Genomic DNA, 72,089 nt, shown 5'->3' with positions numbered 1-72,089 from the left:
ATTGTCTTTCCTTTATTGAGCATTCTCACTTCCAGATATATTGAGCAACACTGCCAATCCTATATAATAAAAGGCTAATATGCAAATGGCAGAATGATCAGTTGCTATGATGTGCACTGACCACCAGGGGGCAGATGCTCAATGCAGGAGCTGCCCCTTGGTGGTCAGTACGCTCCCACAGGGGGAGCGCCACTCAGCCAGAAGCCCTGAGCTGGGCTCATGGCTGGCAAGTGCAGTGGCGGTGGCAGGAGCCTCTCCCGCCTCCTTGGCAGCGCTAAGGGTGTCCAACTGCAGTGCTAAGGATGTCCTAAGCCATCAGTTGGACATCCCCTGAGGGCCCCTGGACTGTGAGAGGACGCAGGCCGGCTGAGGCCCCCCCTCCCCCCCAAATTTTATGCACCGGGCCTCTAGTCCTATATAATAAAAGCCTAATATGCAAATCAACCAAACGGTGGAATGACCAGTTGCTATGATGTGCACTGACCTCCAGGGGGCAGATGCTCAATGCAGGAGCTGCCCCCTGGTGGTCAGTGTGTTCCCACAAGAGGAGCGCTGCTTAGCCAGAAGCCAGGCTCATGGCTGGTGAGCACAGCGGCAGTAGCGGGAGCCTCTTCTGCCTCCGAGGCAGCGCTAAGGAGCAGTGAGCAAGTGGGCAGTACGGAACGAGGGCTTCTGGACATCCTGAGGGGTCCTGGACTGCAAGAGGGTGCAGACCAGGCTGAGGGACCCCCCCAGGTGCATAAATTTTCATGCACCAGGACTCTAGTTTTACTATAGTGAGTAATTCCATCCATTACTAAGGTTATGTTTTACTACTTTCTTCATATAAGTCTTATATATTAATGTCCCACATATTTTGTGTGTTTTTCCCTTTTGTAATTGTGAACAATATTCAAGATATTTTCTAATTGGTTATCATTGGTGTATAGGAAAACTATGCATTTTTTTTTCAAGCTTGTTACTGTGTTAAGCTCTTTTTAAACAGTTCTATTAAGTTTTTGTTATTTCTTTTGGATTTTCAAAGTACAAGATCATATTATTTATAGATCATATTTTTTTCTTATTTTCTAACTTTTATAGCTGTTATTTAATATTATTATTAGAACTATTTTTTATTATTTCTTACTGTACTAGGGGCCAATTGCAAGAATTCGTGCACTTTGAAAGGAACTGTGGGCTGCGAGGCTGTAGTAGGCTAGGGGTGGGTCTCGGCCCATCCTCCACGCCCCTGTCTGGCCCTTCCCGCCACGGCCCCCAGGCCCCTGTTGCCAGCAGCCCCGCTCCTGCCACCGCCACTCCCACGTGCTGACAGTGCCGGCCCCACTTGCACCCACTGAAGGTGCGGAGCCATTGGGGCCGGTGCCAGCAGTGGGTGTGAGTGGGGCCAGTGCAGTCAGTGGGTGTGAGTGGCGGCTGCTGCCCTGATCACCTCAGGAGCAGGGGGAGGTGGAAAAGCCCTCAGGGGCGATCGGGGCTGGCAGCCGCCGCTTGTACCCGCTGATGGTGCCGAGCAATCAGGGCCGGCGCTGGTGCCAGTAGTGGGTGTGAGCAGCAGCTCCGGTGCCAGCGGTGGGTGCGAGCAGGGCCGGCACCGGCAGCAGGTGCAAGCGCCAGGTGGGACTGCAGCACACAGGAGAGAAGAATTTTCAGTAACCACCAGAGGCTCGCCCCGATGACAGCAGCCGGCGCCTCGCCTCGGTCTGGTGCCCCCACTCACCTGCGCCACCATCCGGCTACGGCCGATGCCCGCCATGTTCTACGCATGCCCCCTGGTGGTTAGTGCACATCATAGCAACCAGTTGTTCTGGTTGTTCTGCCGTTTGGTCTATTTGTATATTAGCCTTTTGTTATATAGGATTGCTTAGGACAGTACAATCTTGAATACCAAGACTTATAGTTGACTTTAATGGGAACACTTCTAGTGTTTCATTATTGATTTGGAGATGTGAGATGTAGACATAAATATTCATTTTGTTTTGTTTTGTTATTCCTTACCCAAGGATATTTTTCCATTTATTTTTAGAGAGAGTGGAAGAGAGAGGGAAAGACAGAGAGAAACATCAATGTGAGGGAAATATATCAATTGGTTGCCTCCTGCACATGCCCTGACCAGGGGAGGAGCTTACAATCAAGGTACCGGCCCTGGATCAGAATTGAACCTGGGATCTTTTGGTCCACTGAGCCAAACCAGCTAGGCAATATTCATTATTAAAGTGTGGAGGTTTACCTCTTTCCCTAGCTTGCTAAAGTTTTTAACAAAAAATGTTGAATTTTATTTTTCAAAACTTTAGAATGTATTGAGATGACCATATTGTCTTCCTTTAGTACGACTAGAATGAATTACATAGATTTCTATATGTTTAATGATCTTTTCTTGAAATACTATTCCTTTAATATTTTGCTGCATACTTACTTCTGAATATACTACACATTTTTTAATATATTGTGTCTTTAATATATTCACTTGTAAATATTTTATTTCTTCTTAATCTAGAAGATTACTTAAAAGATTTTAAAAACTCTAGCTAAGTGATTAGATTGTTTCTGGCTCACAGTTATTGATTTCTGATTTTGTTGAAGTCAGCATATGTCTGTGTATTTTTCCCAAGACATAATAGGTGGTAAATTTTTAAAAATGCACTTGTATTTGAAATAAATGAGTATCATCTATTTGTGATATATGTATGTGTACACATATATTTTGTTATATGTATTTATTAAAATCCTATACATCATTATCATTATTATTTTTTAATTTAAAGTTTTTATTACTTAAAGTATTACATGAGTCTCCCCTTTTTACCCCATTGACCTCTCCCTGGCTGCTCCCACTCCCCAGCACATGCCCTCACCCCCTACTGTCTGTGTCCATTGGTTATGCTCATATGCATGCATACAAGTCCTTTGGTTGATCTATTACCCCTCACCCCACACCTTCCCTCATAGGTTGTTTGATGCTTCTATGTCTCTGGTTCTATTATCATCATTATTATTATTTGGCTACTTTAATAATCAAATTCTGAGAGGTACACTAAATTCTCTTACTAATATTATAGATTTAACAATATCTACTTGCATTTCTAATATTTTTTGTTTTATATATGTCAAAGCTGGATGGTTAGGTACATAAAATTTATGATTTTTGTATCTTGATAGAGTGTTCTGCTTATAATGTAAAATCTTCCTCTTTGTCCAAATTAAAAAATTTGTACTCCAAATCTGATTTATGTTCGTTAATATTGCCTTAACTGGTCTTTCTCCTTGTTAATTAGCATCTTTCTGAAATATCTCTATCCATCCCTTTATTTTAATTATGCTGTGTCATTTGTTTTGGAAGTGTCTCTGGCAAATAGTAAGTAGTTAGCTTAAAATAAAATCTGACAATCACTGCCTTTTAATAAAATAATTAATATTTGCTTTCATTATGATTATTAATATGTTTGCATATACTTCCACTATTAAATATTTAATACTTACCTTTTAAAAAAGAAGCAATTTCTTTTTTATGTCTCTATCTTTTTGGGGAGTTGATTGAGTTTTCTCTACTTTTTTCCTTAACCAGGGACCTAAAAATTATATTTTCTGTTTCTCTTACTGTATTGGTTAATAAGAAATTTTTAACTCATGTATTTAAATGTATATACTTTTCCCAAATAAAAGATAATAAACTGTAGCTATCATTTTCCCCTTAATTGACATTGTCTTCACCTTCAAATTTTATGTTGAACTTATTTGGAGTTTAACTCCAGATGATTAGTATTTTTAAAAATTTACAGGATTTTAAGGGTCTGTCCTTAGTCCTATATCTTACTGGTCTCTTTTCTTCACTTATTTTTGGTATTCAATGTCTTTCTTTCTCCTAAAATCTTTGTGTTTCCTTTGAGTACTTCCTTGAATATTTCTTTCTGAATGTATTTTTATCATGCTTTCATCTCATCCTCACATTTGATGCTCATTTGGCTGAGTTTAGAATTATGCACTATTCAACTGAGAAGGTGACATTTGAGTAGAGACTTGAAGATAGTAAGGGAGTGAGCTATGTGGTTATCTGGGGAAGTGCTGTCAAAGCAAAGGCAACAAACAGCAAGTACAAATACCCCAAAGCAGGAGCAAGCCTGGTGTGTTCGTGGAATGCATATATATGTGATGGCTTTTCATGTCTTATTTTATTATATAATGTTTTACTTTCAATTGTAGACCCAACATCTATCATAATTAAGCATATAGCATTTGCTCAATGTTGGTTGAGTGAGAATAACCCAGTGTTTAAACCTAAATCCCTAGATCATGCCATTCAAAGTCCACGATTGTATTTTAGTGTTGATAGTAATAACAAGAGCACATAGCCATTTGTATACCCTTTATCATTATTCAAATACCAGGCATTTAATTATATTTGTCAATGAATATTAATATAAAATGCATTTTTTCAAGACAAAATTAAAATGGGGTTTTAAGGAATTTGATTGCAATTTCCTTTTATAATTGAACTAGAGGCCCGATACACAAAATTTGTGCAAGGGGCTAGGCTATGGCAGCCGTGGCAGCTTGCCTCGTTTTCCAGATTTTTAGGTTATCATTTAATATGTTTATGTGCGTATTTCCTTATATGTATTCAATTTAATTTTATTACTTCCAAAGTGCCTTTACTTTTATATAAATGTTGAAAAGAATAACTTAAGTCCCTGCCACTCTGCTACCAACACACACACACCAGAAATTATTTCTTGAAAATTCAACTCTTTTTGATAATCTACATTTTTCACTTTCCCAACTCACTTAAAAAAAATGATTTTATTAATTGTAGAGAAAGAGGAAGGGAGAGGGAGAGAGAGAAACGTCAATGGGAGAGAAAAATATCAATTGGCTGCTTCCTGCACGCCCCCTACTGGGATCAAGCTGCAACCCTGGCAGATGCCCTGACCTGGAACCAACCAGCGACCTCTCTGTGCACAGGAAGACAACCCAGCCAATTGAGTCACACAGGCCAGGGCTCCCAACTCACTGCTGAGGTTGTTACTAGAAATTATATATATCTATATTTTGCTTCCCTTTTACTCAGTAATGAAATTCTGTACAAATAAAAATGACCTAAAATCATGCACAAGGAGAATGAGAACTAATGTTGCAGTAAGAATTACTTTGTGGGATCATTTTAGAGATACAATACTCTGTATAGAAATAGTACTCCTTGGGTTTGGTTTTGTATATCAGAAGGTCTGAATGGAAAGTTTATGTGATGAATGAAAAGCTTAGCAGGGATTTCAGATTGGCCTTGTCTGATAGACACTCGACTGGCAAACAAAAACAAATAAATAAATTTTAAAGGAAAAATGAAGAGTTGAAAAATCATCAATATTTTTTTCCAAAACCCATATCTAAGCACTGATAATCTATCTCCTAAGTTTTTAGTTTAGATCATATGAGTGTGCTTGTACTTCACGTAGTTTACAATCCCAATAACTCTAAAATTCTCCTCAGGGAGTCATAACACTTAAGGCATGGCTTAACTAACTACGTAGTTACTGCTCACTGATTTCATATCCAACCACTAAAATCACCAGGCAGCTATCTTCATTTCTACCAGGTACCATTTTCTCATATAGGTTTATGGCATTTTCTCTTTAAATAAAAGTAAAGAAAAATATCCCCAGATTCTGTAACTTCTAAATTTCAAAGAAAGAAGCAAGGCCCAATGATAAAAACAAACAAAACATCTCTCAAAGGCAAGACCAATTTATGAGTAAATTTATGAACCAAAAGTACATTTTTAAGTGTCATAATATTATCAAACAGTTTACCACCTCCCTCTTCCAGCTCCTCAGCCCTAATCCCCCACCCTCACATTCTCCCATCCTTGACAGTGTTTGAAAGGCAGGGATGGCCTCTATGTTGGATACCTTTAGGAAGGCTTCATTTGTGAAATTGCAGCAGTTCTGATGTGGGGTAGAAGTTTAGTGATCCTGGCCAGGCCAGGAAAGAGCTTGAGCCCCTGGAATTTCAACCCAAGGCAGGCAGAGGTGGTGCTTTGTGTAAGAAAGGAAACAAGTTCAAAGGACAGCAGGGGCTGCAGAGGTTCTATCCGTGTGGGCAGCAGGTCTGTGTCAGAAACACTTGTTCCTCTGGCCTATTTTCATTTCCTTGCTTTGACAGAGACAAACATGCCAGAAATATCTCTTTCCTCTTCACTCTGATTTCAGAAAAATAACAACAACAAAAATGCAACCAAGCATCAATTTGCATTCAGCCTTGGGGAGAATGGGGGGTGGCAGGACCCTGTGATTGGAGAACCCCTGCCGGGCCAGGACCAGCAGACCGTTCTCAGGAGGGGTTGTGGGCAGTGATGCCTGATTTTTCAATTTTTAAAAAGAAACTGGAAATACAGATTTAAAAAATGTAAACTCTCCTGTCAACATTTTTAAAAAAATGTTAACTCTGCAGGTCAATAGTGAGTGTGTCCAATGCACAAATTTTGGACTAGATCCTGCACTTGGGTCAGAGTTTTGCAGCCTCTGTAGGGCCAGCAATTCTGTCTCCATCTGGGGTAAAGTGGGGGTCAACTTTCCTCAACAAGAAAATTGTAACTGTAACATTATCTCCTTTTCCGCTAACTAGTATCTCTTACGCAGTATTTTAAACAGAAGACAGGATCGCTCACTTAATACAACAGGCATGAATTTAGGAAGGCAAAAAATAATCTTAGACTTATTGCATGGAAATATATCAAGGTCTAATACAAATACTCTCTAATGATTGCTTTATAAATATACTAGAGGCCCAGTGCACAGATTCATGCACCAGTGGGGTCCCTCAGCCTGGCCTGCAGGGATTGGGCCAAAACCGGCTTTCCAACATCCCCTGAGGGGTCCCAGATTGCGAGAGGGCAGTTCTCAGGTGATGCACCCCGGAATTGGGCTCCCTTCTCTCTGGTTCCGGGTGTGTCACCCAAGAAATGCAGCTGCCAAGTCACCACAGCTCAGAGTGTATGCCCCCTGGTGGTCAGTCCGCATCATAGCTACTGGTCAGAGCGTCTGTCCCCTGGTGGTCATTGCACATCATAGCTACTGGTCAGACAGTCAAACGGTTGGACGGTCGCTTAGGCTTCTATATATATAGACCAGAGGCCTGGTGCATGAAATTTGTGCATGGCAGGGGGGGTGGGGAAGGGGGTCCCTCAGCCCGGCCTGCACCCTCTCCAATCCGGGATCCCTCACACAATCCAGGAGCACTGGCTCCTCACCGCTCACCTGCCTGCTGCCTGATAGCCCCTAACCCCTCTGCTTGCCAACCTGATCACCCCTAACCACCCTCCCCTGCTGGCCTGATCACCCCTAACTGCCCTCCCCTGCTGGCCTGATCACCCCTAACTGCCCTCCCCTGCTGGCCTGATTGCCCCTAACTGCCTCTGCCTTGGCCCCTGCCACCATGATTTTGTCTGGAAGGAGGACCAGATGACCAGAAGATGTCCGGTCGACCCGGTCTAATTAGCATATTACTCTTTTATTAATATAGATCTTTCATTGTTTACATGTCAAATATGGCCCACATTACATTTACTGTGCTGAAATTTGTCAGAGAGAGATGCTCAATTTAGTGAGACAATTTCCTGCCTTTGCTCTTTTTGGTCAAATGTTAAGGTCATAATGAAATGCCTATTTTTATGTGTTAAATTCCTGTTGCAGGAAAATAAAGATAAAACAAAACCATAAAACAGTTTCATTTGACACAAGTGTAAAATCACAAAACTGATTGATTTGACACTTAGTGACTCCCTGCTACAAGAAAAGATTTTAAAACAGAAAACCCCAAATTCTATAATAACATTATCAAACGTCAAGCAAATCTTCTGTCACAGAGCATTCACTGGTGTCCTGTTAGTAATTCACTCACGGGATGAGCTGTAAACCCAGAATCTCTTAGTCTATTTCTTTCTGAAAAATGGGATCACTCAACAGATAGGAACATGTTTGTCCAGCACTATGTTAAATTCTCTTTTCATCTTCTTTCCTTAGCCCCCTTCTCCTCTCACCCATTTTCCAGGGCTCCTGCTGATATGCCTTGTGATTCACTGTCAATTTTATTGGCTTGGATTTCCCCCCCTCTTACCTCTTTTAAAGGAGCCTGGTGACAAGGGGGTGAGGGGTAAACAAGGAGACAGGCATGCTTCTCGATTTAGCCCACCCAGCTTCACAGAGCTCACAGTTTTTCAGCGTGTGGCTTCCTATGCACCAGCTCCACCTGACTGCTTCTTACCTGGTGCGTGACCTTCAGTTGAAAATTCCAGCAGCGTGCAACTTGTCTTTGGCAAATGAATTGTAAGTATGCCAGCTGCCAGATGTCTTCATTTTTAAAACACCTTCAAAACTGCTTCTGGCACAGTTCCATAAGCAAAACAGGCTAAGCTGTAACTCTTGTTGCCATGCTGTGAGCAAAAGGAGAGGGGGCGAGGGAAGCAGATGGAAGCGAGATAAAAATGTATTGCCTTCGCATCTTGAAAAAGAGTGTAAATGAAAGTGAAAACAAATCTCGGCTACTCTTCTCAGTGAATACGTGGATGAAGAGTCATCTGTGACCTATGGTATGTTTAGCATGCACACAATCACTTTAAATAATACAGTAATTTAAAATACTACGGTTTTATGAGTCCAACAAAATAATAATACTTTTTTTTTAAGTGAGGACTCTGGCTCCTAAGAAACATTTTCTGGGCCTTTCAGAGCTCTCAGTCCATAACAGAACAAATACACGCAGAGCTAGGTATACAAACATATAACGAAAAGTAATAGTAATAGGAAAGGAAGGAATAATAAAATAATAAACTACAAAGAAAATGAACTAAAGAGTAAATGCATATCAAATACATATGTTTCAGCAATGCCAAGTTTTCTTGCTATTAATGCGGGATTTTGAAGTTGGGAGTGAAAAAGGAGCTCCCACATGCCAAAGGGTGGCCCTCAATTCCTATCCTGTCCAAAGTTTCCTTCAAAACCTCCCACTGGGTTAAATAATTCAGTAAGACACTAAAAGGGAACAAATTTAAAGAAGAAGGCACTTCGCATACATTTAGAATGCCTAGCATTGCTAAAAATCTATGACGTCCACATGACCTTGGGAGTAACTGAAGCCCAGAGAATGGACACGCTTAGATCAGGTGACACAGGTCAGTTGGAATTATTGAGTAAGTAATAATACTGAATTTGAACCTGACAGACAATGTTTATAGGACACAAGAAGGTATTCACGAGAAACCAAGATGGCGGCATAGGTGAAACACCTAGCCTGCAGCCGAGCACAACAATTTCAAAGGCACAACTGGAGGTCAGAGCGGACATCGTCCAGAACCACAGGAGAGCTGGCGGACTGAAATGCCCACAGCTGGGGGGAAGGAGAAGGCCACGGGGACAATCGGGGGAGCCGTAAAAGCCTGAGGTATGGAGAAACTGGCGGAGACGCGGGCACGCGCGCCTGCGGGGAGGATGGAGCCGGAGAGGAAGGGGCGGCTGACGGCCTGGCCGGCGTTCACTGGCAGGAAGGAGATAAGGGCTCTGGAGTGCGCTGGGCGCCAGCTCCGACTGCACTGAGCGCCAGTTCCGGGCGAAACCCTGGGAAGCCAGGCGCAGGCTGGGGGAATGAATCTGGGCTGTGGGGCGCAGGCACAGAGGAGCGGGGGAAGGCAGAGCGCCAGAGGCGCGCACGGGAAGGGGCGCAAAGGACGGACTGTTGCCTGCGCCACTGAACTGCCCTAGCGGGAAGGAGACATAAGCTCAGGACCGTGCTGAACCCCAGTTCCGACTGCACTGAACCCCAGTTCCGGGCGAAACCCTGGGAAGCCAGGCGCACGCTGGGGGAATGAATTTGGGCTGTGGTGGCGGAGGCACAGAGAAGCGGCGGCTCCAGACGCGCGCACTGGAAGGTGCGCAGAGGACGGACTTTTGCCTGCGCCACTGGGTGGTCCTGCTGGGAAGGAGACAGGGACGCCAGACTGCGCTGAGACCCAGTTCCAACTGCACTGAAACCCAGTTCCAGGCGAGAATCTGGGAGTCCAGATTCATTAGGGGAGGGACTGGACTGTTTGGCAGTGGGCGAAACTCCAGGGCGCGTTTCTCTCAGAGGTGTTTGCAAGGAATACAGAGGGACACAGACACAGGAGCCTCATAGGGCGGGGCTGACAGGAAGCCAAGGTTGTAGGCTCCACCCTGTAGCTCCGCCCCAGCCAAGCTGAGCAGAAGCTTTTTCCTGCTGAGTGCCTCAGGTAGTGGCTGACCCACACTGCATTGGAGACCCAGAAACGAGGGCATCTAGTGGTTGGTGGGAGATGACACCAGATTTCAATCACTTGCATAAGGGAGGCATTCTAGAGGCAGACTCAGTGAGCGCCAAGGCATTGCTGCATCAAGACCCGGCCCACAAACATGTCTCCTGCACAGCAACTCTTCCTATATGGACAAAGAGGGTCCTCACGGCCAATTGGCCTGGAGGACAATTCCTCCCAGTGACACCAACAACAATCAAGACTTAACTGTACAAAGGAGGACCAAGATGGAGACATAGGGCGGCAGCCTGATCGTTGCCTACCACAACAATATTGAGACTACGACGGGAGAGCAGAGCAGTCACCAGCCAGAAAGACCGGGGGCTGGCTGAGCAGATGCTCTACAACTAGAATAAAAGAGAGGGGTACGCAGGATGATGCTGATGCCGGTGACCCAAAGTCCACACTTTAAGAACTATGGCTCAGGCGACACAATGGTGGCCAGGAACGTGCTCGGCGCAGTTCCCCCGGCGGTCTCCGGCTGAGGGGACGGCTCCACTCGCTGGCGAACACGGACAGATGAGCCCCTGGGAGACATGGGGTGGGAGACTCCGTGCTTGCTGACCTCCGAGTCCTTCAAGAATCTCAATGCCCCGAAGTGGCCAGGTGCGCACGCTCAGCGACTGGCCACCGTTGCAGACCCAAGGGCCGACGCAGCGACACCGGACCAGCCCACCGCCGGGCACCAGGCACACCAGAGCCTTGCCGAGCCCACCGCCCAACGAGTTCTGCGGCAGCCGCCCTGGAGCTCTGAGAAAATGACCGAAGGAATTGCTGAGAGGGAATTGACCAACAGGAATTGGGATCAAGAAGACGAAACCCCGCTGAGACCCGTGTCCAGGCGAGCCTGCGAGCCTCTGGGCTCAGATGTGGGCACACGCCTCTGGGTCTAGGTGAGGCCTCACGCCCCTGGGTTTGGGTGAGGCCACGCGCCCCTGGGTCCAGGTGAAGCTGGATTCCGGGTTCGGGTGAGGCCATGTGCCCCTGGGTCCGGGCGAATCTGAACCCTGGGTCCGGGTGAGGCCGTGGGCCCCTGGATCCGGGTAAGGCTGGGTCCCGAGTACAGGTGAGGCCGTGAGCCCCTGGATCCGGGTGAGACCACGCGACCAGGGGTCTGAGAGAGGTAACGCGCCCCTGGGTCCGGGTGGCTTCGTGCACCTAGGTCCAGGTGAGGCCACGTGCCCCTGGGTCTGAGAGAAGCCACGCACCCCTAGGTCCGGGCGAGACCATGTGTCCCTGGATCCGGGTGGGGCCTCGTGCACCTAGGCCCGGGTGGGGCCGCGTGCCCCTGGGTCTGGGGGAGGCCAGGCGTCCCTGGGTCCAGGTGAGACCGTGTGTCCCTGGATCCGGGTGAGGCCGCGTGCACCTAGACCCGGGTGAGCCCAAATGGCCCTGGGTCTGGGAGAGGCCAAGCGTCCCTGGGTCCGGGTGCGACCATGTGTCCCTGGAGCCGGATGAGGCCTCGTGCACCTAGACCCGGGTGAGGCCACGTGCCCCTGGGTCTGGGAGAGGCCAAGCATCCCTGGGTCCGGGTGAGACCATGTGTCCCTGGATCCGGGTGAGGCCTCGTGCACCTAGGCCCGGGTGAGCCCAAGTGGCCCTGGGTCTGGAAGAGGCCAAGCGTCCCTGGGTCCGGGTGAGACCATGTGTCCCTGGATCCGGGTGAGGCCTCGTGCACCTAGGCCCGGGTGAGCCCAAGTGGCCCTGGGTCTGGGAGAGGCCAAGCGTCCCTCGGTCCGGGTGAGACCATGTGTCCCTGGATCCGGGTGAGGCCTCGTGCACCTAGGCCCGGGTGAGCCCAAGAGGCCCTGGGTCTGGGAGAGGCCAAGCGTCCCTGGGTCCGGGTGAGACCATGTGTCCCTGGATCCGGGTGAGGCCTCGTGCACCTAGGCCCGGGTGAGCCCAAGTGGCCCTGGGTCTGGGAGAAGCCAAGCGTCCCTGGGTCCGGGTGAGACCATGTGTCCCTGGATCCGGGTGAGGCCTCGTGCACCTAGGCCCAGGTGAGCCCAAGTGGCCCTGGGTCTGGGAGAGGCCAAGCGTCCCTGGGTCCGGGTGCGACCATGTGTCCCTGGATCCGGGTGAGGCCGCGTGCACCTAGGCCCGGGTGAGCCCAAGTGGCCCTGGATCTGGGAGAGGCCAAGCATCCCTGGGTCCGGGTGAGACCATGTGTCCCTGGATCCGGGTAAGGCCGCGTGCACCTAGGCCCGGGTGAGCCCAAGTGGCCCTGGGTCTGGGAGAGGCCAAGCGTCCCTGGGTCCGGGTGCGACCATGTGTCCCTGGATCCGGATGAGGCCTCGTGCACCTAGGCCCGGGTGAGCCCAAGTGGCCCTGGGTCTGGGAGAGGCCAAGCGTCCCTCGGTCCGGGTGAGACCATGTGTCCCTGGATCCGGGTGAGGCCTCGTGCACCTAGGCCCGGGTGAGCCCAAGTGGCCCTGGGTCTGGGAGAGGCCAAGCGTCCCTGGGTCCGGGTGTGACCATGTGTCCCTGGATCCGGGTGAGGCCTCGTGCACCTAGGCCCGGGAGAGCCCAAGTGGCCCTGGGTCTGGGAGAGGCCAAGCATCCCTGGGTCCGGGTGAGACCATGTGTCCCTGGATCCGGGTGAGGCCGCGTGCACCTAGGCCCGGGTGAGCCCAAGTGGCCCTGGGTCTGGGAGAGGCCAAGCATCCCTGGGTCCGGGTGAGACCATGTGTCCCTGGATCCGGATGAGGCCTCGTGCACCTAGGCCCGGGTGAGCCCAAGTGGCCCTGGGTCTGGGAGAGGCCAAGCGTCCCTGGGTCCGGGTGCGACCATGTGTCCCTGGATCCGGGTGAGGCCTCGTGCACCTAGGCCCGGGTGAGCCCAAGTGGCCCTGGGTCTGGGAGAGGCCAAGCGTCCCTGGGTCCGGGTGCGACCATGTGTCCCTGGATCCGGGTGAGGCCGCGTGCACCTAGGCCCGGGTGAGCCCAAGTGGCCCTGGGTCTGGGAGAGGTCAAGCATCCCTGGGTCCGGGTGAGACCATGTGTCCCTGGATCCGGGTGAGGCCGCGTGCACCTAGGCCCGGGTGAGCCCAAGTGGCCCTGGGTCTGGGAGAGGCCAAGCGTCCCTGGGTCCGGGTGCGACCATGTGTCCCTGGAGCCGGATGAGGCCTCGTGCACCTAGGCCCGGGTGAGCCCAAGTGGCCCTGGGTCTGGGAGAGGCCAAGCGTCCCTCGGTCCGGGTGAGACCATGTGTCCCTGGATCCGGGTGAGGCCTCGTGCACCTAGGCCCGGGTGAGCCCAAGTGGCCCTGGGTCTGGGAGAGGCCAAGCATCCCTGGGTCCGGGTGAGACCATGTGTCCCTGGATCCGGGTGAGGCCGCGTGCACCTAGGCCCGGGTGAGGCCACGTGCCCCTGGGTCTGGGAGAGGCCAAGCGTCCCTGGGTACGGGTGAAGCCAGATCCTGGGTCCGGGTGAGGCCGTGCGCCCCTGGATCCATCCGGGTGAGGCTGGGTCCCAGGCCCGGGTGAGACCACGCGCCCCTTGGGTAGGGGTGAGGCCATGTGCCCCTTAGTCTGGGTGACGCCGTGCCCCTGGGTTCGGCCAAGACCAAACCAGAGGGAGTCGGACCTCCATTACCACCATTTGTCCACCATCCAGAGCTGAGGGGTCAGTGCTGACATGTACACATAAGGAACTACTGGACATTGAAATTGGGTCTCAAAAGAACTGTTGGTCCAGGGGGAAACTCGCTACAGATTGATTCATTTGCCTGTCAGCATAACTATTATTGCTCGTCTCACATTCAGTTCTTATTAGTATATATCTAGTGACATATGATCTCGCTCATCTAGGGGAAATGATGAACAACATAGACTGAGGAACAAGAACAGAACCAGAAGCAAGGAGGCATCGATCGGACTATCGGGCCTCAGAGGGAGGATAGGGGAGGGTAGGGGTAGGGTGGGGGAGGGGGAGAGTTCAACCAAAGGACCTGTATGCATGCATATAAGCCTATCCAACGGTTAAGTTCAACAGGGGATTGGGGCATGCGTGGGGAGAGGGGTGGGATGGGAATGGGGGGATGAGGACAAATATGTGACACCTTAATCAATAAAGAAATTTAAAAAAAAAATTATTAAAAAAAAAAAAAGAGGACAGGCATTTTTTTCCCACCCCCAAAATATATTTACTTCTAAAAAAAAAAAAAAAAAAAAAAAAAAAAAAAAGAAGGTATTCACACTTGAGCCTGGAGAGAAGTCAGAATATGGCAATTTAATTCAAAGAGAATTCTTTCAATTAGTATATTTTAATAGCTCTCATAATGGAAGTGGAGACATTCTATATAAACTACAAGAATAAAATTAAAAGTAAATGGAACCAAAAAAGGCATGTCAATGACTTATATTCTCCTATCACTAAGTCTGAACTAAATAAATCATGCTATCAATCTCATATTCACAATATAAGCTTATCTTTAAGTGACTTAGTTAGATGGCTACACTCTGAAAAGTGATGAGGGACTATATATAGGAAACACATTGCTATGAAGCTCAAGTGGGGGGGGGACCACTTCTTCCTTATATCTATCTTTGAATATAAAATTATTGATTTTGATATTCAATAAAAAGGCCCATGGAAAGGAAGTGTGCTTACAAAAAAGCGAGAGGCATTGGTCTTAGAGGATATATGACACTGATGAAATTATTAAAGGGGGTTTGCTTTTCTAGCTTCCAGTTCAACAATCTTTCATGAACATTTTTTAACCAATCACATCATTCCCTGTACATGCCTCACTTTCCCACCTCTGTGGATGATAATAGCATAAGCTATTTTTTTCTAACTATTCTTACTATTCATTCATGTTTATGGAGTTGCTGACTGTCCTTTAGGTTTTGACACAAATGCAGTGATCTCCGTGAATTTACCCCAAACTCCTCTACCTCCATTGCCAAAACTGGTTTGGCTCACTGGATAGAACGTTGGCCTGTGGACTGAAGGGTCCCAGGTTCGATTCCGTTCAAGGGCATGTACCTTGGTTGCAGGCACATCCCCAGTAGGGGGTGTGCAAGAGGCAGCTGATTGATGTTTCTCTCTCATCAATGTTTCTAACTCTCTATCCCTCTCTCTTCCTCTCTGTAAAAAAATCAATAAACTATATTTTAAAAAAAAGAGAAAGAAATCTCTTTCCTATGTTATTATCATGGCATTACTCTCTGTTTTTTTTATGTTCTGATCTATTTCCCTGTCTAGACTGTGAGTATGTCGAGGACTGAAATCATGTCTTGTATGTTCTTATAACCCAGGCCACCTAGTATAGCACGCACACTCTTACTCCTGGTCAATGTCTGACTAGAACTGGATGCCTTCTAGCCGTTGGGTCAGTCAACAGTGCCCTCGCGCTGCCCTGTCATCTCCCCACAGTGAATTTCTCAGTAGGTCCTTTTTATTCCATAAGCCGAACTCCTCAGATATCCCATTGGTTCTAGCTGGTCCACTACTAACTGTGTCAATTGGGTAAACTGGCATTATAATGGGTATAATATAAATTGATTTTAAAAGAAGTGAAGGCCTTAATTTCAATAGCATTACAGTATGTTAGAGGAATAATCTGTCTGGTCTTTCAGGGCTCTCAATTCATAACAGAACAAATACACACAGAGCTATATGTAAACATATAAAGAAAAGTAATAGTAATAGGAAAGGAAGGGATAATAAAAAATAAACTAAAGAAAATTAATTAAAGATTAAATAGATACCAAAACAATTTAAAAATTAAGAAGTATTAAAAATCCAAATCTAAAAAGTTTCCCCCAAGCTGAGGAATAAACACTGGCTTCTTGAAACTGGTGGCCCCCCTCTTTTTTTTTTTTTTTTTTAAAGTCAACCTATATTTTAGTTTGGCTCCAAGTTTCCCAGGAGGCCTTGAGCCCATCACCCTGAAACCTCATTAACAATTGCCAAAGGGAGCCTGGCCTGAGCTTCATGAATGCTGTTCTAACTGATGGGACCGAAGGAGAACCTTGGCAGCAGCTGGGAGAAAACAGACACCCAGAAATTAAAATTGAAGTTAATTATAGTGCTTACAGATTTTCCCCCAGACCTGATTCTTGATGTTCAACAAAGAAGAAAAGCTCTCAATACAACTTCAACATGACAATGCCATCACCACACCTAAGCCTGTTCTTGGGGGGTTGGGGAGGGGGGAGACTTGAAGTTGCTCTGTCATTACAGCTGTTTGGAGAACTGAGGTTGGTGAGAATATTTCTTTATCTATGGCTAGTCACAGAAATTAATCAAAAATGATCTTTGTTGTGTCCAAATAAATACTTTTGTTTTTTCCAAATACCCAGAAATCTCACTTAAGTTTTTTTCTCCTAGACTATAAGGGTGATCTGTGCTTGGAATATTGGCGTATGTGATTCGTAGATAAGCAATTCTTGTCTTAGGAACCCTCACCAGATGTTTTTCCTTTTAATTCTGTGAAGCTCAGAGTCTGATGATCAATTACAAATTAGAGAGGCCGCATTTACTACTTGGGGCAACATACATGTTCTCTCTGAACCTGCTTTTCTTTATCTACAAAATGAAGATAATTATACCTGCTTCATACTGTTGCTATGTGTGGCTCTATAACATTGTGTCAGTTTCTTAAAGAGTATAAAATGGGCACAATGACAAAATATATTTATGATAGGCAACTTTAATTATCTGGACATATATTTCACTAATCACATCAGAGCATTTGATAAATTATTCATTTGGTTTATTTCCTACTATATCCACTTGTAAAAGCTTAGGAAGTAACATAATTCTGGGATTTCATCTGTCCCAAAAGGAAGAAGTGATTGATTGGTAAAGTGTCATGGAGCAAAGTGACCTGAGAAATGTAGGACTAGATAGAATACTGTAGACTTCTGTAACACAAAGTATGGAGTGAGAACTAGCAATATTGCATAATCTGGAAGCTTGTTAGAAATGCAGAAACTCAGGCCCCACGCAGACCTACAGAAACATAATCTACATTTTAACAAGATCACTTCACTGATTTGTGTGAACATTAACATTTGAGAAGCACATAATATGCAGAGAATTTGAATAGACATTTCTCCAAAGAGGACATACAGATGGCCAATAGGCATATGAAAAGATGTTCAACATCACCGATCATCAGGGAAATGCAAATTAAAACCACGATGAGATATCACCTCACACCTGTCAGAATGGCTATAATCAATATATCAACAAATAACAAATGTTGGGAAGGATGTAGAAAGAAGAAAACCCTCATACACTGTTAGTGGGATGGTAAATTGGTGTAGCAATTATGTAAACAGCATAGAAGTTACTAAAATAATTAAAAATAGAACTATCATATTACATAGCAATTACACTTCAGGTATTTATCCAAATAAATCAAAAGCTCTAATTTAAAAAGATATATGCACTCTTTGCTCATTGCACCATTATTTACAATAGCCCCAATATAGAAGCAACTTAGGTGAATGGGTAAAGAAGATGTGGTACATATACACAATGGAATAATATTCAGCCTTAAAAAAGAATGAAATCTCACCATTTGCAACATCATGGATGAACCTAGAGGGTATCATGTTAAATGAAATAAGTCAGATAGAGAATGACAAATACCATATGATTTCATTTTTATGTGGAATCTAAATTTTTTTTTAACAAATCAGAGATAAGCTTATACATTCAGAAAACAAAACTGAGGGTTTCTAGATGGGAGGAGTATGGAGGGCCTAGGCAAAAAAGGTAAAAGGGAGTAAGATGTACAAATTGGCAATGTCAGATGGGTACTAGAGTTATTGGGGTATCACTGCATAAGGTATATAAATGTGTAATCACTATGCTGTATACCTGAAACTAATATAATATTGAATGTAAACTGAAATTGAAAAATAAATTTTAAAAAATTGAGCTTTACCTTTCTTATTGATCATAATTTTGTAAATAAAAAGAACATAGACCTTGTAAGAGTAAGACCCCATTAACTTGTTGTTTTGGGGCACTATAAAAGTCTTCCCAAAATCCAAATGTTTGATTTAGAAAAGTCTGCATTACTCAGACTCATGAATTAGGGAGCAATCTATAATAATAAAAGTATAATATGCTAATTAGACCAGATGTCCTTCCGGACATCCTTCTGGACGACCTTCTGGACTAAGCCGGGGCTGCAAGGGAAGCCCGAGTCCCGGGTACCTGCCAGCAGCTGGAGGGAAGCCAGTGCCACAGCTGGGGAAAGGAAGGCCTACTCTTGCACGAATTTCATGCATTGGGCATCTAGTTATTTATATTTTAATAGAATTTCTTAGGTGTAAAGTAAAATTCACACCAGATTTCCTTTAAAGAGTGATTTCTTTCCTAATATATTTAAAAAGTGTTTGATTTGCAAAATGCATTTATGCAGAACTCAGTTGTGAAAATTCCATGGCACATGTGTGACTATTGCATAGAACACGTATGAATATTGCATAGAACATGTGCGACTACTGCATAGAACACGTCCTCCTGAATCAATGTGCTGAGACATATCAGATAGCCAAGTGGTTACCGCAGGTTTGGACAAGCAGTTCACTCACTTGAATTCTTCTTAGGTCATGGTGTTGTTTTCCAGAGACCTCACGGCAAATGTGCTTTTAAAATGATGAAAGGTCTCTAGGAACCTGGAAGCCTATTTCCAGGGAACTTCAGAAACCTGATGCTACATGTTTACTAGACAAAGTGAAGTTTAGAACAATACACAATCTCCTCTTTGCAAAAAAAAAAAAAAAAATATATATATATATATATATATATATATATATATATATATATTAGTATTTCCCGCATACATTCTGTGTGAATGTGTGCATGTATGCATGTGTGTGTGTGTGTGTGTGTGTGTGTGTGTGTGTGCATGCTCCCAAACACAATAAAAAGAAAAATATGAAAAGAAATGAGACTGACATGGCAGGAAGAGGGAATCATTTTTTACATTTTACTGTATACTTTATATGCTTCTGTTGTACTTGTGAGTTTTTAAAGTACACATTGTGAGAATAAACAAGTAATCTTTTCTGTCAAAGAAGGGTAGTTAGGCACATGCCATTTTGGCTTGTGTGACTTGGCAGCTGCCATTTTGGTTCACAGCTCCGCTGGGGCCACCATTTTGAAATGGCAAAGGTCAACCCCTCCCTTTTTCCTTTAAATTAGCCAATCGCACAAGACTGTAAGCCTAAGCTCTGACCAATCAAGAGTGAAAGACAGATGACGTTCATCAGACAAAACCCTGAGTGGACCGCCACTCAGTGTGCGCATCCTTCTGCAGAAGTAAAGATATTTGCTTTGCTGTCTGGCTCCCGAGTGTCCTTTGTGTTCTGCCAGGATCCCTGGGACTCACCTTATTTCTAACAACATGTAGCTTTAATAATTTAAAAGCATATAAAGACAAACTGAAAAATAACAGTGAAACAGAGACCGGGCTGATCTTACTAAGTCATTTACTAAACTTATGACAACAGAGTTGAATTGGTTGAGTTTGTGCTTTTCTAAAGATAGAGACATTTAAGTTAGGATCTTTTTTTTAAAAAAAATCTTTATTATTAAATGTCTTACATATGTCCCCTTTTTCCACCATTAACCCCTTCCAGCCCTCCCCCACCCCCTGCTCCAGGCCTTCACCACCCCTTTGTCTATGTCCATGCGTTATGCATATATGCATACAAGTTCTTTGGTTGATTTCTTCCTACTCACCCACCTCAACCTTCCCTCTGAGATTCAATAGTATGTTCCATGCTTCTATGTTTCTGGAGCCACTCTGTTCATCAGTTTATTTTGTTCATTACACATATGAGTGAGATCATGTGATACTTGTCTTTCTCTAACTGGCTTATTTCATTTAGCACAATACTCTCCAGGTCTCTCCATGCTGTCTCAAAGGGTAAGAGATCCTTCTTTTTTTACTGCTGCATAGTATTCCATGGTACAAATGTACCACAGCTTTTTTTTATCCACTTATCTACTGATGGGCACTTGGGCTGGTTCCAGATCTTAGCTATTGTAAATTGTGCTGCTATGAACATAGGGGTGCATACATTCTTTCTGAGTGGTGTTTTGGGTTTCTTAGGATATATTCCTAGAAGTGGGATCACTGGCAGTTCCATTTCTAACTTTTTGAGAAAACTCCATACTGTTTTCCATAATGGTTGCACCAATCTGCATTCCCACCAGCAGTGTACTAGGGTTCCCTTTTGTCCACATCCTTGCTAGCACTTGCCATTTGTTGATTTGTTGATGGTTTTAATTATGTAAAAAAAATGTCATTGTCATATCCACTTTTTCTGAAAATATCTATTACCCTTTAGGATAATAGATATTTTTTGAAGAAAGGGTATGGGTAAATATGTGGGTAAATAATTTTGGAAAATGCTGGATTTAATAATATCAAACAAGTTTCTTTATGGCAAGGCTTCTCTAATATGCAAGAGCAGGGAGGATAAAGTATGCAGAGTCTCCCAAACTATTTGACAATAGTCTTGTATGCCAGGCCAGCCTAGCGGCTATGCATTGTAGAACTTTCAGTTAATGTCTGGTGAATGAAGAAAAGGGCAGGAGGAAGTTAACTCGAGAAAATGGGGATAGAGGAAAATAGAATATGGAGTATATCATTATCATTGTCCTATTTCCCTGAAGCTTTGTGCTGTCTGTCTCAAATCTAAATCATTATAATGAGCATTGATTTCAGAATCTACATTTTGAGCAAATGAAATTAGTTTCCAACACAAAATCACTGGATGGGTCTGTGAAAAGAAAGACAGCCTCCTCAGGCTCTGACCTCAGAGAGTTTGATTCAGATGACCTAAAGTGGGATCCAGGAAGTATATTTTTTAACAAGCAGGTAATTCTAGGCCTTGTGATTTAAGGATCAGGTTGAGAAACACTGAGTTGTGAAAATACAATTTAGGTATTTTATACACAGGCAAAACATGAAATGGAACAAATTAATTTACTTCTGAGTGATCAGGATTTTCAAAGTGGAACACACAAATAGGAATCAATATCATTGTGAGGATGGTTTACACAAGCACATGATATAATTTCAAATGAAAAATCCAGTCTTGAAGACCTCTCCTTTGTAGTAAAATTTCTCACTCTAATCTCATTATGTCCTGAGGAACCAGCCTGGCCACAAAGCGTTGGTCTGTGCTGTCTCTTTTCTTTTGGTCTTGGATTTTGGTTCTTACCACTGTGAATCCAGGGCACTTGAAAGTTAGTTAAAGACTTTAACAAGCTTGAACTGAAGTGGTCCAGGCTCATTAAGAATCACATTTAGATGTGCCACCTGGCTCTGCCACTTATTACTTGTATGATTGTGATAGAGTTAGCAAACCCCTCTGCTTCTCAGTTTTCTCATCTGTAAAATGGTAATTACTTGTATTTATATCAAATAGTCATTGTAAGGATTAAATTAAATGAGGTAATTTAGTTAAAGTGCATTAAGTAGCTATTTTTTACTACATATGCACTGATAGAATGCTTACTCCGTGGGGAATATTGTTGTGTTTTTGTGTTTGTAAAAAATGCTAATGAACACATTCCTTTGACCAACACAGGTAAGCAATTTGGTGTGTTACACAATATTCTTATTTATTTGTTATATTGTTAATTATATTAACAAATCATTCCTATTATTAAAATTATTAATAAAAATTTAACAAATGACTTTGAACTAAGTCTACTCTCAGAATAAACCCGGAGAACCATTTGATTTCAAATGTTTTCTTTATTGTCCCCATGACCATTGAAAATGCCCTGTGCAATCCAGTAATTTAGAATATATATAACATTTCCCACACTTCTCCTAGTTGAAAGTAGGGCCCAAGTTGTTTGTTAGACTTTTTGTCCTTATCTGAAAAATGAGCCACTATATTCCTTGTTGTCTTTGTAGCATCAAAACAGAAACACCAACTGACCATTTCATGGTTATGTCATCACTTAACTGTTCCTAAGCCCTTTTCCTCAGTGGAGCCCATCGTACAATTGATATCCAATCTTGGGAAATAAAAACAACCAGTAGAAAATCATTAATAATCCAAATATTCATTCCATGGAATAAAATATAATCTCAACTCTCTTTGTTTCTTCTTTGTTTTAGGAGTAATAATCTGGAGATATATATGTGTATATATGTCTGAAAAAGAATCATGATTATGCCATGGCTAAGGTCTCGCTTCAGTGACTGAATAAATATTAATTCAATTTCCAAATATCAACCAAAATAAGCCTTCCTAAATCACCAGATCCTTGTAGCCATTCAGAGAAGTCAACTTTAAGTGAAGACATAGAAAGCAATCATAGGCAGGGATTATTTTGGATTCAAATAAATCCATGTAATGTACCACTAAGCCAGTTTCAATTCCAGAATATTGAATTATATTCAGTATCAGTGATTTATAGCTCAAACAGCATGTGAGATGTACTGAATTTTCACTATTGTGGGAAAAATTCAAAAAAGAGGTGTTTTTTTTTAAATTTATGTACTCAGCATATACAAGATTCATCTATAGATTTATATAATTAAATCATTAGTGCTTGAACTTGATAATTTTAGAATAGGTTGTCTTATTCCTGTCCTCTTGACGATAGCATCTAAAGCTAATCTAAACTAACAAATATTGAGCCATTAAAATATGCCTTCTCCTAGATATTCTCATCTGCCTCTCAACAAACTCTGAAGTCAGATTGGTGAAACTGAGGCACCTTCATATATCCAGACCATGCCCCAGAGGGCCTTCAAAAATAAAACAAAACATCTAAATAAGGGGTTCTCAACCTTGCTTGCACACTGGAATCATTTGGAGAGCTTTAAAAGTACCTGAGACCTATGAGCCATCCCCAGATATTTGATGTACTTGGTCCTGGGGTGCATCCTAGGCTTTCGAGAATTTTAAAAAGCTCCCAAGCTAAGGCAAAGAACCACTGATCTCAGCACTATTCTCTCCCAGAGCAAATGAAAGATAGTTCCCTATTCTTCCCTGAGGGTTGGGGATGTGGTAAACTGAATAATGGCCCTTAAAGATGCCACACCCTAATCTCTGGAATCTGTGCCTGTTACCTTGGATGACAAAGGGACTTTGAAGAGGTGATCAGGTTGAGGACTTTGAGATGGAGAGTTTATCTTGGGTTATCCAGTGAGCCTGATGCAATGGCAGGGTTCTTTATGAGAGGGATGCAGGAGGAGCCAGAGTCGGACAGAGGTGTGTGGCAAGAAGCCAAGGGATAAAGAGAAAGATGTGACTAGGCTATGCTACTTACTGGCCTTGAAGATGAAGGACAGGTGTCACAAGCCAAAGGATGTACGTGGTCTCAGGAAGCTAGGAAGGTCCAGGAAAGCTCCTCCCCGGGAGCCTCCAAAATGAATGCAGCCCGGTGGACTCATTTTCGATGTCTGGAAGTTAATAAATCTGTGTTGTTTTAAGCCACTAAGGTTGTGATAGTTTATTCCCACAGCAATAGGAAAATAGTGTAGAGGAGGATGAATTCTGCCCCAAAGCAATTTGAAACAGTCTGGTGGGAAGTTCTGTGCCTCTTAAATATGCAAAGACCAGGAAAATCAGCAAGAAAAGCCAAGCCCAAATTGGTATGATCTACATTTTTATGAAATTTTAAATACACTTCTCAAACATTTTCTAATCCTTATTTTCTTCATATGCAACAATACTTTTGTTGTGCAGAATCTTCCTAAATATAAACTAACCAAGTTTTATGTTATTATTGCCCAGCAAAACCTCAGAGTAAAGCAAATATATAAAAATCTGGCCAGACAGTTCTGAAAAACTGCCCACTATGGGGAGATTGACTAGCTTCTCAGGTTTGTAGTTCCTGGCTTGGTCATGGTAACTGTAAAGTTCTCATTTGGTAGATTGGAAGCGTATGAACATTTGCCGATACGAAGATACCCTCGGGGGGGGGCTGAATATTTCCTATGTGTAGACTGTATTGTCTTATCATCCACCACCAGCCACTTCTGATGAACAAAGGAGAGCTACCAAATCACAAGCACCCCAGTCAGAGTTTCATCTTTCAGGCATTGACTGGACTGTCCTCTGACCATCTCTGGTGTTAAATCCAGACTCCAACACAGTTTGAACAATGAGAGCTTTTTTAAAAAAAGCAGCATTTGACTTAGAGTTCTATCGTGATTCTCTTTCAATTAGCTTAGACTATTAACCCTACAATTAATTTTGATCACTTATATAAAGTACGTAGGGAGGTGACCCATTTATAATTATTATTTAATAAGTCTTAGTTCTCTTTACTGAAGGATATAAATAAAAACATTAAGAGATGAGAAGGCCTGGATTAGAAGACAAATAAACCTTTATAATATGTGCATATATGGCCAACTTTAACCGCTTTGAGTTTTTGGGTTTTTTTTCAATTCACAAATAAGTACAAGACAATATAAAAACATACACCCATAGGATTTTTGGAGCATGCATATTTTCTAATATTATAAGTATTAGTGGCATTATTATCAGAGGTCAATCTTAGGCTGTGGGCCCATTCCAACAGAGGCACAATCTTCATTAATGACTAAACGTTATGAGCAACTCCTACCAGAATAATCACCTGCCAACCACAGAAAAAGGTTTTCTACCATATTCTTCTAGGAAAACATACATACTGCTTAACTAAATAACCTTCTCGTTGATAGTATTTTATTTTGTAATATTCAATCTCTGTGGACTCATAATGAAAGAAATATCACTAGAATCTCCTCTAATGTTTCTAAACTAAACCTTCCAATGAGGTTTTGGGTCTATCAACAAAGATAAGCAAGGACTTGCTACATAGTGACAGTCAGGGAAAGTAGGAGGTGGTCAGGCTGAGCTGATGAGCCAGATCTGCTGCGAGAACTTCTGGCTCACCAGTGACCCCAAGAGTGTTACAAAATTAAACAAAAACAAGCAAGCAAGGCACAGTTATTTATTCTCTCTAAACATATTTTTACAGGAGTTCCAGGATGCTGTAAAAGGGTGGGATGAAAATCTAACAAGCAACAGAATGCTGAAGCTCCATTCATTGATCTGGGCAATTAACTGGGACAAAAAAAAAAAAAAAAAAGCATACATACGGATTTCTAAAGTAGATGCACCCTCACCCTCCCACCTGAAAAAATTTAGCTTCAGAAAAACCTAAAAACCACATGATTTCACTCATATGTGGGACATAAAACTGTAACTCGTGAACATAGACAGCAGTGTGGCAGTTGCCAGAGGGAGGGGGTGTGTGTGGGGGGGGGAAGGTCCTAATATATGGTGGGAGAAGATTTGACTTTGGGTGGGCACATGGTGCAATATACAGATCATGTATTGTAGAAACTCATACCTAAAATCTATATGTTTGTGTCGACCAATATCAGCCCAATAAATTTAATTTAAAAAAAAGTTCAGCTTCTCAAGATTAGTCCAATCTGTTTGGTAACACTAACATATGTATATTGTATGACAACTTGTGTTGTGAAGCACTATGGGAACTTGGACTGTTCAGCCACTCTTCCCACGCTTCTACAACTAGAACCCTTTTATTTTACCGGGGGAAGTTTTAACCCAATGACATTTTTTTTTAATTGTTACATGGTATATCTTCTTCCCAGGTAAGTTTTACCCCTCAAACACTAAGGTCCAGTTACATCAGATTTTTTAGGTGCTCTCAGATGTCATTTGTATATGAAGCAAAAGTCCAAGAGATTATGTTCACGATTATTCTTTGCAACTAAGCAAGACAAATATAAACCAGCAGCCTTAAAACCAGAGGTGGGCATTTTACCGGTAATACTTTTCCATAGCTACTTGATGAAGACGATCAACTAAAGCAAAACTTCTGCATGATCTATTAATAGAGAATGAGGATTAATGAAGGATTATGTCATAATGAGTCTGCCTGCAGAGTAGCTTCAGTTCTGGTCCTTTGCTGCCAAAATACAGTTCTCATTTCCAACAAACAAAGTCTATCTGAGAGAAAGCACAGAGCCCCTTTAGAACTGGAAAGTCCTGTGCATAATAATGACTGTCTAACTCTTCTTTTGCCAAAGAGCTTCAGCATTTTCAATGTCAGAGGTCAGCGCAGTGATTCAGAGGGGGCCTGATCCTTATCTAAGCTTTTGCAACAAAATTAGAATATGCTGTAGTCTTATTAAAGAAATGTTTGTTCCTCCATCAATGAGCTGAAAAGAAAGCAGCTCAATGTACTTTTGCAAATTACAGCAATAAGCTGCTTGAATTAATTGCTTTATTACAAATATTTAATTATTTTGAGGGTTAAATATCCAACATTTTGGAAAGGCAAAATTAGCCATCCACTTGATAATCTATTTCATTTATAATTGCTGTGACAGTGTATTTTTGTTTTTATTTTTAAACAATTCCATTTTTGAGTTGTCTTCATTGTAAATTCAGCCCATTTTCATTTGGAGTGCAAAATAATAATACATACAGCCCTTAATTTTGAAGTAAGTTGTCGTAATTTGTGAAAAAAATTACAAAATGCAGAACTTCATTTCCTGGGAACATGAATAGTTATAAAAATGAAATAGGACTCAAAACACCAAGATAAAGTCAGTCACATTTTAAGTAAGACCTATTTCAAGATTTAAATAAAATAACATTATTACTAAACATGGTTGTTGTTTAAATGTTATTTAAAGTACACTCTCCTTTAAAATAAAAAGGATCCTGAATTTAAACTTTACCTTAAAAGAAAACTTGACAACATACATATTGAACAACAAGCAAACATTCTCCAAGCAAAGTTTTTACTCTTAACAAAATAAAATTCAATTCATCAATCCAAATCTGTTTTTCATTTATTAGTTCAGTGGTACGAAAGCAGATGAAAATTATTTTTAAAAAACTGATCATTTTATTTGGGTTATATTCTTTAAAAAATAGGAGTAGAGAGCATTTTGCTATAGGGCAAAAAAAAAAAAAAAACCAAAACACACACACAAAAAAAAACACCCAACTATTACAATAACAGAAAATGGATCAACCAGGATGTGCTTTACAGAGGAACATATCAAAGCATTATTATAGTCTCTCTCCACTTACTGTTTGGTTTCACTAATCTACATCACTAAATTGACCATTCAGTGCCAGAAAATCTGCCATGTAGGTCTCGACTTTTCATAGCAGCTCTTAAATGTGCATTCGGAAACTACAAAGTGCTGAATATATTTTCAGCCTTTTTATACTACGATTTACAACTAATGACCTTAAGCAATGTCATGCATGTAAAACAAAATTATGAGACCACCCTGGTTTAGAGCCGAATAAAGGTATAGAACCAAACGTCATTATCATTCAAATTTAATAGGGGAGAAGAACAGCAGTCAAAGAAAAATCCACCGTAGTATAAATAAATCTACTTTGCAGTTTTACTTTATGAAAATATCCTCTGCTTGTTTTTTGCTATTACCGGCTCAGGGTAAGTAGACAATTATCTAAGCTTAATGCCAAAAGTAAAAATGCACTGCACACATTCAAAACCCTTGTGTCACATCAGCCAGTGCCTGCAGGGATAAAACATTTATCAGTCGATCCTTAGAGCAATAGCGGGTTTGAAAATTTGGCTGCCCAGGCTGACATTTAGTGAAATCATAGTTTTGGCTTGATTCAGAACCCCACACAGGAAACCCTGATACGGGGATGACTCCCCTGGCAGCCTGCCCCCTGATACCCACTGAGCTGCGGGCTACTTTCTGTCCCACTACTTCCCATGAAAGAAGTCCTTTTACTTCCCTGCTATAGTTGGCACACTGCCCTTTTCACAGACCCAACGAACCGTCATCTTGGATGTAACAAATTAGTACATTCTCAGAATAATAATAAGTGCAGGCATAAAAACACTATTGTTTTTATTTGGAAATGAAGTAACTCATTTTAGCTGAGTGAATTTTTCGTTGTAACACCACAGGCTAAAAAAAAAAAATTCTTTTCTGAAAAGAATGGTCAATTTCAGCAGAGATATGACATATCATTTACTGTAAAAATCAGGGAAAGGCAAGGAATAGAAAAAAAATGGCATTTGTTGCAAGGAGTTAGAGAGAAAATAGAAGGTTGGAGAGAAACACAAATGTGAACCAAGGAATGTGTCCATTTCCAAGTATAATGAGAGAAATAAGATTGGGAATGAGTCCAATATAAATTGATTTTTGATATCAGCTTAAGATCTCTTAACTGATTTTTCTGCTTATAATTGCAAAAAAAATAAATAAATAACTACAATGTGTGTGTGTGTTTTAAATGACCTTCAGGTATGTTAAGAAAAAATAAATATCGAGAATCTTAAAACACTAGAGAATAACATAAATATTTTTCATATGTTAATGAACATGTCAAAATTTACTTTCAGTGTTCAAAAAGATCCCTTTTATCACTGTGTGTGTGTGTGTGTGTGTGTGTATGCATGTGCATATTTTCATTCTCAGGAATTGTCTACTATGTTTGTAAAGAAAAGGAAAAAGTTAATGTTTGCAAGTGTGCACATAAGTCGAGTTTCCTTCCATCGGAGCCATAAAATATATAGGAAACACTTTTCCTCATTATTCTGGAAGGGCCATCGCCACCTTTCAATGTCAGAAGCCCTGAAACATACGACTACAAAAAACGATTGCTGTGATAGTCTTTCTTCAGCTTCAGCGGAGACTTAACTGAGATGTGAATAGCAAGTATACCTTTAAGCACACAATAAGATGAAATTAGAACTGCCAAGAAGTATGAAATAATAAAGTAAATAAAGATACATTTTAAGTTTTCTAGATTTTGTCCAACTTAAAAGGTCAGCTCAAAATGATAATCTAGAAATCAAAACAATCATTAATCTGCTCTCCCTTCGCTCTAGCCCTGATCACTTTGAACAAATCATGATATTTCATGTAAAAATGCACCACAAATTTACTAAACTTTCTGGTTCAAATGAGTTCAAGAATATCTCATTATAAATGGAGACAGTCCTGAAAAGGCAGCCAAGCATGACTAAGAAGATCACTCTTTTACACACACACACACACACACACACACACACACACAAAATAGCTTTCTTATTTTACCCTTTGTTGAAAAGACATTTGGCCAGCCACAGGGGAAATACATAATCTACTTTTATATTCAAATAACTTATTTGAAAACACTATAGCTACAATGACCCTAAAACAATTCTGGATCGAATATACATCTTACATGGGTTCATGGGATCTTCGTCACTGACTTGGTTTCGCGTATTAGCAATGATTTTGGCAATTCTTTTTTAAAAGAGAAAAACACACTCAATAAAGTAACATTATTTCTGAAATAAAATAGATGGTATTAACATGCTATATAGCTTTGTAACTAGTTTTATACATAACATCAAGTGTGACTATTGCAGCTCGCTTCAGGGGCAGTCATCCACTTGATCAATATACATTCCAACACACAATCTAGCTGGTAACAACATGGCAGAAGTTATGCCATCATAATTTGCCTTTCTATGAAGACAAGCAGCAATACTTGAACATTTCAAGATTAAAGAAACAAAACAAAACAAAACTTTCCTCCACCTAGATTGGCTCTTTTCAATTCTGTGAATTTTTGTTTCCATGTTTTGATAATAAGGTTGCTATTATGAACTTTTAAGTTATAGTAAATTTCACTATGAATTATCCTCCTCCACCCCTTACCCCCTTGCCCCCGCACCCCCCCCCCCCCAGGAGCCAAGGAAGATGCCAGCAGCAAATGATGTTTGCCCATTTACTTTAAGTGAGACACTGTTTCTTTCATTCAGTTGCTCAATACCCAAGATTATATAACAGCAGAGAATAGCATACACTGAGGAGGAAAAGCTTAAAGCAATTAGTTTCCTTCTAAGTACTTTAGCCCTCCTGATTTAGGTTTTTAAAAACAGGCAACCATATAATGAACTTCAAGCAGCCACACAAAGCATTTAAAAAACTGTTTCTCCAGTCTTCCTTTCCTACATCCTTGCACACAGAAAAGAGAGGAAGTGGCTATCACATTTCATGCTCTAAAATGGAATGGAGAGTCTGGAAAGTTTGCCGTGCCTTCCACCTATGCTTTGTCTCTCGCTTTTCTAGGTGCAAACAGCGGTGTTTCCAGCTCTGAGACAGGAGACCCCAAATGGGAAATGTCGACTTGTCTTGCACATTCCGGGCGCTTCCCTAGACTCTGCCACTCTCCCAGCGCAGCAGAATGAATATCTGTGCTAACCACGCATTTCAGGACAAAGGGACTAATTCATGGGGGAGGGGAGACCACACACCATTTATAAGGTTTGTGCAGTTTACAAGAAAACTATTGTCAATGCTTTGTTGATTCATTATGAATGACCCCGCGTGACAAATAACAAGCGGCCGCCTCCTTGCCGAGCCTCACCAGGCTGCTTCCTGCATTCGAGAGCAGCCCAGGATCTGCTGGGCTAATGGTTATTTAAGGAAGCCGGAGCCGCAGGTACAGGAGATAGCTCGGATCACAGACACAGCCACCGGGTTGAAGATTTGATGCAACTGTGGCTCTGGTGCCCGAAAGATCACGCACAATAGCACAGTGCTTGCTGTTGCTACTACAGAACTCGGATGTGAAGAGCCAGATTCCACTAGAGGGAGTGAAAAGAGCCTGGGACGGATCATAGAGATGCTGACTCTATGCAGGGTCCCACCACTGGGCCATTTCAGTCACCAGGAAATCTCCTTGTCTCCCCACCTACAAAATGAGACTAAAATATATATATTTTTTAAAGGAAAATCACCTTAAAATCTTTTGTTGGAAAATGCTATAGAGTGCACAAGTATTATCTTCATCATCCATTGAACCTTTGTACTTTTTTCCCTCTGTCCCGAGGGAAATAATAAATTGACATATTTTCTATCATCAGAGATCCTTTTAAGACCACAATGTGATTGCACTCCAGTACAGCTCACACTTATCGCCATTAAATACACACAAAGGGGTGGAAGCAGGGAGAGGAATCGGGAGGCATAAAGGGCAGCTCCGATAGACTGTCGTACAACATGGGCGCCCATCCTAACCTGCCCCGGCCGCTGCGATGGGGAGTGATGGGGAGTGCAACCACCGCACAAAGAGGCCGGCAAACGGGCCCCCGCCTAGATTTCCAGCTGAAACCGGCTGCTCTGTGGGTAAGAGCACACAGATTGCTCTCCCGAGTGCCATTTGATTGCAGATCAGCTATGTGTTCCCCTACCGCTCCAACAACCCTGACCGGTGCCCCGTATCTTTTTAAGTGGTTGGTTTAGTTGGAAACACGGGGAAGAAAGCTGTTCCTCTTTGTGGCACCTACATGGTAGCATGGTAGGGTTTTCTTTCTCTTTCTTTCTTTAAGGAATAAAAGGGCCTTAAAAATAAACCCAAGCCCCCCATGAAGAAGAGTCCCTTGAGGGGGCAGAGAGGAAAGGAATCCTTTTTGCCTTTACTTCTCCTCTAGTTCCATGAGCTGTGGGATTTCCCTAGGCCACCAAGTGGTTTTCAGAGGAGAATAAAGAGAGGGTTTCAAGGTGCTGGGGGAATGGGCACTCCTATAGGTTGCTGATGGAATGCTACTTGGTAAACGTCTGTGAAGGGCAATTTGAAAATTTCTGCCAAGCCCTGCTCCCAGGAATCTGTCCTGTGACTCTGCTCCTACAGGTGGGAAATGATATACTAGTATGCATGAGGTTGTTTATTGTGGTGCTGTTTGCAACAGCAAAAGATTGAAAACACCTTAAATGTCCATTGATAGAGGCTGATTATACGATGGTACAACAATACGAGGAAATAGTAGACAATGTAAAAAAGAATGAACAACTAGTATAAAATGATCTCCAAGACATAGTGTGAAGAGGGAAAAAAAAAATCAAGGTACAAGAGAATATGAACTCTTGAATGTGGGACTCCTTGTGCTTAAGAAGGGGAAAGACTGATAGATGTGTCTTGTAAACTCCATGACAACAGGGGTCATGCTTGTTTTGATTATCCCTGTGTCCTTAGAGACAGATAATATTTTATTTCAGACGTGGAAAGGTCTGAAATAAAGTTGTGGTGAATGAGGGAGAGCAAGAGAATCAAGGATATTAAAAAAAACACAAAACACACACACACACACAAACACACACACACACACTAAAATAAAACCCAAATTCAGATTCAAAGTTGTATACAGAACTTGATAGAAAATGTCATGAAAAAGTATTAGAAAATATTAAAAGTACCATCAAGAGAGATTCCCTCCCCCTTCTTCTTATCCTTTTATCTGCCGGTCATTTTTTTTTTATGAGCATCTATATATATAAAAAGCCATTGTCTGTGATGACTGTAATGACCAAACGACCAGTCACCATGAGGTGCATTGAGCACCTCTCGGTCCCTCCCGCCCCCCACCCCAGCCCACGAGCGGGGTTGGGCAGGACTGGGGACTGGCGAGTGGGCTGAATGGCTGACCTCTTGGTCCCTGGCCCTGGCCCGCAGGCTCCAATGGATCAGCAATGGTGAACTGGTGAACAGGGGAATTGGGGTGGGTGGCAGGATGACCAGGCTGGCTGTCGGGCTGTTGGGATCAGTAGCTCATCTCCAGCTGCTTGGGGGCTCAGGCCTGCAGGAAAGCAGGTGCCGATGACTTCACCTCCATGCATGTGCGCCGGGCCGGCTTCTGATGGAAGCGCTGCCCACTCGGGGATGCTCATGCTGGAGCGGGTAGGTCGTGGGTGCGCCCCCAGCTTCTGTCAGTGCCTCAAGCCCCAGTAGCAGCAGCAGTGGCAGCAGTGGCAGTGGCGGCGGTGGCGCCCGCATGAGCAGCCCCGAGTGGGCAACACTATCCATCAGCGGCCAGCCCACACGCATGGAGGTGAAGTCGCCGGCACCTGCTTTCTCGCAGGCCTGAGCCCCTGAGCAGCTGGGGATGAGCTGGTGATCCCAACGGCCTGACAGCCCTGCTGTGGAGGCGGTGTTCAACCTGGCGAACGGGCAGAAGATGGCCCTGATTGCAGGAGGCTAGGCCCTAGGGACCCTACCCGCATGATTTCATGCGCTGGGCCTCTAGTGTACTTAATAATTTAACAACAAAACAAAGTACTACATTGGGCTTAAATCAGTTATACTTGGTGACTCTTTGCATATATGGTTTGGGAGAGGGAGGCATCAAATATATTTTGGAGATTTCCAACTTGTAAAACTAAGTAGATGTTGTTAAGAGGAGTCAAGTTGTGGCGGTAGACTTCACTATTAAACGTTTCTCAGGGTTCATGTAGTGAGTTGGCCTTAAGGTGCCTAAGAAATCTTTCTGGGCATCACTAACCACTGTCTACCAATTTCCCTGCAAAGAACGTGCAGGCGCACTTCTACTGTGGGATCACCTGGGAGCCAACCAAGTTTTCTAAGGAAACTTACAAAGCAGTAAGTTGACTCTCACTAGTGTTGCTTCTCTTGACTTGTAAATACGGGCACTTGTGTAGGACAGAAATCCCTGCACACACTGCCTCTGGTTACACAGAAACAGCTGAGGGTAAACAGGTGGTGCCTGGCAAAATTAGGACTCTCTGTTTGGCATCCTCAGAATCTTCCCTCCCTGATTCCCCAGGGTTACAAGGACATTTCCCGCCGCCACTGGCTTCCTCTGTAACCTGGAGCCCATTCTGCATGCATCTCTCCAGCAGACCTCCATTCCCAGGCGGGGCTTTCTTCTTCCTCCCCCTCTTGCCCTTTCCCAGTCTACCTTTGACCTCTGTGTTGAGATTCAAATCTATTCTAGTTAGTGTAAAATATTATTGGATTCATATTCCACTTCTCCTAAAGCCCTAAGTTTTTCTACCATATGGGATGTTATATAAATTGTTAGAATATACCATTTTCACCTTTATTACAAAGTCTCTGACATGAAAGTATATAGTTTGCTAACAGAAGAATTTCCTATGTTTATGAATAATTTAAGGTATACTCAGGATTTAGTCTAGTAGAAGGTTTCCCAAAGAGTCCCCGGATTAATGGGTCCCAGAAAAAAAATAAATGTTCAAATGAATTAGGAGAATTTGTCTTCCTTATTACCACCTTACAGCTTCAGCAACAATATTGGCTATTAAGGGATTAGAAGAGTTCTATAATAAAAACCTGGCTTAATTTTGTTTAAAGCAGTTTCCTATATTTACTTTGCTTTTTTACCCTCCTCTTCTTTTTTATAGAGTCCCATTATTATTTCAAGGAACCAGTGATACATGGAGCACAATTTGATACTGACTTAGTAATGAATTTTATTAAAAGCCAACATCATATTATTATTATTGTTAATATTATTATTTACTGAGTAGACTATAAAGTGCTTTATAAGAATTATCTCATTGAATCCTAAGCCTGACTATATGATGTAAATACCAGCATAATCCTCTTTTATCAGATGAGGAAAATGAAGCCTTGAGAAATTAAAGAACTTCCCCAAAGTCAAACCACCATTAAGGGGAGGAATCAGGTTTCAGCTGTTTCTATTGGACTCTGGAGACTTGTCTTCCTCTTTTCTGGGACTTCTGTGAGTCTTCCTTGACAGCGTTTGCATCTGTGCTTGGATCTGACCTTTAAGGAATGGAACAATAATATCTTGGGGCCTATAAAGTAGAAGCACCAGAGGGAAAGAAAAACTCAGAAAAAAACGGGGACCACTTGCATGGCTACTCCTCCCCACCTGGCCATTCCCCCTTTAGGTATTTATGTTCTCTTAAAATGGACCTCAGTTTCCTCATCTGAAAAAAATGGACATATTGACACCTCTCGGAATTGTTGTAAGGCTTGAAGTTAAAAATGTGTGAAGTGCTTTCTAGCACAGTGCTTCAACTTGATGATCTTGAGGCACTAGGCCCTGGCACATAGAAGACCCTAAGAAATGGTGACTATGAAGACCTTGGACAAGTTTCTAAACCTCTTTGTGTCTCAGTTTCTTCACATGTAAAATGGGTTAACAATGTTACCTACATCATAGGGGTGACTGTGAACAGTATATAACAGGTGAACATGCAGAGCACATATGGGTTTGCTGTTAGAATTATTTCCCTCCACGGGGCTAACACCATGGAGCAACTCGAGAGAGCACACCCAGAATGCTGTCACCACAGCGAAAAGCATCAGGCTCTCCAACTCCAAAGATTGATTCTATTGAAAGTAAACCATTATGCCTTCATCCAACCAACTGTCATATGCTTCAAAAAATTTAACTAGACTTCAGGAGTCAGTCACACTTGAGCAAAGCGCCTTAGACTTTAAGGGAAGATATATTTTTTTAAATAATATATCTTTACGATTTCATAGAGGAAGGGAGGGGGAAAGAGAGATAGAAACATCAATGATGAGAATCATTGATTGGCTGCCTCCTGCAAGTCCCCCACTGGGGTCAAGCCCACAACCCAGGCATACGCTCTTGACTGGAATCGAACCTGGGACCCTTCCATCTGCAGGCTGACACTCTATCTACTGAGCCAAACCAGCTAGGACAAGGGAAGATACTTTTGTAAACAATTCTTAACCTCTTCTCAGTGAGTGTTGATTCAACTTGGCAATAGGTGGCCTGTGAAGTCATATGAATGGCCTGCAACCACTGCCACCATCACTTCCTACATTGTTTGACCAGAGAGAAGGAAGAAACAGTCTAATTTTCCCACTGTCTCTACCCTCATCACAGACAATTCCTACACCCACAGTATACACACTGTCATATTATGGCTTCATACCTCATGGTTAATTTGCATAGTAGTGAGTAATTTCATAGATATGGAGGCTGAAGCCCAGATAAGTTAAGTCATAAGAAAACACTATTAAGCTACATATATTCCTAAATTTCCATGAGGGTGAGTGCCCAGAAAAACATACTCAAAACTTTGGAATGATATGAAGCATTTGCACTTGTAAAATAAAAACTTAAACTTAACTAACTGTAATGTACAGAAATGGGGTTTGCTGGTTAAATACTTTGGTTATTAGAAAGTATATTTTTTCTTCAGTTCACATTGAAAATCTATCTACAGAGAGAAGCCAGGGGAGGGTGCATGGAAAGAGATCAGCCATGAACTTGTATGCATAACCCGTGGACACAAACAATGAGGTGGTGAGGGTGGGGGATGGGAGCGGGCTGGAAGAGGTTAAGGAGGGAAAAAGAAGGGCTTATAAAATACTTTCAACAATAAAGATTAAAAAGAAAGAAAATCTATCTAAACAATATATTTTATGACACTTACTTTACAAAATAAAAAGTAACATGGTTCATAGAGAAAGAATGGTAAATCATGGACAAGTATAAATAAAATGAAAATCAAGCATTATCACAACTTGGTGTGAGAATCCTGTGTTTCAGTCTTTTTAATACACATATATAATCATGTGCCTTTACTTGTTTCACAAAATTGGAATTATAGTGTTCAATAACTTTGCTTTTAAAATGCAACATTGTATCATGAACATTTCCCTGTCATTAAATATTTTTCTAAAACACTATAATGGTGAAATGATGTTCCATTAAACGAAGATTTATTGCAAGAAAATCCTATTGTTCAACATTTTAGCATTATCAATAACTGTGAAAAATAATGGCCTTGTACTTAACTTCTAATGTGCATTTCTCTTTATGAATTTATAATATGAGAAGAGATATTATTGGTTTATAATATGTAGCTTATAAATATAGCTGACCTTTCTTCTGCCATAGTTTGTATAATGAAAAGAAAAAAGTAAAAACTAGAAAAGTAAAAGGGCCCAAATTCCCTAACATCTAATTTCCTCTATAAACTAGACTCTGAGCTAGCTACCTTTTCATCTTTGTCTAAATTCTCTCCCTGCTCACTTTCCTGCCCGCCTCCCTCCATATGCTCCCCAAAGGCACGTGGGCCCCAGGCACAGGAGCACTTGATATTATTGAATAATTCATGAGCTTTTACAAATCTGGGCCTTTGCTCCTTCTGCTCTCTCCACCTGGAATGTTTCAGCCACAGTGATGGGCAACCTTTTGAGCTTGGTGTGTCAAACTTCGCCAAAAAACTGAGCATAACTCGGGTAGTGTGTCACTTTGAGGAAAAAACATTATTTCGCAAATGTTTCATCCTCAGGAGCAGCAAATGTTTCATCCTCGGCATGCGGCCGCCTCAGCGGCCGCGTGTCATCAGAAATGGCTACGCGTGTCAGTGCTGACACGCGTGTCATAGGTTTGCCATCACTAGCCTAGCAAGTTCCTGCCTTCCCCAAGTTCTGTCCAATCTTGAGTAAATGACAACATAAATGGGCTTCAGCCTCGGTACCTGCGAAGTGGACATAATAATGTTACTTTCCTCCTAATATTGTTTGAGGATCAAGGAACTAGTACACATAAAGGCCTTAAATAAGGCTAGCCTAAATTCAGGAAAGGCTCAACAAATGTTAGCAATTTAATATTATTGCTATCTGACCTCCTCTGACCTCCTCTGTATTGTGCAACCACTTTATACATAATTCCATTTGATCTTTAGGAGACCCTCGAGCTCCAGGATGTATTTCATGAATTGACTCCAAGTTTAGAATTTAGAAGGAACCTCAGCGATCATCTAAACCAGGGGTGGGGAACGTCTGGCCCGCAGGCCAATCATTTGGTCTGGCCCTGCCAAGGCTTTAGGGATGAGTTAATTAAATGTTTGACCAAATGTAACAGGCTAATTTTTAAGTTGATAGTTTTGTATGGCCCAGAATAAATGTTATAAATATCCAAATGGCCCTTGGCAGAAAAAAAAGGTTCCCCACCCTTGATAAACACTGTGCTCATCAGAATACAATGAATCACCTGGGGAGCTTGTGAAGCGTGCAAATGCTTGAGTGCCAACCCCACTTTGAACCAGAATCTCTGGTGGTGGAGCCTAGGAAGATGCATTTTTCATCAAGTTCCCAGGTCACTATTCAGCAGGATAAAGTTTGGGAACTACTCCTTAAAACCCTAAGTCAGCCAATGAGAGAACAAGGCCATAAAAGGTTAAGTAATTCTCCTTAGATGACAGTGGGGAGAGAGCCTATCTAGTTTGTGGAATGAAAGAATTGCCATATTTCACATCACCAGTGAAACACAAATGATTTCAAGGATGCTTCAGTGATGCTGTGGTCCCAAGCTTTTGTGCTGGAATAAAGGAAGAACGTGAGCTCAGATCAGGCTTAAAATTTGATTCCAGATCTGTAGGCAGGGAGATTGATCAAAGTTCGACCTAATTGTGGTCTCTCGTTTATGCTGAAAATGTGAATCCCAATGCAGAATCGATCTCAGTCACTGAACAGGGAGTGACACCACTGTAAGCACACATCTACACCCCGCAGAACAAAGCAGCTTGCTCCCAGGAAAGATGTTTCTATTTTGTCTCGTCTATTTAATTTGACATTTGTCTTTTGGCAGAAGATGCATTATTGAGACAGGGAACAGAGATGATGTCTCCTTCCTTTTGGAACCACATGAAGAAGTTTCATTTTATTTTAAGGGTGAGCGGATATGTGATTTGAGGGAAGATTTCCTGTATAATTACTTCTGAGATACATATTTCCATTTGAGGAAAATCCATACAAGAAAATGAAGCCCATTCTTAATAAATCAGACTATTCATTTCATTCAAGGACAACTTCTATTTATAAAAATGAACATAGTTGATTCTAAAGTCAAATACAACACTTGTATTAGACCACCACACCCAATGATTAAATCATGTGATCGGGAGCTCCAATTTTAAATACACAAAATTAAGACCCTTTTAAAAATGGTAATGGTACTATATTTCCTGGTGAAGCACATGATATGTTTTCTAAATTAAAAAAAGACAGTTGCTGCTTAGAGAAATAAGGAATTGTAGTATCTACAGGAAACCTCCGAGGCTATTTAATATTGTTGCCATAGTACTATCATTTAAGAGAAAAATAGATTACTAGAGTGTACACAGTGCTAATGGGCCCACTGTCTCAGGAAGGTTATCTTGTGCCTGATCATCCTGTCCCTGCATGCACAGAGGGTATGGCATACACACATGCACACCACAGGCTTGGCAAAGTGTCTGTATTGTAGAGAGAGTTTCCCAGAAAAGGGAAATTGACCACTTTCCTTTGTACTCACAGGTTCAAAACAGAATCATGTTGTACCCTCTCCTCAAAACTAGAAGTATATAAGAGTGTCACGGACCACAAAATGGTGGCTACAATTGGAATATTCATAGGTGACCAAAGGACTGCATCTTGGGGTACACAACCTTTGGGGGATCACCAAGAATACTCGTGTTTTGCATCTCCCTCACTCCCATCTCCACCATTCCTGCCCTGTCATCACTCCCTCCTTACCCTGCATGCCTCATTCCTTCTTCCTGACAGACTCTGTAGCAACTGGTTTCTGTTTGGATTTGGCTTTGGAAATGTTAAGGGGCCAAAAGACTGAAATGAGCAAACAACTGTGGCTCTGTTTCCTCATTCAACAGAATTTTACAATTCCATTTTAATCTCAAAAAGCTCCAAGATACAGTGGAGGTTGTACAGTTTTCACTAGCTGCTAAATTCATCACACCTACTTCCGTAGACAAGGTTTTAGATTCCATTTCCTTACAGAAAAGGAAATCTCAAGTCACACGGTTCCTTTCACTGTGTGGTGTACTTCTCAGGCAATGAATCCACCTACTGCTTTCACATGTGAGGATATAATTTCATCAAAGTATGGATCATCTGCATTTCTTATATTCCCTGCACAATAATCACTAGGAGTATTCTGTGGCATAGTCTCACCTGATCCAAGACTTTGCCATCAGCAGGATAAAACTGTTCATACTGGAGCCAGGACAAGTAACTCGCAGATACTGGGGGGTTTATTGGTTTTTAGCTCATGTAATGCATATACTATGACTTAAAAAACAAAATTAGAAACTGATTTTGCTATCTACCACTGATTTTGGTACCAACCAATTCTTGGAGTGGTGATTTCTATGTATTACACTATTAGGTTTGCTTAGAAAAAGGGTCTAACGTGAAGCTCTATTAGCTGATTTTCCATGATGACTGGGTATTGTTCCTGCCATACTTGAAATAGACCACTCCTGTCTATCCTCTATCTATGAATAGAATTGCCTTGAATCTGCTAAACCTTATCTTGCTAATGCAACCTGTTGTCTTGATATATCAAAACAAGTTTCAGTTCTAGTATTTGCCAACAAATTGTCGGTATTATTAAGCTTAACAAACATGTTATTCTGGCATTAATGTCCTATATACGATGACAAATCTTTAGGACAAATTTTGGAGATACTATATTTAATGTGCTAAGATTGGCAACACACTAATGTTAATTTGTTGTTTCAGTCAACATCCTAATCGGCTGTGCTTTCCTAAGATTTTACTACTTTTTACATGACCAAATTATCAAAATATATTGTGTCCTTTGCTTTTGACTTTAGCATTAGATTAGATTACTATGGAGGTCAATGAGATAAACCTGATAAGGGTCAGATAATATTTGTTGTTGATACCCCACTAATGTTTGTAATAATATTCTAAATGTTAATAAATTGACATCTTGGTGAAAACTACCTACTTTGCAGATTGTTTGCCAAATAATTTCAGGTGATTCATTACATTTTATGTCGTATTGTCATATGATATAGGGCTATATTTCAATAATATTTGATTATTAATTTAATGACCATATACCTAATTTGAAAACCTTAAATAAAATATGCAATAAATATTAAGAGAAATATATGGTTTCTTGGGCATTTAATAATGAGACATGAAGTGCTCATGATAAGGAAAAATTAAAACTAACAATTCCAACCCTCTGAAATGTTATCTAATGTATTATGTGTTAGAGATGCTCTACTCTATTTTTAAAAAATTCCATCAATACTTGAATTATAAATAATAAATTTAGAAATAATTTTATTTTCTTTCAAATATTAAATAATCTGAAGGAAAAAATCTACAATGATTTATTTTGTATGAAAGAGGTATTTGTAGTTACTTTATCATGTACTTTTTTCAGTAAAAAGGGAATTAAACTATTACAGGACACCTTGTTAAGTAATTATATAGCAACATCACTGTGCAATTAAATAGCCATCAGTCCCTGCAGCTGAGAAATTTCAGGTAATTATTCAAAGATAATTTAATAGGAGAATTACTGTATTCAAGCAAGCTTTAGCTAGTAATCTACCTCAATTAAAGCATCCAATTAATTTCAGAACCTTGATAACAGTTGCCTTTGGTAAAACTATCCTTTCCCCTCATTTGATCCAACATGTACAATATTCCTTAAACATTGTATACAGTTAATTTACTTCTCCTAAAAGTATAGTCTATTAATACTGAGAAATTAAACAAATGCAAGTATAAAAAATATTCCTTTTTCTTTTTCCTCTCTCTCATTTATACCATATCCAGCCTCTTATGTCCTACTAGAACAAGGAGGATTTGGATTCTGGAGCATTGACTTTCTTGGTTTTCATCACAGAGTAGAGAACTTCCCAGCAATGGAAGCTTCCAGAAGGAACTTTTGTTTTCAGATGGATTACCTCTCTGGACAAACTATCATTGGGAAATGTGTCCCTATGAACTTGGTGGTGATGGTGGGGGTGGAGGTAGCAATAAGTACGCAGGGACTCTTTCTAGCGGAATTTCCTTGACTGTGTTCTCACTTGAGTGTTCATGCATGATAGAAAAAGCCTCAGCTCTAGAGTCAGGTGGGTTTGGAAATGCAGAGAAATCATATTTGGTTGTTCTGGAGGCTGCTAATCTTGTTGACTCTTCAAGTTTGCCAACTGTCCTTTAATAGCCTTCCTGGGTTGAATTCGTTTACAGTTTTAGCAGTTTCTTGGTTAATTCACTCAGCCGTTTTGAGCCTCAGGTGTGAAAGTGCCTGGTCCAGCATAGGACCACTAATTGTGATTGGCTTCCCCACTGGGTGTCTCACAGTAAGGGCCTTCCAGAAAGGGAAGTATACGGCCAGTATCTTGAGCTTACTTGCCTCAAGATTGAATTAAAGGTAGTATGAGCTTGGTGATAATGGGGAAAGTATGTAGGTTTGGCTGTGTATATTGTTAGATGACTGGAAAAGCCAACACACAAAAATGGTTTGCCTCTGGCCATCACTTTCAAAGCTCCTGGAACTCCCATAGCAGCTGTGGAAAGTAGGTAAGAAAAGACCAAGCAGATGTCCACAGATGACTCGGGGAATTGCAGGCTCATCTCCCCCACATCCACATTCAGCAGCAACCTTTGTTTCTGTCTCTTTAACTTTATACTTTGGCTCTCTTTCCACCTTTAGTTCCATTTGGAAAAATGACCCAGCATGGACGGTTTATTCTGGTTCTGACCTACCTTTCTCTAGGACTCTACTTTCAGTATTCCCCTGGGTCGGAACATATTGAATCTCTAGGCAATACTAGTAAGTTCCCAACCAGCTCAGGTTCCTGGGACTCCACCCAACACAACCCTCATTTGTCAGACGACCAGGATAGAATGGTTGCCAGAGGTTTGTGGGCTAGAAATGCGTTGTTCAGGCCTGAATTAGGGTGAGGTGAGTGAGGCCAAGTCATGCAACTGATAGGTCAGATCCTATCTGTGTTTTATATAATTTTTATATTGTTGCTGCATTTGTATCTAGTTTATGACCACTACAATAGATAACTGAGGTCAGTCACTCCATTCCTCATCTTCATTTCTCCAAATTCCTGACAAATCTAAAGTTTAAATTTTTTCCTTTAAAAGATGAATCATCACATGTTTTGACTTTGGTCATTTTTCTAGGAGGTAAAGAGCGAGTCACTTTTCTACTACAAAATTATAATACCTGCATTATAAATAGCAAAGCTTTTAAAATACTGTTTTATTTTAAGGTAGTTTCATTCTCCACACAGTTAATGTTTTCCTGATAAAGTTTAAGGTTGGGGAGACACATATGAGAAAAAAATGTTTTGATCATCTACTTAATCTTAATTAACGTAAAACACAACAAAAACATTCCTGAGTTTTGTGGCTTCCCAGTGAAGACTCAGATTTGAGTTTAGCAACTTCTGGTGTTTAGCATATAACAAGGTAAGAGAATACACCCAGGGTATCTGGCACCATGTCTGGCACATGCTAGGCTCAAACCATATCTATTACATAAATGAATCCTGCATTTCTCTTCAGCACTAGGCTTTATTACCTATCTATCTATCTATCTATCTATCTATCTATCTATCTATCTATCTATCTATCATCTATATATGTAATCCTCACCCAAGGATACGTTTTCATTGATTTTTTTTTTTGAGAGAGAGAGACAGAGAGACAGAGAGAGAGAGAAACATGGACCAGTTGCCTCTCCTATGTGCCCTGACCAGGGATCGAACCCGCTACATAGGTATGTGCCCTGACTGGGAATGGAACCCATAAGGCTTTGAGGGGATGATGCTTCAATCAACTGAACCACCTGGTTATGCCTTCAGTACTAGGCTTTACCTTGTATGTATCTTGGATGGTCTAATCAGTGTGCAGTTATACTGTTAACTTAATAAGTTTGTGTTAATCACTACACCAACGCACTATTTCCCTATTATATTGAAATTAACCAACAGGAAAGACTAGCCTTTTTCAAGCAAACAAGCAGGCAAACGAAAATACTAGTTTGAATATTCTACATCTCTGGGAAGAATTAAAAATTAAAAAAAATAATAAAAAATAAGAAAGAGAAAACTAAATAAACTCCCAGAGAAATCAGTGATGTTCTCTCCCATAAAGGATTTAATCAGCATAAATATATTGACCAGGTCCAACTCACAACTTGTAAGATTTTTCCACTTTGTTATGCAGGTATCATCAGTAACTGGCAATATTTACTATCTAGTGTTGCGATCCTGTTGACATCCAGAGTCAAATTATACATCTATAAAACCCCTAATCACCAGTGCATTCCCAGCACTTAGAATCTGAATGATTAAAGCAGGTAATGATTTCTCCAAAATAACCACAAGATGCCCAAAGGATTTAATTCATTTTATCTTGGTACCTCTTGCTATTCTAATTATTACTGCTCTTGGAGTTAAGTTACCTGTAATTTTCTTTTAGAATTACTAATGGTATACTTTGCTTTCTTATCATGTCATAGAACTATTTTATTAATCATTTGGGGAAAAACTTTCAGAAGATTTAATAAAAAATTTTAAGCCCCAGTGGATTTTCTACTGCTGCTAACTTCCTACATCCCCTAAGTAAAGCAGTCCATAATTGATTAATAAAAAGCTAAGTAATTTTGGTATTAATATGATCCCCTGGGAAGCCCCCATAATCACAACTAGCAGGTCAGTCATAGTATTGCTCAATTACATATCCAGGTAAATAATCTGCAAATTGAAAAATCCTGTAAGGGGATTTTCAGTATTTCCAATTTGTTAATCCATGATAATGCCTGTCAGAGGCTAGACAAAGCCCAGGCCCTTATATAATTTGATGCTCCTGATTTGTTAAAATGCTTTAATACAGGATTACCAAAATTGTTTTATATTTAAAGTATAGCATTTAAAATGCTCTATTTATAGCACTAATGCCTAACATATTAGTTTTGTTCCTCAGAAGGCATTTGGCAAAGTCTGGAAACATTTTTAGTTGTTTCAATTGGGAGAGGGTGGACTTCTGGCATCTAATGGGTAGAAGCCAGGGATGCTGCTAACCCCTATAAACACACACAATATACAATGGTATATGATTGTCTATATGAAAATATATATTTGTAAGACTGTTAATTTGCAGTGCATTCCATGGCATGACTTGGTCCAGGCACTATAGTCCCCTGATCTCTGACCTGTTAGACTATCTCTATGACTGAACATGTTAGGCTACCGGAGCCTTTGATGAGCATGAGGCCTGAGCCGGGGCCCCAATGTCCTCCCTCATCTCCACTGGGCTTAGGAGTAACCAGCTACTGCTGACAAAAAATGGAAAAAAAAACCTGTCTCCACCCTCCTCACATTGCTCTTGTTAAAAACTTCTAAGAAAGGTGCATTGAAACTACCTAGGAGAACCCAACTCATTGTTTACATCACTCCTTTGCAAAAGTGTTCTTTTCTAAAGCACATTTTTAAAATTCTCTTTTCAACCTGACCTCATCAAAGATTAGTGATTTCATCTTGTAAAATTTTGAAAGTGTATTGTCACTACCCCCTAACCTCACTTTCTTGTTGTTAAGTAGCTCTCATTCCTTTAGTTTCTACTATGGGTCTTAGGCTATTTTTATCCTCTGAAACATTGAAGTTATCACATTCTGTGATTATCATGAAAGACAAATAACGAAATAATGCTATTTACACATTATTTTAACCAAAGGAATATGTATGATTGATTTCATCACAGAATAGTGTACAGTAGTTCTCCTGTAAAGAAATATCACTATTTGCCTATATTTTTACCAGATATTGCAGAAGATACAAAGTATAAGAAATGGGCCTTCCTGTAATATTCTTAATATAAAAAGAGCTCTTATAAATCAATGAGAAACAGCTTAACATGAGAAAAAAATGAACAAAGGGCAAGAAGAGGAAATTTCTAAAAGAATAATTATAAGTAAGTGCCCAATTATCATACAAAAAAGTTCACCTTAAAAAATATTCTTCAGTAGTAGTCAATGAAATGCATATCAAACAATAATGACATACTATTTTTCTTCTATCAATCTAGCTTCTTTTTAAAAAAATTAATAGCAGTGATGGTGAGAGTGCTGGGAAATCAGTTCTCTATACTACTGGTGGGAGTGCAAATTGATAATACCTTTCTTGAGAGCAATTTTACAATATGAATTAAAAGCATTAGCATTCATATGTTCAACATAGTAATTCCACTCCCAGGAATTTATCCTAAGGAAATAACCATGGATGTGTAGAAATACAGAAATGTTTATGACAACTTTGTTCATAATGGTAGAACTGAAAACAACTTCAGTGTCTGAAAATAAGGGGACTGGGTGAGTCAAGTATAATATGCCCAAATAAAGGAAACTGTGTTCTCTTAAAAATCATGTTGTAAAGAATATTTAATGACACAGAACTACTTTCTAAAAGTGTTATTAAGTTAAAAATACAGGTTACAAACAATTAGTAATAACATACTTTTTTTTAAAAGTGTAGAATAAATGTATATAGAAAAAAATCTGAAAGGACATATTCTATACTATTTACAGCAGTATATCTGGGTGGAGGAAATGCTAATAATTTTTTAACTTATTTTTACCTATATTTCCTAAAGTGCTTAAACAAATATTACTTTTTGTAATTAGAAAAATAAGATCTACAAAGGAAAAAAAATATAGTGTGTTTTTTTTTTCTCAAAGAGTTTACAATTTCACAGCATATGATAGCACAAACCCTCAAATGGGGTGTTTGATTTATTTACTTAAAATTAAATTTCATTGGGGGTGGCATTGGTCAACATGAACATATAGATTTCAGGTGTGGGTCTCTAAATTATAAAATCTGTATATAGCACCATGTGTCCACCACCCAATAAACTTTTTTTCTGCTGATGACCATAAATTTAGTGGGTTTTTGATGAAAGCCACACATTTTTATTTAAAGGTATTCATTAAATGTAGATCTAAGTGTGATGTAACTTTTGCATATTTGTAAGGCTTTCCACTTAAATAAGTTCTCATGTTTTTGAAGAAAATCTTTATCATTTACTTTTTATTCAAAATATAATGATTACAAGTATGCAGAACCTGATGGGGTAACCTGTACATGATTTAAGTACAACTCAGGAAGGTATGTAAGTGTCAAAGAAACAAGGATAAACACTTTCATCTCACCTGGTAATGGACAATTATAGGTGCAGGGCTTTAATAAGGGTGACCAGTAGAACCAACAGACTAATTTTCTTTAAATTTGAATCCAGATGTCCAACTAAGGCTGATGTGATCTTTGGTGTGTGGGCTGGGCCTCCCAGGCTCCCTGTTATCTGCAGGCTTTCCTCCCAGCCCTGAGAGAGACCACCAAGTCCCATGGGGGCAGAGGGACTGCTCTGATTCCTGCTTTCTCTAACTATGCTCAATACTCTTCTTGGCTAAATATGGCCTCAGGTGCCTCTTAGCACATTAGTTTTTGTTTTATTAATATTTATTTTTATGTAGCATTTTTGTTGATCACACATTTTCACTGTAGGAAATGAGGATATATAAAAGATAGAAAAGACAATAAAAATAATTCATGATCTCAATATTCTAAAAGTATCATTAACTCTTTGGAGTATTTCTTTTCTCACTCAACAACATATTATGAACCTATAGCCTTACTGAAATAAAAATATTCCTTCATTTTACTGGAATCTAAGATGATTTCTTAGAAAAATTATACAGCTCCCAACAGTGACCTGATTTAATCTTGTAGACATATCAAATGTTGGGGCTATTGGGACTAAAGACCAAATGAGAAATTGATGTTTTACTAAAAGACTGAACGTGAAGTGCCTCTCAGAACACTGAGAATTGTTTTGGTTCAATTCTATTAATGTAAAGCCCAGGAAACACAAATAACAGGAGAAGCAGAAAAGTGAAGTGAAGGTAATCAGAGTCAAATGATACAATATCTTTTTTTTACTGGTGTAATAAAAAGAACACCTGGCATGGCTTTAGAAGACCTGTCTGCATTTGAATTCTATCTCCATCATATACTACTTGTGAGACCTTAAACAGGTCCCTTTACTTTCCTGAGTCTCAGTTTCCTTTTTGTAAAATAAGGATTAAAAAACCCCTGACAGAGTTGTTGAGGAGATCCAAATGTTTTCATATTGGAGAACTCTATCCCAGTGGTTCTCAAATGAAGGCAGTTTTGTTCCTCAGAAGGCATTTGGCAAAGTCTGGAAACATTTTTAGTTGTTTCAGTTGGGAGAGGGTGGACTTCTGGCATCTAATGGGTAGAGGCCAGGGATGCTGCTAACCCCTAATACACAGACCAGCCTCTCACAACAAAGAATCATCCAGTCTACGTCAACAGTCCTGAAGCTGAGAAACCTGCTCCACACTTTTTTACAAAAATAATAATTATTTATTTTATGCAGTGAGCTACCAGGGCCTTTGACTTCGCTGCTGTGTTCTTTGTTGATAGTCCAGGGTATTACTAAAAGCTTTCTTCTTCAGTCAAACCCCAAGTAATGGACCCATAATAACTGCCTCTCGAGGTACACAGCTTTCTCTAGCGTATCACTCTCCTCTAACCAACAAGTCTATAAAGACTAGTAACCTATGACTTGAATGTGCTAAAATCATGACACCTGACTCTTTAACTATATCATCTACTTCACATGAAATGGTGAAGAGTTGCAGGTATAAACAGGAAGATAGTAGCCTGGCATTCAAGCAATGATTGGCAGAATGTCTCTGTTTGGATTAGGTTGAATACCCATGCAGCTGCTCTGTGAGCAACCATTAATAAGGTGCATCAAAGAATATCTTAGAAAAATCACAGAAGCAAAATGGCTATTTGAATAAGCTGTTTAACATATTAATATAGGTTCCTCCCCCCCCCATGTCTCAGTTTCTCACTCTGAAAAAAATGAGACTTAGGAAGGGGAGTCACTGTTGTGAAGGAGGATGGAAGCTCTCTGATACCAGCTCTAATCAGTGCTGTTTCTACTGAGGGGACAACATGTCACTAATTGCTGTCCAAGTAAAGAACCATGAAGAAGAGTGAACATCCATGTTTTCTTCATATGTTCTTGATATGTGATTTCATTGTACACATTCAGAAACAAAATAGAAAATACACCAACTCTGAATTACCACTGAAAAGTCCGATTAATTTGGTCAACTCTGCTAAAAGAATGGAATAGCTAATTCGATTATTAAACACACACACACAACCTATTCACACTAGCCATTTGACTCTGACTAGCACCTATGAGTCTAAACCCATAAACTAATCTGACTGGGTAAGTCAGTCAATGGTTCAAGAAGCTGGTGAAGAAGAGATTACTTGAAGAGATGTGCTCTTTTAGTCTCATGGAGATTTAACCTTGATATGACTCTAAGTAAATCACAAAATTATGCATCTCTCTAAAATTATACATGCAATTATGAATACCCCAATTAATTTATTTGCTTAGTGGACAGAGATATGAAAAACAAAGAAAAGTGCACTTGCTTCTCACTAGACATATGATTTATTCTTGATGATTCAGTCAGAAATCCTTACTCAAAGAGAAAGCTCTTTATCCAAAGAAATTACCCTCTGTGTTTAATGGATGCAGAAGGTGCTTTAATTTTTCTGCGATATCAAGAAGATAGATCTTGATGTCCAAATATATACAGAATGTAGGCATTTTCACACATTGTTGCCAGATAAGGACTCGGAGCACATTTTTAAAGACTCTTGGGAGGCCACTGAACTTGGATCATTCTTAGCTAAGTTATCTAAAACACTTCAAATACTTTAAAATAAAACTAATCCCTGCACTGGTGGGTTGAAAACTTTTCCTATCCCCAGGGCACTAAAATAATACCCTTTTGAACAGTAGGTGAAGTATTTTAGGCGATAGTTCTCTGGTTTTAACAAGGCAAGTCAATTTTTAGGAATTAGGGATGCTAATCACAGTATTTCAAGATGTGCATTGCTGGGGAGTGAAATGCATGACCACAAACTGACACGATGGCAATGTGCTGCGCTCCCTCGAAGGAGATATAAATGGGAGGGAGACTGGGCTTCCTGGTCCCGCCACAGCTTGATCTATCATAAAGGTCAACATAATTGGCCACATACGGCAAAATCAACACCACTTGCTCTCCCCTAGACGAGCAGATAAGCGTGGAAACTCAGCTTCCTGCAGGGCTAAGTGGTGGCTAGCCCAGATGGAGGAGGAGACGGTCTGAAAATATGCATGCAAGAACGCAAGGCACTGCAATGATGCCATCATATTTAGTATTAAATATATTTTACAATAAATGGCGATACTATAGGTTGCCCCCAAACATGCATAAAATACTTCCAGGGTTTTACTAGACTGCATACCCTTTTATGTTTGTACCTTACTAGTGTTTTTGGACTTTAAAAGCTTTCAACATTACAAATGTATTTGTGTTAACAAATGAAATTGCAATAAATGCAATTTGTGGTTCAATGCCATCATTCAAGTATGAGTATTTGAGAATTCAACTTCCCTGAAATGGCCCAATTAATCTTCTTTAGCTATAGTTCTTAAGGTAGAACTATAAATTCAATAAAAAAATTATAAAGAAAATAAAAACAAAGCTAAGGTAAGCATTGACTGAGATGGGGGGGGTGTCAGAAAATTCACATAAAAGTAAATAACTTAGTTGTCAAAAATTGCCAAATAGATTAAAAGCTTCATATCTAATAGGAACCTATGACAGAGATGATGAAAAGCAGGTATTTTTAAAATGTGAAGTCCATGGTTAATCTGCAAAGGGAACAAGACTGTCAATTTGTATCACCCAACAATGATTGTATACAGACCTCAGAGTGTGTGACCTGGGCCATTGCCTCGGGCCCTTTTCTGCTGTTTCTGCCTTAAAATTCTACATAATTTTTTATAAACAAAGAACCCTGCATTTTCCTTTTCACTGGGACCCACGGATAATACAGCTGTTCCTGGCTTGTATGGGCAGTTTAATCCCCACAGAAGTGTTCCTGTCTTAGACTTTCTGGTAAGACTCTTCAGGAGAAATATGAGGATAACCTACACAGAACAGGAGGCAGCATCAACGGAAAGGGGAAACATTTGGGGGAAGTTGAAAATGTAAAGACAAAAAATAATTATGGATTTTGACGAAATGACTGAATCTTTCCATTCCCAGAACACAGAGTTAAAATCATAATGTAGGAAAGCAGCCCTTTGATTGCTAACCAGAAGTCACTATGGGGGGAAAAAAATCCAATGTCTGAACCGTAGGACATTGAGAAGCAAATTAATTTGAGTTCTTTTGTGAAGTTCATTTAAAAGGACTAACTGGAACCGTTTCAAAGAGAACAGTTAAAGGGCTGCTGACATATGTTCAAGTTGGTCCTAATTAGCACTCGGAGTAGGTTTGTCCTAGTGTTCCGGAGAGTAAGTAGAAGCATAAAACTATGCTCAAGTATTAGCTGTGATTAAAAGTATGCCAGTGGGTGGGAGTGGGTGAGATTATTTATTTTATAAAATGGAAGAGCTAAGCACGGAGAAAGAGCTTGCAAGAGAAAAAGTGGGCACTTTTTTGGGGGAAAATAACCGAAAACAGTTTGCGAAGAGTATCATAGCGAACAAGCGCTCAAAAGAGCCAGTGAGGGCGTACTACATGGGCACTAATGAGCACTCATAAGCTGTCCAGGATTGAGGCCTAAAGCTATTAGTGCATTAAAAGTTCTCACACTTGTTCATACTAGGCTACATCCAGGCAATCCTCCTTCCAGGAAGATAAATGGTACTCATATGTGAAATACTAACTAATGTATGTACTGTACATCATAATTTACACACATGGTCTTTTACAGAAAAGATTTATTACGCTTATAACATCCCTGTAGTATGTGTGCAGTATAATACCACTCGACAGATGAGGTGAGACTCAGAAAAGGAAAGCGAATTCCATAAAAACACAAGCCAGAAAGTAATAGTCATCTTATTCCAAATCCTGTGCTTTCCCCACCATCAATGTAATGAATGACATGTAATATGTTCTAATGTTAAAACAAGGCCGTCAACAACAATAATAACCACATGGCCTCTTCTGACTCCCTTCCTCCCTTCCCTCTTTCCTTCCATCTATCATAACCCATCTCATAACCCATCTATCCATCCATCCGTCCATCCTATAAACTTCAGGTTGAATTCTAGTTTTGAAAAGATGATCAGTGTGCTCAAAGTTTTTTTTTTTTTTTTTTTTTTTTAGATCTATCATTATTACATAGTGTTTTTTTAGGAATGGCCCTAGGAATGTGTCCATTCATCAGATTGATACCTTTTTCCACCTACGCCTTCCAGACTAGGGCAATAGGGGTAATTGAGTATGTAACAGAAATGGCTCTCATAGAACATTCAATGAGTATGACTGGTATAACAGTGAGGCTGATAGGCAACCAACATTAAGTAAAAGTGAGGTAAACAAAAGTCATGTTTTATACCCATTTGCTTCTGACTTTGCCCCTTTCCTCCCTCAGTCTGTAGTCCATTTCCCAATCACTCTAATAAAACATAACCTTTAGTTGAGATACTAAAAACTTTCAAAGACCTTGCATTTTAACAGGGAATTTTATAAAGGAAAAATAAAAGGAGGGAACAAAAGAGGAAAGGAGGAAATGCAGGGAGAGGGGAAAGTACTGGGAATTTCTTTACTGTGCATTTCTATTCTCCATTCCCAGTCTGGGGTTTCCAAGAACCTAAATCACTACCTGTCCTTGAAAAGTCCCCCAACTAGTTTGCTCAGAAGAGAATGACTGAACAAAGGCTTGACACCCTATCCTAGACAGACTGCTAATGACTGCTCTAGACTGCAGTACTTGAGTACAGAAACTGAGGTCAGAAATGTGATACTATGAGTTGTTCTGGCCATTTGCATAAGAAACAATATTCTCCTTTCCTACACTGTATTTTGGTTGAAAATTAAGATGAGAAATTTAGGCAAGAAGTCAAAGACTGCAACTCTTACTTTCCCATCAGCTGACTACATTTTGGTTTCTGTCCCTACCACACCCATGAAATTGGTCTCACCAACAATCAAGGTCAAAACAAAGTTACCAACAATCTTGTTACCTCTGACACCATTAACCACTCCTTTGTTTTTGAAGTTTTTGGCCTTTTACTTTCTTGACACTCTATGTTACTGATTATCCACCTACGTGTTTGGCTATCCATCTCCTTTGCACACTTTGCTTCCTATGTCTGTCCCTTAACATTGGCATCCCATAGGGATTTATCCTGGCATTTTATTTCTTCCTCTTCTATGAAGTCCCTGGGGGTGTCTTCACAGACTACCAGTCTCAATTACTCTCTACATGCTATTTCCAAGAATCCCATCTCAATTTGATTTTTTCACCTGCATTTTAAAACTTGCAGCTATACCCACCAATTGGAAACTATTACTAGTTTATCCCAAAGATATCTCAACATAACATGCCTAAATCTGAACTGTTATTCCTAAACTATTCAATCTCCTTTCCCTCCTGACACAATGAATAGAAATACCACCAATTTAGAAACTTGGGCATAATTCTTGACTCTATTATGCCTCCCCTCATCTATGACTAAATCCTGTAAATTCTACCTTCTAAATTTCTCTCCAGTCCATCCACTTCTCTTTGTCCCCACTGCTAAAGCTCTGGTCTAGACCAGCCTCATTTCTCACCTAGATTACTGTGTGATTGTCTCCTACCAAGCCCCATTTGCTGCTTGTCCTGTTTTTTTTAATTATTTTTTTTATTGAGGTATTATATGTGTACATATCTTACCATTGCCCCCCCCCCCCCCCGCTTGTCCTGTTTACTTCCATCTTTCACATCTCATCCAGAGTGATGGTTTTAAATGTAAATTTGATCATGCCATTCTACAGCTCTTCTTTGGCTCTCCACTGTGCTCATAAGGCTGTGGGTAACCTGACTACTGCTCAGTCTAATCACTCTGACTCAGCCCTGATTCTGATAGTTCAGCCTCACCAAATTTTCCTTGCACATTCCTCTCTTTGCCTTCCCCTCCCCTCCCCCCAGACCTTCCAACATTCTACCCTTTTTCCTGACATTTCTTCCCTGGATTATTCTTCATCATTCTTCCTCTCTCTATTTAGACATCATTTCCTTCTTGAAGTCTTTTCTGACTTCCTCTTCTAATGCTTTGCTTTGGGCTTAGCCACCTCCTCTTTTTGCTCCTTAGTCTCTCTATTGCCCTTATTGCCTAGTTATACCACCTTGAGACACAGTTGTCATTTACTACTTCTGTCTGTAGTCCATCTCTCTATCATCCCATCCTACTCAAACTTCCCTACATTCCAACACTGCAGCTGAAAATGCAGCTCAGCTTCAGATTGTTGAGAACATGCTGTCTGAATTGGGAGGCACTAGCCATAAGAGGCTATTGAGAATTTGAAATGTGGCTAGTGGGACAGAAGACCTGAGTTTTACATTTATGTCTGAGAAAGGTAAGTGAACTCATGAAGCTATTTTAAAAGAAAAAAGAAGGCCCTGGCTGGTGTGGCTCAGTGGGTTGGAGGGTTGTCCTGTAAACCAAAAGGCCACAGGTTTGATTCCGGGTCAGGGCACATACCTAGGTTGTCGGTTCGGTCCCTGGCTGGGGTGCATATGGGAGGCAACCAATCAATGTCTCTCTGTCTCTCTCTCTTCCTTTTTCTCTTCCTCTCTCTAAAATCAATAAACATCCTAGGGTGAGGATTTTTAAAAAGAGACTTAAAATGAATACCCCAGATAATTGGTTTGATGCAAACAAAAATGTTAAGGAATCCCAACATCCTTGTGGTAGAAGTGCAATTCATTTTCTCTATAGTCAATTCATTAGCAAAATATTTTCCACTAACATGCATTTACTATGCTTCTATCTGTACCTTTGAATGATCATTCATTCATCAATTCCTCATTCATTAACTAAGTGCCAATGTTCCAAGAACCTGCTATGAAATGATACACGAACACACAGTCCAAGAAGAGATTTTGTGCCTGAAGAAAGTAGGCCCTGGAGAAGGGTAAGTGGAGACTTGATGTATGTACATCCAACACTCCTATGACTCTAGTTTTTAAGGTTTATATTTGTATGACATATGTTTTGGGTATCAATTAGACATTTAAAATTGACATAACAAAAGATTCAAAACTTGACCTCAGCTATTCTATTAAAAAAAAAAAAGAAGAAGCTTCTAGTGAAAACAGATGCCAGGAAGAACCACACTGAGGATAAAGGAAGGGGACTGTGGAAACACAACTTTATAACAACTTGAGGCATCCCATCTAATGACATTATAATTTGGCTCTCACATATTGGATAAGGCACCAGACAGCTTTGGCTATCATTTGTCTAGCATCCATTAAGTATTGTCTTCCTTATAATAGTTGGCTTTGTGTATTGGACAATGAATGAGGCGGGGGGAAAACCATCTAAGGCATATGGGAAAGAAACCTTAATGACAACAAACAATTTGTCAGACATTCTTTTCCTTCAGCTTTAACATGTGGGTGCCATATAGTGAATTAAATGATCTAACCCATCTCATTCATCATCCAAACCCCGGAACAAACAGTTAGAGTCAAGCTTCTCTAGAAGATTACCTGACATGTGATATATGAATCCATGGAGGGATTGTATGATGAAAGAACATTAAAGATGACAAGTGATGTGTCAGCCTTGCAGGCTAGCTGCTTTCATTGTGTAATAGGCACACACATATTTCTGGCTAAATGGTGGAGGATAACTAAGTTTGGTTTTACATAGTCTACAGGCTTAAGGAACATTGTAAGAGTACACAGAACAGATACATGAAAACTACTTGATGTCACTTTCTGTACCGTTTATTTATTCAACAAAAATATACTGAGCATTTACACTGGGCTGGCACTACAGAGGTGTCAGATGTTTCTTTGGGGGACTCAGAGAGTTGATGAATCCTGTTCGGGCTCACCAAGCTAATAAGCAGGAGACTGGGGGCTCGAGGAGAGTTTTTCTGACTGTAAAACCAGCAGTCTAAGCAGCATGCTGCTTCTCAGCACCCAGTGACAAATGGTTTGGTCCCTGCTCCATTGAACTCCCATAGTCCTTCAGCTGCCTCCTCCCACAGTGGAGTCTGCTCCATCACTCCCAGACCTGGCTGAATTTATCAACTTGAACAGAGAATTTGATAGAAAAGAATCTGCCTCTGAGCTGTAAACTTGACCTTTAATTCTCTTTCCGTTTGAAAACAGAACATAGAAGGCAGAATAAATAGATAAATTATCTTAAGCATTTTACGGAAGTGATGATTCCAAGCTTTCATTTTTAAGGCTTGATTTCTGCAGATTAAACTAATTTGGTGTCACTATCCTCCTTGTTCGGTGGTCATTTCAGTTAAATACTTGCCTCCAGATTTTGGGATGCACACAAAGAGCCTATGCGGTGCCAATGAACAGCTATCTTCCTGCAAAGGGCCAAACTCAACACCTAAAGCAGGCAAAGGAAGGGCAGAGGGGAACGTGTTTCCTAAATACCCGAGTCTTAAATTCTGTGGGAGTCCCCTTTACCTATATATATTTTTATCAATCACAAACAGCCTACAGAGTATTATCTTCATTTTATGAAAGAAACTGAGATTTAGTACGTTTACCTAATATGTCCCAAATTACCAGGTAGTCCATGAGAGAGCTGAGGGGAAAGCCCACATCTAGCTGATACCAAAGCTCTTTCGGCACGGCTCTCTGCCTCAGGTCTGCGATTTGTCTCTGATAGTGCTACTTCATAAATTACTTTGCAGGTAGATGGAAACAAAGCTCCTTATCGCTTATTTAAACCCTCCTCGTGCTCAGTCTCTTGATCATCATGAGGTTGAGTTTCCTGGTCACTCAAGATAGCACTCTTATAAAAATCTTATCTCTACATCCTTCAGTGGCTAAGACTTCACAGTCCTTCCTATGTTACCTTTTATATGGAGAAAACTCTTTTCCTTCACTGGCTTTAGGATAAGCAGATCTGATTAATTCTATTTCTAAAAGATTACTTAGAATCTACCTTATATTCAGAGATCACCAATTTTCAGAGGACCAGTATACATTAAAGTGTACTTACTTCTATAAGTATACTGAGCACCATGTAATTTTTCATATCTGTATGCCACAATATTGGCCACCATTGAAGGCTAGTTTACTTATTATTTCCCCTAAGAGATTTTCCCTGATCTTGCTATAGAACTCTAGATCCTTCCCTTTCTTATGGCACTTGCCATTTTTATTTGTATTTGCAGAGCATGCACTATATATGCCAGCCATACCTCAGTGAATGTACCAACATCATCCTTGCCCTCATGGAATGTAAAATCTACCAAGGTAATCCCATAACTACACAACTGTGAAGGTATAATTTCATTTATCTTAAGTGCTATAATAACTTCCTGCTATTATGCAGTGTGTGGAGGAAAATAAAAACACAATAAGTGAAGATGCATACTTTTTTTTTTTTCCTGTTTACACAATTCTAGGTAATGGTGTTCCCTCTCTAAACTTACACATTTCTCATACTTATAGGATGTTCAAAGAACCCAACTTGTAAAAAGAAAGTTTATCTTTCTCAAAAGTTTGCCATTAACAAAATATGTTCAAGGAAAAGTACAAAATTCTGATTCATTAAGTCAAAGGAGAACTAAATAAATGGAGAGATAGATATTCTAAGGCAATGCAATGGAGTAAAGATAGTCACTTCAGCAAAAGGTACTGAATATCTACATGCAAAAAAAAAAATGCATATAAACACAGACCTTACACCATTCACAAAAATGAATTAAAAATGGCTCACAGACCTAAATTTAAAATGCAAAACTAAAACTCCTAGAAGATAACCTAGCAGAAAACCTTGGGTATGGTGATGACTTTAAAAAATGTTTTTAATTGATTTTTAGAGAGAGAGGAAGGGAGAGGGAGAGAAACATGGATGTGAGAGCGAAATATCCATCAACTGCCTCCTGCACGCCCCCTCCTGGGGATTGAGCCTGCAAACCAGGCATGTGCCCTGACTAGAAATTGAACTGGTGACCTCTGGGTGTATGGTGTGAGGCTCAACCAACTAAGCCACATCAGCCAGGGCTGGTGATGCCTTTTAGTCATAACACCAAAGGCAAAATCCTGGGTTTTGTTGAAATTAAAAATTTCTACTTTATGAAAGACAACATCAAGAGAATTAGAAGACAAGCCACAGACTGGGAGAAAATATTTGCAAAAGATTCATCTGATAAAGGACTGTTACCCAAAATATTTAACACACACACAAAACAAACAAACAAACAAAAAAACCTCTCATTGTAAAACTCAACAATAAGAAAATAAATAATCCAATTGAAATTAGACCAAAGACCTTAACAGACACTCACCAAATAAGATGTACAGATGGCAAATAAGCATATGAAAAGATACTCAACATCATATGTCATCAGGAAAATGTAAATTAAAACAAGATATGTACATACTTTTTAGAATAGTCAAAATCCAGAACATTGACAAGACCAAATTCTGGTGAGGATGTGGAGCAATAAGAATTCTCATTCATTGATGATCTATAATAATAAAAGCGTAATATGCTAATTAGACTGGATGTCCTTCCACATGACCTTCTGGATGAAGCCGGGGCTGCGAGGGCCGAGGCAAGCCACTATGGCTGCGAGGGCCAAGCCCCTTGCACGAATTTTGTGCATCGGGCCTCTAGTGGGATAATAAAATGGCACATACACTATAGGAGGAAATTTGTAATTTCTTACAAAATTTGGTCAACATATTCTTACTATACAATTCAATAATTGTGCTCCTTGGTATTTACTCAAAGGAGTTGAAAAGTTATGTCCACAAAAACCTGTACATGGATATTTATAGCAGATTTACACATAATTGCCAAAAGTTAAAAACAATCATGACCTTCAGTATATAAATGGATAAATAAACTATGGTACCTGTAGACAAAAGAATATTATTCAGTGCTAAAAAAAAAAGATATGAGTTATCAAGCCATGAAAAGACAGGGAAGAAACTTAAATGCATATTACTAAGTGAAAAAAGCCAATCAGTAAAGGCTACATACTGTATGATTCCAGTTATATAACATTATAACACTCTGAAAAAGGCAAAGCTATGGAGACAGTACAATGATCAGTGGTTGCCAGAGGTAGATTTTTAGTGCAGCAAAAATACTCTGCATGCCATATATATGAAGATTTTTAATTGATTTTGAGAGAGAAAGAAAGAAACATGATCCTATGGGGGATCGAGCCCACAACCTGGGCATGTGTCCTGACTAGGAGTCAAACCAGCAACTTTTGGTACATGAGACAAGGCCCAACCAATTGAGTCACACTGACCAGGGCTCTGCGTGATATTTTAACAATATATGTAAGTATATATGCCATTACACATTTGTCCAAATTCATAGATGTACAACACTAAGAGTAAAGAGTAAACCCTAGGGTAAACTATGGACTTTGGGTGATTTTGATGTATCAATGTAATTCACCCTTGGCAAAAAATAAATGTACCCTTCTAATAAATAATGTTGATAATGGAGAAGGCTATGCATGTGTGAGTTCAGAGGGAATTTGGGAAATCTTCTATACCACCCTTGTAATTTTGTTGTAAACCTAAAAGTACTCTAAAAAAAGTCTTAAAAACAAAAGAGGTCTATGCTTCTGCATTAGTAAAGCAAATATGTCTGGGAGTAAAACCTGAAAAATTAATTGCAAATGTCATTAAGACTATGAGAAGGCTGCTTCTCTAATCCTGAGGCCAAGGAACCATATAAGGGTCCATAATTTTGGTGAGTTCTAATTTGAATAATTGAATGTCAGATCGAGAAAAATCCTTAGAATTAACTAATCCAAAATTTTTAGATTTTACAGTTTTTATGGGGAAAGATGGTGGTTGCCAGCTTTTAATTTTGCCAAGTTAGGATATCACATAAAACCTACCATCTATTCATCTGTGATTCCATAAATGAATAGGCATTTGGGAACACAGAAGGAAGAAGAGCATTGTCTCCTAAGCAAGGACAGGTACAACTTTATAGAAATACTAGAAGCCTGGTGCATGAATTCGTGCACAGGTGGGGTCCCTTGGCCTGACTGGTGATTGGGACCGTCTCGCCCAGTCCCGATTGGACCGATTGGGGCCAGGAGGTTGGCCGGCCAGGGGTAAGGGCCACGGGAGGTTGGCCTTGGGAGTGCACTGACCACCAGGGGGGCAGCTCCTGAATTGAGCGTCTGCCCCCTGGTGGTCAGTGCACGTCATAGTGACTGGTTGACCGGTCATTCAATCGACCGGTCATAATGGTTGCTTAGGCTGATGATAGATAGATGATAGATAGATAGATAGATAGATAGATAGATAGATAGATACAAATATAATGCAGATAAAATGTTATAGCTACATAAAGTATTGACCTTATTTTCCTCATTTCATCTTAGACTGGTCTAAACTGGAGTTTAGGAAACTCTGATCTCTTCTAAACTTAGGTAGAGACAAAGAATAAAAGTGGGGAAAATATTCTTAGGAAAGGAGATGAGTGTATTTTTAGTTCCAAGGAACATTCTCCTCTTACTGCACTCTTCTCTAGATCAACAACTTGGAGGGGAAAGGGGGATCATGCAAACAGTAAGTGCATGGTTAGGGTAATTTGTTGAGCATTTAATATGTTCTGAGAACTAGGTAAGGTGCTTTATGTTCAAGATAACACTTATTCCTTATAATTGTTTGAAGCAGCTCTTCTCAGATGAGACTAAGATCAAGTGAGAAGTAATCTGCCTAAAATAGGTAGCTAGAATTCACATCTAACTCAGTTAACTATGGCCATTCACTATGCAATACTGTCACATATTTTGTTATCCAGGGGAGAAAGCATATTTGTTGAGCTCCTACTATGTGCCAGCCCTGGGTTTAGTGTTTTTCATAATTTATTTCATACACTGTTGACTTCAATTTTACTTGTCTTCTTCATTCCACAGGTAAGGAAACTAAGGCTAAAGATCACATAGCCAGAAATTTGAGGAGCCAGAAATCAAATACAACAGAATGATTTGTATCAGCCCAAGAAGCTAAAAAAAAGTCTACTTTTATATCAAATTCAAATATACATGTATATAATAGAAAATCAATAAACCATACTCTAATTACATTAGGGAATTTTCATAAGCGGATAGGTTGGATCATATGAAGCTGACATTTTTGTAGGTCAAAAGTAGTTGAATATTGCTTTTGTATATGGGCTAATATATATCAAGTTCTACTAATCCAGAATTTTCTATCTGGCAATAAGTTAAGGAATACCAAGCTGATAAAAATAGTGTTAATGGTAATAATAAGAAAAATATTAATAACATTTTCAAATATTTCCATAATTAAGAAAAAATACTTTTACTATATATTTTTACTGTGCTGAAAGTACATAACACAAAATTTACCATATTAACTATTTTTAAGTGTGCAGTTCATTAGAGTTAAGTATGTTCACAATGTTGTGAAGCACTTTCTCATCTTCTAAAACTGAAACTCTACTCCATTGAACAAAAAGGGGCCCCATAAGGGACCAGGTGGCTGGTGGGGTCAGATCAAAAGACTTTTCCAAAAGAAGTCAATCTGGAATTCTGTGCCAAAATTTCCAAGCTTTAAGGTTAGTTTTTTTTTTAAATAGCTTTGTTTGTTTAAGTAACATAGATTTACTCATTTAAAGTGTAGATAGTGGTTTTTAGTACACTCACAATGTTGTGCATCCATCACCTCTGTCCAGTTTAAAAACATTTTTTTCATCTCCAAAGGACCTTAAATTTGCTACTTTCTGTTTCTGCGAATTTAACTGTTTTAGATATCTCATATTTCTACCATTTTTGAGTATGTGAAACCAGCAAGATGGCTCACACACTTCATTTAATCCTAACAAAACTCTGAATGAAGTGATATTATCCTCAATTTTAGCCTAGGAAATAAAAAGATAAGCTATATATAAAGTTGCATATAAAACTAATCTATTTCTATATGAGTTCAAAATTATTAAGTTCAAATCAGTTACTGACAAAAGTAATTTCTATCATAGAGAAGATTTCCCATAATTTTTATTACTGGGAGGGGTGGTGTTGGTAGTGTTGGTGTATTTCCAAAACCTCAAGTAATGGAGCGCAATAAATACTTGATTAATGACTAAGTGAATGATGTGACAGAATCTCTTTTTAGTAAAAGACAATATGGAATAGTGAGAAGTTTGATGGAGAACATGCAAAAGCTCATGTAACTATTCATGTAGCAAAGGTTTTTGACTTGTTTTTCAAAAACAGAAAACAAATGAGAGGCTACAGACTATACTAAAAAACAGATAAACTTCCTATATAAATACTAGTGGCCTGGTGCACGAATTCATGCACATTGAAAGGAAGTTAATTAGAAGGAATATTTTAATATCACTATTTGCTTTTTCTCTATAATAGAAGCATCAATCAAATTCATGATCGACAATGACAGATGGAAACACACGCATGCGATTGGTGCCAGCAAGAGCTTTATATGTATCATGCATGCACGAGTCAACTTAGCCTTTTATATATATAGAATAAACTTGCTTAATTAGATCTGCTTTCTGATTTAGCTAACCTTTTTCTAGCCCAGTGAAGCACCCCAACTTCTCTTTCAGGTAATTGTCAGCAACACAGTAGTAAATATCAACATGAAGCAGATAATTATTGTAGATCACGCAGGGAGAACAAAGGGTAAAATATTTAACTGAAGCAGTATTTGACTATATTCTGCGCAGTGAGAAAACCTGAAGTCATTTTCAAGGTCCACCATTTCTCACTTTGTTTCAGTTGGGTCAAGTTTCTAAGCTTTCTAAATCTCCTAATGAAAAGAAAATACGACCCACCGATTCTCCTATCTTCCTACTCCAGGACTTCTGTGAGGATCAAATGAGATGAGACACAGGAAAATGCTTCACAGACATTCGGTTAAAGTGTAAATGTTTCCACCTGTCTATAAAGCAAGTCGTGTTCCTGGGCTGAAGAAACTGCAAGGAGGCCAGTTGCTAAAGAGAAGGAGCCAGCCATTGTTAAGTGACATCATTACCTGGCGCCCACAGTGACCATTTCTGAGCTGGGCCGGGCTGTGGGCTGTGGGCTGTATTTTGCACCATGGCAATGTCGGCTGTGATTTGGTGGGCTATCGCTCTGGGGGGGGTGGCAGGGCCTGTGTTCCACTTGGGGGAAGTCAGGTCTGCGTCGCTGTTTCTCTGTAAATGGCCAGTGCACATCACAGCAGCTCCTGTGTTGAGCATCTGCCCCCTGGTGGTTAGTGCGTGTCATAGTGACTGGTCAGGAGGGCAGAGGGACACAGAATTGAAAAAACTGGAGCAGGGGGGAGGACTTAATTGTAAGACTGACAATATTCTATTCTGGAATACCAATGAGAAACATTTTTTTAATTGAACCCTGAAGGAAACAGGATGGTTTAAAATAGGTTAAAATGTTAGATGGGATATTGTTGAGTGCTTTATTTAGAGTTGGCAGAAAAACAAGAGAAACTGAGTATGGAAGAATAAATGAAACCCTCGTATTTGTAGCACTTGCAAAAGGATGACCAATCATTAGTTTGGAGAAAACCGAAGCTTTGTATACATACTTCAACTTCTTATTTTTACAGAAAGACAAAATTGGAGAAAACATTTATACTATAGATTTTGTCATTCACAAACCAAATAAACAGAATTGAGATAGTGACAAAATATATGCATGAAAGAGCATCCTTATCTTTGTATTTTTGAAATGGGATTTACTTTCAAACTGAGGTCACATATAAAAAATTTTTAAAGGAAAATTGTATAAGTAATTCTTCCTTGAAGAAACAAATTTAATAAAATTAATAAACATATTAAAAAGATAGTCATACAGCCCTGGCTGGTGTGGTTCAGTGTTCAGAGCATTGGCCTGCACACCAAAAGGTCATGGGTTCAATTCCTGGTCAAGGGTATTCCTGGTTCAATACCTGGGTTGAAGGTTCAGCCTGGACCCTGGTTGGGCACATGCCAATGTGTCTCTCTCACGTCAATGTTTCTCTCTCTCTTTCTAACTCCCCTCCCTTCCAGTCTCTCTAAAAATGAATGGGAAAAATATTCTCAGGTGAGGATTAATAAAAACAAGCAAAAAAGATAGTCAAACCTAACATGTATTTAAACTATTAAGTATGAATTCCTAAACTAATAAAATGATGTTAGATTTATAGAGAATATTAAAAATTATATGTATTTTTAGTTTAATTCCCTCCACTCTCTGAATAAATACCTTGCTACTAGTTTTATCTTTTCACTGAAACTCTCCCAACAAAAACTTTTCTGTTAATGCATGAAACTTTATGAAAACTTAATATCTCTAGGCCCCAATATACTAGCAATTTTTTTTTTTTTAGATATTTTGCCTGAACTTGAGTTTCAAGGCCACCAAATATTTGATGTGTGGATTTTGTGGAAAAGCTAATGTCCAAATCTGATTTCAGTGAACTTGACCTTATGAGATTTGTCAAAGCTCTCTTTTTTCCTTTCTGAAACAGAATTTTATTCAGTTCAATTCAATAAAAATCATTCTGTCATCTTTGAAGGACAAAAGACTGAATCTTAATTTTCACCTACAACTCTCTAAAGTAGTGTTTTAGAAAATTTGAACAACCATAGAATTTCAGCGGGCCCTTCAAGATAATTGAACCCATTCCCTTCATTTTACAGAGAAAGAAGGTAACCAAGTTCCCCAGACATAACATTAGTTAGGGTGGTAGGTAAAACCCAAACACAGCTTTCTAATAACCACCTAAGTCAAGGCCCAAACTGTTACCTTCCTCATGCTCTTGTTTAGATCCTAGGCAATATAAGTTTCCAAATGAATCAATTAAATGGTACTATTTTTTTTGAGGAAGAAAACTCCAGACTACAGAAAACTCCAGACTAGTGAAGTAAAATACTAGTGCTTCCTGTACCTAAAACCTGACTGCACACAAAGGGGAACTGCCGCTGCCTCAGCGTTGGCACTGGCACAGTGGCAAGAGCACCGAAGCGCTGTGTCCCAAACTTGTCATGGGAAGCTGGCTGAGTCATTTAATTGCTTGCATCTCAGTCTGCAAAATGGGAATAACATGCATTCCATGGAGCTGAGAGGATGGACCTAGATAAAGAATGTAAAAGGGCGTGTAGGCTGCACACTGCCTGGCACGGGCCCAGCCATGATTTATGCACAGACCTGCTTTAGTAGGTATGTCCTACTTGCACCAACAATAAAGGACCTTGAGACACAGATTAAGGGACTGTGCAGCACAAACCCAAGAAAACTCAGGAAAAAAAATAAAAGGCAAGCCCACTATGAGGCATGGAATAAAAGGGAGAAACACACCCTGGCACATTTGATGCTAGGAAGAAATAATGTCATTTTGAAATTACAGGTAGATGTATTTCCCTTTTCCCCACCCCCTCGTACTCTTTTCTAGCTCATTTTGGGGAGCTATGGAAAATGAATAGAAGAGACAAAAAAGTACTTTGCCCGGCAGGAATACAAAATTGTAAAAGCACAGACAGCACTACAGAGGCGCGCTGCCATTCACTCACAAAGAATTTTGTGCATGTAGATGGCTGATTAATTGCCGGCCTGCCTAGACGAAGCTGCAACAAGCCAGATACTGTCAGCATGCCATCGGTTACCATGGAAATGCACAAGGTTCCTGTTTCTGACAAACCCTTGAATACTGGATAGATTGTGCCATATGTAAATAAGGCAAATTAGTTTTCCTATATCTTCCAGACAAGGTTAGACGAAAAGAAAATATATCTGTTTAAACATACTCTCTAACCTCTTAGATGTGACAAATGAGAAAGAGGGGCTTCTTAGGAAACTGAACTCAGATTGTTACAGCTGAAACGCACTTGGGGAAAATGACCAAAAAATGCAAAATGCATTGCTCATGTATAAGGACTTCCAAGTCAGCCATGCAAAGGTACATTTATTAGACTTTTGTTTTATAACCAGGAGATGGATTTTGTGCCCTGTTATTTACAAAGCTATGAAATGTTAAACAGTTCTTTCAATGGGGCTAGTTTAAAAGTGTTTTTGTCATACAATTTTTACTTACTGCACAATCCCTAGATTGCATAGGCTAAATACTGAGTCATAAACCAGAATAATTTAAAATATTTAACCCCATTACTAGGAACACTTATTTGGGCACTACATTGGTTGTGGCTTCTTCTTTCTTTTTTTTAAGTTTGCAGCATGGGGAGACTTTATAACTTCTTTCCACATTGTAATAATAATTTAAAATTAATTAAATCTACTGTGATTAAAAAATCTAATGACTAGAATATTTTAAAGTATAGAATGAGTCAAATTACTTGTATATTTCATGACACAGGACTACCCTGCTGTTATGCATAATTATATATTTTTAAATTTAATTTATTTACTTTAACAGTAAAATTACAAAAAAAATTACAAAAATCTTATAGATTCTCTGAATAATTTTAAATGTTCATTTCTCAAAATAAGATGTTATTTCATCTCTATTAATTTCTCAATATTAAATACATACATTTTCTTTGTTTTTAGTCAGTTTTTCTATGGATGCTTGTATATGACATTTCCACATTTAAACCCAAATACTCATATGCTATTCAAGTAATCCACAACATATGAACACCAAAGAGATCTATAATTATCCAAATTAATGTTCTCTCCCCTTTCTAGACAAAGGCAAAAAAATTATTTTCTATCAAATGATCAGATATGCCCAGAATTCCAATTTGATTATAATATGACATGTTATTCCATATTTTATAATTCAGAGATAAAATCTAGCTAATGGCTCCCAAATTTTAACATATTCCTATACTTGAATATAATTCAAGAAAAGTAAAAATAAGGTATTATCTATATATTTTCACTTATTGTAAATAATATACTACATGAAACTATCTTAGTATTACTCTATTTGACATTTTTTCTTGGAAGAAATATTCTTCAATAAGAATGTGACAAAGTGAATGGTTTTCATAACAATTTCTAAACAAATTAAAAAATCATATTATGTTTCCACAACAGTAAATAAGAAATCAAAGAAAACTATCTGAAGCATTCTGGCCAGAACAAGCACCTGTGCCTAAAATAAACATGATTTTTGTTCTCTTCATTTTGTTTTACATATGAAGACCCAAACAGGTTGTCACTTTTTAAGTAATTCCAATTCTTTTGCACTGAAATGCAGGACCTAGAGATGACATTTCATTTTGCTCTTTCCCCTCCTGTAAACCAGAATGATTATATTTAAAAGCATTAGATTTTTTTGCATGGTCATATCACAATGTTCATTTTTTTTATTAGAAGTCTTCCCAGGTTCTTTAATGGTGAACATGTATATGTGAGGGTTTAAATAATAATCTGTGTCTTAGAAGCCAAAAGTTTCACAATGGAAAGTGGTCAATTTTTTTCAAGTATTATTATATTTAAAAAGCCATCTTCCCTGTTACAAGACACATGTGCGATACATGCTGGGAATATGTTAGAAACAATGATATTTGCTCTGCGCATGTATTTAATTTTATAATTTAGAATGCATGATTTGCAAACTGTACACTTTAAGCTGAAAGATAAATATGAGAGTTTTTTTTTACTTTATTACTTAAATATGGTAGAATAGAAATATTATACTCTGGCAGATAACCACAGTAGTATTAAACACAGGATAGTCAGCGAGAGAGCAACCAATCATTATGAGGAAGATAAATGCTTTCCAGGTAAAACACATGCATTTGCTACTATAAAGAGGCAGCATTACAGTAGGGGAAGAACATTCATTTGTTCAGTCATTGAGCATTTACTGTATTCCAAGCACTTTGTCAGGCATGAGAAGGTCCTTGCTTTCATGGAGTTTATACTCTAGTCTGGATAGAGAAAAACCAGGAAAAAAACAACATTTGAGTTCTAAATTTTGCTTTTTCTCCCCAATCCCATAACTCCTATTACTTGTATCACTCTTATGATATAAATCATATTCTCTTTATAGTTATTTCCAGATGTCTTTCTACTCTACTGCCCTATAAATTTCTTATGAGTATCAAATATAGTCTGGATCTTTTTCAGCTTTGCATCTTACACCATATTCAACATATATTAGGTTATCCAACAATATTTGTTGAATAATAAATAGATAACTGTCCTGGTCACTTGCATAATTTTAGGCTAGGCATCAAACTCTAGGAGTTTTTGTTTTTATTTTCTATAAGTAGGGAAGTTGAAATAAATCACCTTTAGGGTTAAATTTTATAATTCTATAATATTCCTTACTGCTATATGTCAGTAAATAAATTTACTCTTACTATTCTACTGGTTTACCAAATTCTCATCCTAAAAAATTTGTTAGTCTAAAAATTTGTTTTTGCTATTCTGGCTATCCTTTTTCAAGAATGACTTTTAAAACATAATCATTTTATTTTTCATGGAACATTATGCCCTGATCTGATATTAAATCTCAATTTAAGACATTACTTCTTACTTGCTATATGTACAAAATAAGCAGGAAAACCATGCACAGGGGGAAAAGTCAGGTTTTGAAGTGTTAAATCAAGTGAATGAAGTGAGACAGAAGCAGTAGTTTCAACAAAAAAATGAGAATCTCCTCTAAATCCCCTACACCTGTGGCTATTTGTCCCAAGTTTGTGTGGATCAAAGATAATTTACAAACAGTGGACGATGTACTACAAAGAAAATGATGACTCAATGGCCCATCAGTAATTTAAATATGTGACAAAATGTTTAAATATTTCAAACAATGGTAAAACACTGGAGACTTTAGAGTTTGAAAGCAAGTGTAGAACATTTTTTTTCTAGTTTTTTGGCTTGGATTTGCATCAAACTAAATGGACTTCCAATGTTTGACTCCTCCTGAGATGCAATATGTGATCTTCCATTGGACATATCATTGGAAAATTAGAAGGAAAGTATCCATTGTTTGAGAATAGCTTGACCAATATCGATGTACCCAATGCTAATGTTTATAACTGAAAAAAATCGGAAATTTAAGGTCTTGCTCAAGATTTTCATCTATCATGGGAAATACTTCATTTATTTTCTTATCAGTATAATGACAGCCCCAATCTCCATACATCAATATTTTGAAATAAAACTTCAAATTATCTTCATGTTGACATTTATGCAACCTATATCTTTGTTGACACAAAACAAAGAGATTTTAGTGCACAATAGTTATAAATAAGGCATTTTCATCCAATCTCTAGTTAAAATATTATTTTAATGATTCTATCATAGACAAACAGAAAAGAAAAACAAATAAATGTTAGTTGCTTTTCTATTTACTCAAAACAAGAGCTGAGGAGTGAAAAATGCATTTAGTTAACTGGCTGTTGAGTTTATACAACTTCAACCAAACAGACCCTTAACAGATAGAGGGTAGATTTTGGAGAGAGGCAGGGACTGATCACTAACATACAGAATTTAAATAAAGTTAATTATTTAATCAAGGTGAAAATAAAACAAGAACTTAGGGTATAATGACAAGAAAATGAAATGCTAAGTAAAAATTAGTGCTATTTTCCCACTCTAAAAAACAACAACTCATTTCCAAAACTACATGCTTATCTAAAACTAGAGGCCCGATGCACGAAGATTCATACAAGAATGGGCCTTCCTTCCCCTGGCTGCCAGTACTGCCTTCGCTCTGGCCAGAGCTGCTTCTCCACCTTCCCACGCTATCCAGAGGCCCAGAGCGGCTGGAGTGGTGCAGAACACATGTGTCATCGCCATGGCGACGACGCAAGCATCCTGCCCTGCCCCCAGCCACTTGGCGCCTGCGTATGCAAATTAACCCACCATCTTTGTTGGGTTAATTTGCATACTCACTCCTGATTGGCTGGTGGGCGTCACGAAGGTATGGTCAATTAGCATGTTACTCTTTTATTAGGTAGGTAAATGAAATGTTTTGCTGATATGTGTAGTTGGATTTTGCAAACTGCTTCAGATTGAAATGTATGTTGAAACCTAAAACTGATTTGTTCCTTGTAAATCTCATTTAAAACTTTTTCAGGTAAAGACATTTCCAGTAAAGCTATTAACTTGAGGATGAGCTCTTTCTTTAGATCTCTGAACCTGTTAAATCTTTGATAATATTAAGAACTTTTTTCTTTCTCTTTATGTAAAATATAAAAAATAGGAACCACTTTTTTTTTTCCATTTGAAAGGGATGCAAACTCTATTCAAAAATTTTTTTGTTATTAATTTGAATTTAAATGAACTTTCCTCCTTTCTTCCTCTGCTTACCCTTAAACTACATACCAGTGGGAGTTGACTAAGTAGGAAGATATTCTCCAAGAGTTTTTCAATTGGACATTTTCTAATATGGTTGCTTGTTGATTGAAATACCATTTGGATGATCAGAATCTGTACTCTGTGTCATTATCCCTTATATATCTGGGAAATCTCATCTCCCTTCATGTTAAAAATAAAAGCTTCTTATTGGTAGGCCTGTTGCTCTGCATATTTTAATCATGTTGGAACTACTCCCTCCAGTTGCGCTATCCATTCTGCATATTACAATTACTTGGAAACCTGAAAAACATCTTGGAGAAGAACTAAACTTTTTTTTTTTACCCAGAGTGTAATTTAAATGCATAATTACTGGGGTTTATATTTTGATATATATTAAAAACATCTCAGCATTTCCAGAACATTCATACTCAAATGTTTTTCCTTCCAAATTACTCATCAGTGATGTCTGCAAAACCAAAAATAACATTTGGAATTGATCAGTTCCGTCAACAAGTGAAGCATATCATATTTAAATATTCTGACTCCATTAGAGTTTGCCCTGCCAGCAAACTATAGTTGTAAACCTACTTGGTGGTAGGGGGAGAAAAGGACCTCATTTATACCTATTGTGCAATAAACAAATTCTTTTTAAAAATCCTCACTATAATACAGGGAACTAAGGAGGCATTTCAATATTTTTCTTATCCATATCCTAAGATCTTTGAGAAGTCCTCAGTTTATGAACTCTGTCCAACGATAGAGATATGTTGCGGGGCCCTTAGCTTGGGTCACTCCCTTATGGCAAGGGTCAAATTCATAGAAGATAGTTCATAATCATTGACTTATTTACCTCTCAAGACATTCTTAAGTAATTACAAATTACTTTAACCCATTAAGACACAGTAAATCTGTAAGTATAAAATTCTACTATATGGCATCAGGAAATAATTGTACTAGCCACACTTTAAAGGTCCATGCAGACATTCCTAGATCATATAGCATAGTATAGAGGATATTTCCTATTCATGAGTCAGATATAAAATAGATTTTTAAGGAAAAAGATTGTAGTAGTTAATCTTCTGACCTCATTTTTTAATATCAATGATATTAGAAAATAAAATATATTATTTCAATAGCTTTGATATAAACCTCCTGATATGATAAGTCCTGGTATCCACCATTCTAAATTAATTTCAACCCATGGCATGCTTCAAAGGCCATACCTGTGGTCATGCTCTCTTGCAAATAGCTTAGTCTCCCTTAGCCGACACTGGCTTGGATGACCATTTCCATTTTTTTTTGTGAGATAGTGCCTGTGTTTTGAACAAAGATGTCATGTACTTTGGAAGGCATACAAGTGAGTCACAAAACACAAAAATATTTTACATCAGTCAGGCATTCACCAAACAGGCACTGTGTCTTTTATTTTCCTCTTCTTCCTTCTCCGCACTCCCATCACTGAGCAAATCACTCTATCACAGAGGCCATGACCTTCAAATATCAGGAGTAATGATAATAACCATGTGCCCTACCTGCACCCATACCCAGGCCCCACACATTTTGGAATCATCAGAAGACAGATTCTGCCACTTGTATTTTGTGTGATTTTAGGTAAATCACTTCCTTGAACATTCTAAGCCTCAGTATTCTCTTCTGTAGAATGGAGCTAATGATATTTGTCTCATCTTCTTCATAGAATTGTGCAAGAAATTGAAAAATGTATAATATGAAAGCTTGTTTTGAAAGCACAACTATACAAATATTATAATACAGACACACAATGAGGCAAAAGTTACTCTGAAGTTGAAGAATGCAGAGTAACATTT

Source organism: Eptesicus fuscus, chromosome 3, assembly GCF_027574615.1.
Source record: "Eptesicus fuscus isolate TK198812 chromosome 3, DD_ASM_mEF_20220401, whole genome shotgun sequence".
Lineage (NCBI taxonomy): Eukaryota > Metazoa > Chordata > Mammalia > Chiroptera > Vespertilionidae > Eptesicus > Eptesicus fuscus.
Note: the sequence above shows the minus strand (reverse complement) of the source record.